Source organism: Oncorhynchus kisutch, linkage group LG17 (genome assembly GCF_002021735.2).
Source record: "Oncorhynchus kisutch isolate 150728-3 linkage group LG17, Okis_V2, whole genome shotgun sequence".
Classification (NCBI taxonomy): domain Eukaryota; kingdom Metazoa; phylum Chordata; class Actinopteri; order Salmoniformes; family Salmonidae; genus Oncorhynchus; species Oncorhynchus kisutch.
Genome location: NC_034190.2, coordinates 26,397,212 through 26,469,300, shown reverse-complemented (window position 1 = coordinate 26,469,300; position 72,089 = coordinate 26,397,212). Strand labels below are relative to the sequence as shown.

At 42.1% G+C, this 72,089-nt stretch overlaps 1 protein-coding gene and 1 pseudogene across 1 annotated transcript; one reads left to right on the top strand and one right to left on the bottom strand.

The window, feature by feature from the left end:
- The first annotated feature begins 32,941 nt into the window (after nt 1-32,941).
- On the top strand, nt 32,942-65,807 carry LOC109907398 (delta-type opioid receptor). Its single transcript, XM_020505333.2, has 5 exons — nt 32,942-33,470; nt 57,979-58,211; nt 58,480-58,602; nt 59,003-59,297; nt 59,459-65,807. The coding sequence occupies exons 1-5, from the start codon at nt 33,226-33,228 to the stop codon at nt 59,697-59,699; spliced, it is 1,137 nt and encodes a 378-aa protein (XP_020360922.2). The 5' UTR covers nt 32,942-33,225; the 3' UTR covers nt 59,700-65,807.
- On the bottom strand, nt 34,724-42,155 carry LOC109908666 (glycerol-3-phosphate dehydrogenase, mitochondrial-like; annotated as a pseudogene).
- Nucleotides 65,808-72,089: the final 6,282 nt, after the last annotated feature.

Genomic DNA, 72,089 nt, shown 5'->3' with positions numbered 1-72,089 from the left:
TCACCCCTCTTCAGGGGCAAGGGCCATTCACCCCTCTTCAGGGGCAAGGGCCATTCATCCCTCTTCGGGAAACAAGAAGAGGGATGAATGTCTCTTCAGTAGGTCCTATGACTGAGTGTAGTCTGGCCTGGGGGTGTGAAGGTGAACGGCAAGGCAGTGGAGTGACAGTAACAGCAACGGCCCTTGCTGTCTCTGCCTGGCCGGCTCCCCTCTCTCCCCCGGGATTCTCTGACCCTATTACTAGTGCTCTCCCATGCCGTCCTTAGAAGGGGTGTGTCACGTTGTGCAAGGCTTTTTATGCTATTCTGAACTTGAGTGGGATGAGTCACTGACGTGAGCTTCCTGTCCAATTTTACGCCCCCCTCGAGCTCGTGCGATGGGGGAGGCTATACTCAGCCTTGTTTCAGACGCTGGGCCAATTGTGCGCCGCCCTATGGGTCTCCCAATCACGGCCGGTTGTGATACAGCCTGGAATCGATCCAGGGTCTGTAGGGATTCCTCTAGCACTGAGATGCAGTGACTGAGACCGCTGCGCCATGCAATTAGCATCTGTCTATGTAGTTCAGACTGAGTGAAACAATGCAATAGCTCTATTTTAGACAACCATTGAGGGTGATAGAGAGAGGATGGGAGAGATGAAGAGATTGAGGATCAGAGTATGGAGAGTGCATTCCCCGCAAATATTTGCCCCTATCTTGCATGATGATCAATCATTGATCCCATACCCAATTAAAACTCTTCAATGCCATCATTATCACATTATCATTATCAAAAACATTGGTTACTTACAGTAGGTTGAACCTAATGATTTGTTAAGGGAATTTTTATCAATGATGACTAATTATGTATACATTTCAATCAGGACTGACTAATCAGAATGCTATTATGTTACTGTGTATGTACTAATCCGAAACTATTATGTTACTGTATATGTACTAATCAGAATACTATAACGTTGCTGTATATATATGAGTTTTCTTTCTTGATCCCAGTACTGAATATAATGTGTGTGAATGTGGTCAAGAGTTAGAACAATGACTGTCTGTTCCAAGGTAGAAATGAATGAACGATATCTTCAGACTGGCTAGAATGCTTATCTACACGAGAAGACCTTGGCTCATAAATTATATTAAATTGGTAGGGAGACGGATGTGGGAAGGCTTGAGATACAGCCTTTGTACTGGAACGGAGATGGCACGGGTTGGTGCTGAAACTAATGACGTCATTTTCAGTTTATAACCTGTGGTAAACTGTATCGTGTTCAGTACTCTTGTGAATAAACTCTGCTGATTGACTTTAAGACTGGGCTCTGTCCATTATTATAGAATAAGGGTCTTACAAATCCTTATGAATTGACAGTGTTTCATTTTAATTGGGTATTTAAACAGAGCAATTTAATTCCTATAATATGATTATATCGGTCCTTTATTACACAGTTTACATGCTTATAGTTTTCTGCTCTTGGTGGTGATCAAATATTAATGGGTGAATGATGTTTCTCCTCCTTCTAAAAGCAGGTACTATAAAATGATGATCCTTATTATTTCCAAGATCATATTTCAGCTTGGGAAAAATAAATACAGAAATAATATGATTCAGAATAAAAACGATTAGCCATAGCAACAGGTCTTAGAAGCCTTGAATTAAACTGCCCTTATCTGCCATCAAAAAGGACATATACAGTAAATGGAAAATCTACAGGTAACTAACAGAATAATGGAAACGTTTGAGTAAATTAGGGATACAAAGTATATTGAAAGCAGGTGCTTCCTGAGTTAATTAAGCAATTAACATCCCATCATGCTTAGGGTCATGTATAAAAACAAGGAAAACAATGCCCACATTAACAGGGCACAAGTGGCCACTTCATGGTTTGATAATTATGTAAACAATATGCCGTGGCCTTCTGTCACCAGATCTCAACCGAATTGAACACTTATGGGAGATTCTGGAGCAGTATATGAGACAGCGTTTCCACCATCATCAACAATTTGGGTTGAATTTCTTGTGGAAGAATGGTATCGCATCCCTCAAATAGAGTAGCAGATACTTGTTATTGCGGCTCTTGTTTGTAGAATGAAGAGTGGACCAAGGCGCAGAGTGGTAGGCGTACATCATCTTTTTATTGATGACACCAAAATAACAAAGACAAAAAAACGAAAGCGCACAGTTCTGTAAAGCTAAGAAACTAAATAGAAAACAAGGTCCCAACAAAACCCAAAAGGAAAATGACAACTTAATATATGATCCCCAATCAGAGACAACAATAGACAGCTGCCTCTGATTGGGAACCACACGTGGCCAAAAACAAAGAAATAGAAAACATAGACTTTCCCACCTGAGTCACACCCTGACCTAACCAAACATAGAGAATAATAAGGATCTCTAAGGTCAGGGTGTGACACTTGTAGAATCTATGCCAAGCTGTTCTGGCTTGTTCTGGCCCAACGCCCTATTAAGATACTTTATGTCGGTGTTTCCTTTATTAAGGCAGTTACATGGATATCCACTTAAATCACCACTGCCACCCTAATTAAACCTGACCAAACTAACATTCCTCCTCTTTGTTCTGCAGTGCATGACGTGATGACACTGTTATGCAGTGCTTGTCTGTAATGTTATTTTGAAAATGGCCATGTTCTGTAGGAGTAATGGTATGTTTGATAGGACTTTGGTACCTGCTGAGCCAATCCTTCTGAGCATTTTGAAGGAGATCTGACACCGGTGCCACTGACTGTGTCCTGGTGAGAGGACAAACTGAGAGTTCTTAAAGTTTTGGTCTTACTTTTTGTGTTTGTTGCATAATGCAAAACGTATCATACTGTGACACTTTCTGTATTTTGAAAGTTTTATATCTTAAACTTGATTTCTGACATGCAAAACATTTTGGGACTGTATCAACAGTGGACGAATGAAACAAATAACAAAATGTTGTTTTTGAGTGGTATTGCCCTTTAAGTCATTAACTTTTGATCAGAAGGATTTACATGTAGTCCATGTATTGTCTGTGTTGAAAGATGTGACATAAGATGACTTTTACAGTACATATTCAGGAGTGTAGTAAAGATAGGGTGGCACACGTTTGATTTGATTTCGATTTATTTTAGGATCTGTCACGCCCTGAACGTAGAGCCTTTTAATGTCTCTATTTGGTTTGGTCAGGGTGTGATTTGGGGTGGGCATTCTATGTTTCGTTTTCTATGATTTAGTGTTTCTATGTTTTGGCCGGGTATGGTTCTCAATCAGGGACAGCTGTCTATCGTTGTCTCTGATTGGGAACCATACTTAGGTAGCCTTTTTCCCCTCCTTTCTTTGTGGGAAGCCTTTGAGCTTCACGGTTTGTTTTTGTAGTGTTATTTGTGTTGTTCGGCGTCATTTTGATTAAATAAACGAAAATGTATGCTCACAACGCTGCACCTTGTTCCTCTCCTTTCAACAGCCGTGACAGGATCCTCATTAGCTGATGCCATGATGAAAGCTGGTCTTCCTGGGGTCTGACAACAAACTAACATCACAGACAAGAAAACATTTACAATTTACATGTATATTTGCTAGGCTTTAAAGATGTGATAACCATAGATAGCACATATTCACTTTCTTGCTTCCAACAGTTATTCCAGTCAACTTTCAGACTCACACATGACAAAAAAATCATCATTATCTTAGTCAAAACACTTAAACTGTCTTTCAACACCAGCAGTGAGGTTTTCATAACCTAAACTTTGGATGCCACTTCAACTATGAAAACATTTATACCAACTTAAAGGGATACTTCAGAATTTGGGGAATTCAGAATGAACTCATGGATACCATTTTATATCTCTGCGTACAGTTTGAAGGAAGTTGAAGGTAGCATATCCTTAGATTAGCACTATTGCTGTAAATCTCCAGGAACTACTAGCCAGTCTTCCAGCAATTGCACTAAGCTAACAATATAATACCTTCCACTTCCTTCAAACTGCACTCAGAGACATAAAAATGGTATCCATGAATTCGACTCTGGGTTGGAAGGTTTTTAATTCCAAAAATCCTGAAGTATCCCTTTAATTTGTCATAGTTTGACATTCAAGGGTATTAAACCATTAAACTAAAGTAAGGAAGCAAGGTAATGGTGCTTTTGATCAAAAGGTGATGTCAGCTCGACCTTTATCACACCCCACCCCCTCCCTAACACAGTTGGCCCCGGCAACACAGCTCTGTGTGCCACTATCAATAATTAGCCAGGTTTCACTTAATTAAAAACATTGCGTTTTTTTTGTTTAAAAAAATCATTACAATCCACAGCTATCATTCAACAGCTTAACGCCTACAGCCATTAGTGCTGAATGGTGGGGAGAGAAAATGAGGGGGTTATGGGGTTCAAATGAACAGGCCATTACACAAACACACATGCACACTCGTACAGAAGATGAAGGGTTTCAAATGAACAGGCCATTACTTTGATAAGGACAAGGGGTCACTGTAATTAAGGCAATGGTGGGTGGGTCCTGTGTTTAGAGACACACACAAACACACACATGGAGGTGAAGCAGTCCGGTAATGATGTTTCCTCTGGTCTCAGGGTGCTGGATGTTCTAATGGGGCTTTCAGCCCTGATTCTTCCCAAATTCAGGTACACTAATGAATACAATTAAGAAATGATATAAGGGAGAGTAGGAAGTGGCTCCTGCTTACTGCTTTTATATTTAAAAAACAATGGGTGGCTATTAACAGTCTATGATGGGTTGAAGACTTGAAGTAGTACTGTGTGTAGTCCAGAGGATGCTGCTGGGAGGAGCTATTGGAGTACAGGCTCATTTTAATGGCTGGGATGGAATAAATGGAATGGTATCAAACACACGGCAACCACATGTTTGATGCCATTCCATCTATTCCATTCCACACATTACAATGAGTCCGTCCTCCTATAGCTCCCCAGCCTCCACTGACGTACTGTTGTTCTTTCCTATGTACTGCTAGGTTTTCCCCCTCATCCCACCATGTACAGTCACTAGTGAAAGTCTACACACCCCTTCGAACTGTCTTCAATATAAGCTGCCTTCAAATGTTATTTAAAAAGGAATAAATTGTATTTATTTTCCAATCGAATTTGAAAAGTGTACTATAATTTTTATAGTACGTTGTGTACATCAGTAGGATAAAAAAAAAGTAATACATGTTTTGACTTTCACTAGGCACTGTATGTCACTGACATGTCATGGATGGTCTTATGAAGAGAAATATTATCTCTGTCACGGTTGTCGTAAGAACGGGACCAAGGCGCAGCGGATGTTGCGTTCCACGTATTTATTGCAAAGTGAAACTTAAAGAAAAAACAATAAATCAATAAACGAACTAAACGTGACTACGTGGTGCACAGGCACAAAACACAAAATAATATCCCATAAACAGAGAAATATCTACTTAAATATGAACCCCAATTAGAGACATCGATTACCAGCTGCCTCTAATTGGGAATCATACAAAACACCAACATAGAAAATATAAACTAGAACACAACATAGAAATTATGAACTAGAATACCCCCTAGTCACGCCCTGACCTACTACACCATAGAGAAACAAGGGCTCTCTATGGTCAGGGCATGACAATCTCCTGGTACATGACATGACATGTCCAAAGGGAGAAGACAAATTAGAGTAGAGTCAGTTTATGAGACAAAGTCTCCAGACAATGAGGTGCTGTATTGTACGAAACTGTCACTGTCACTGCTGTGTTGTAAAAAAACAGGGGGAATAAACACTGAAGCACCATCAATTACGACAGCACAAGCGAGATTGTGATGTAGATATTGGGGGGGAACGAACAGTAGATGGGTCCTCCTCGTATTTTTTAAAACATTAACATTTTAATAATTTAGCAGACGCTCTAATCCAGAGCAATTTACAGTTAGTGCATTCATCTTAAGACAGCCTGGAGGGACAACCACATATCACAGGCATAGAAAGTAGAAAGGGGGGTCGTCAAGTGCAAGTGCTGGTTAATTTGTGTTTTTTTAGGGGGGGGGGGGGGGGGTCAGGGTGAGGAGGAGGATTATTTAAGAGGCTGATTGAAGAGGTAAGGTTTCAGATGTTTTCGGGAGATGGGCAAAGACTCTTCTGTTCAAGCTTCAGGGTGAAGTTGGTTCCACCATTGGGTTGCCATGACAGAGAAGAGCTTATACTGGGTTGAGAGGCAGCTGCCCTCCCGTAGGAGTGGGAGGGTCAAAAGACCTGAAGTGGCAGAACAGAGTGCTTGGGTTTGGGTGTAGCGTTTGTGCATAGCCTGAATGTAGAGAGGGGCGGTTCCTCTTGCTGTTCCGTAGGTAAGTACCATGGTCTTGCAATGGATGCAGGCTTCAACCGGAAGCCAGTGGAGTGTGCGTAGAAGTGGTGTGACATGAGAGAACTTGGGAAGTTTGAAAAACAGGCAGGCTGCAGCATTCTGTATTAGTTGCAGGGGTTTTATGGCACAAGTGGGGAGCCCAGCCAACAGTGAGTTGCAGTAGTCCAGATGGGAGAAGTGCCAGGATTAGGACCTGCACAGCTTCCTGTGTGAGGTAGGGTCGTACTCTATGGATGTTGTAGAGCAAGAACCTGCAGGAGTGGGTCACTGCTTTGATGTTTGCAGAGAACATCAGGGTGTTGTCCAAGGTTCAAGGCACACTGGGAGGGTGATACTGTGGAGTTGTCAACTATGATTGAAAGGTTTTTGAGGGGGCAGGCCTTTCCCAGGAGTAAGAGCAGTTCCGTCTTGTCGAGGTTGAGCTTGAGGTGGTGGGCCGACATCCAAGTTGAGATAACTGCCAGGCACGCAGATATACGTATCACCACCTGGGTTTTAGACAGGGGGAAGGAGTAATAGCAATAATAGGAGGGACCATGTGATGATATGACGGAGCCAAGTGACTTGTTGTATAGAGAGAAGAGGAGAGGGCCTAGAACCGAGCACTGGGGGACACCAGTAGTGAGAGTATGGGGTTCAGATACATATCCACTCCACGTCAAATGGTAGGAGCGGCTGCCAGGTAGATTGCAATTCAAGAGCATGCAGAGCCTAAGATGCCCAGCCCTGAGAGGGTGGAGAGGAGGATCTGATGGTTCTCTGTGTTAAAGGCAGCTGATAGATATAGGAGGATGAGTACAGAGGAGCGAGAGTCAACTTTGCCAGTGCGGAGAGCCTTCAGTTGAGTGATCCATCTTGAAGCCTAACTGGTAGAGTCAAGAAGATCGGTCTGAGAGAGATAACAAGAAAGTTGATCAGAGACAGCAAGCTCAAGTGTTTTGTAAATAAAAGAAAGAAGGGATACAGATCTAGAGTTTTTGGAGTCTTTTACCTACCTCTTCCCCATACTCTTTATATTTATTTACTTTTCTACTCTTTTGCACACCAATATCTCTACCTGTACATGACCATCTGATCATTTATCACTCCAGTGTTAATCTGTAAAATTGTAATTATTTGCCTACCTCCTCATGCCTTTTGCACACAATGTATATAGACTCTCTTTTTTTTCTACTGTGTTATTGACTTGTTAACTGTTTACTCCATGTGTAACTCTGTGTTGTTGTCTGTTCACACTGCTATGCTTTATCTTGGCCAGGTCGCAGTTGCAAATGAGAACTTGTTCTCAGCTAGCCTACCTGGTTAAATAAAGGTGAAATAAAAAATAAAAAAATAATAAAAAATCTGATTTTCGTGACCAAGCTTCCTGATGCTAAGTGTACTTAATGTTTTGTCGTGCGATCGATAAATTTACACAAACGCTTGGATTGCTTTCGCCGTAAAGCATCATTTCAAAATCTGACACGACAGGTGGATTAACAAAAGGCTAAGCTGTGTTTTCCTATATTGCACTTGTGATTTCATGAATATAAATATTTTTAGTAATATTTATTGAATGTAGCACTATGCTATTCAGCGGTTGTTGATGACACTTATGCCGATAGGGGGATTGCAGCCATAACAAGTTAACAATAAACATCTTCGTGAAATACCATGGGAAAAAAACAAACCAGTCTGGTGCATCAACAACAAACACGTAACACAAACAATCTTACACAAAGACATGATGAGGAATAAATACATGTAGATACATTGGGGAATGAAAACCAGGTGTGCAGGGAACAAGACAAAACAAATGGATACATGAAAAATGGAGCAGCGATGGCTAGAAAGCCGGTGACGTTGACCGCCGAATGCCGCCCGAACAAGGAGAGGAGCCAACTTCGGCGGAAGTTGTGACAGGATGATTTGGTGTATGGATGATAAAGGCTGAGTTTGTGCAGATAACCAACAATTTCCGACGTTTGGAATGAGACTGACATGTGGTTAAAAAAAATAACTCATTAATAGAAGACTAATTGATCAGATATAAAAATCTGTAGAGTTATATTCGGAAAATTATAACTTTGCAATCTCAAGATTTTCCGTGGTGTCCCGACTTCCTAGTTAACTACATTTACATGATTAGTTTAATCACGTAATAATAATTACAGAGAATTGATTTGATAAAATAACAATCTTCACATTTAATGATACCAAAGACACAAGAAATGAGTAGACCTGTGCCACCAGAGAAATGAGTAGACCTGTGCCACCACCGTGACGACCAGATGCTCTCGGACTATGAGAGAAATCACAGTCAGATGAAGAAAGAGAAGTTGGAGTAGCGGTGTTCTCTGGGGTGATCCACGTCTACATCAGGGCCAAAAAATCAAAGGACTGAAGGGCAGCATAGGTTGACATGAACTCTATGTTCTTGACCGCAGATCGGCAGTTCCAGATTCTGCCAGAGACCAATAATTCCACATAGGTTGTGTGCGTAGGGTACACTAAATTAGAAGGGTACAGCCAAGGGGGTTTAGAGCGTCTGTAAAGCCTACAGGGAAAGGTGCGAACAGGTAAAGAAAACACACACATTGTTACGAAATGCTTCAGTCTGGTTTTAGACCCCATCATAGCACTGAGACGGCACTTGTGAAGGTGGTAAATGACATTTTAATGGCATCGGACCGAGGCTCTGCATCTGTCCTCGTGCTCCTAGACCTTAGTGCTGCTTTTGATACCATCGATCACCACATTCTTTTGGAGAGATTGGAAACCCAAATTGGTCTACACGGACATGTTCTGGCCTGGTTTAGATCTTATCTGTCGGAAAGATATCAGTTTGTCTCTGTGAATGGTTTGTCCTCTGACAAATCAACTGTAAATTTCGGTGTTCCTCAAGGTTCCGTTTTAGGACCACTATTGTTTTCACTATATATTTTACCTCTTGGGGATGTTATTCGAAAACATAATGTAAACTTTCACTGCTATGCGGATGACACACAGCTGTACATTTCAATGAAACATGGTGAAGTCCCAAAATTGCCCTCGCTAGAAGCATGTGTTTCAGACATAAGGAAGTGGATGGCTGCAAACTTTCTACTATTAAACTCGGACAAAACAGAGATGCTTGTTCTAGGTCCCAAGAAACAAAGAGATCTTCTGTTGAATCTGACAATTAATCTTAATGGTTGTACAGTCGTCTCAAATAAAACTGTGAAGGACCTCGGCGTTACTCTGGACCCTGATCTCTCTTTTGAAGAACATATCAAGACCATTTCGAGGACAGCTTTTTTCCATCTACGTAACATTGCAAAAATCAGAAACTTTCTGTCCAAAAATGATGCAGAAAAATTAATCCATGCTTTTGTCACTTCTAGGTTAGACTACTGCAATGCTCTATTTTCCGGCTACCCGGATAAAGCACTAAATAAACTTCAGTTAGTGCTAAATACGGCTGCTAGAATCCTGACTAGAACCAAAAAATTTGATCATATTACTCCAGTGCTAGCCTCTCTACACTGGCTTCCTGTCAAAGCAAGGGCTGATTTCAAGGTTTTACTGCTAACCTACAAAGCATTACATGGGCTTGCTCCTACCTATCTCTCTGATTTGGTCCTGCCGTACATACCTACACGTACGCTACGGTCACAAGACGCAGGCCTCCTAATTGTCCCTAGAATTTCTAAGCAAACAGCTGGAGGCAGGGCTTTCTCCTATAGAGCTCCATTTTTATGGAACGGTCTGCCTACCCATGTCAGAGACGCAAACTCGGTCTCAACCTTTAAGTCTTTACTGAAGACTCATCTCTTCAGTGGGTCATATGATTGAGTGTAGTCTGGCCCAGGAGTGGGAAGGTGAACGGAAAGGCTCTGGAGCAACGAACCGCCCTTGCTGTCTCTGCCTGGCCGGTTCCCCTCTTTCCACTGGGATTCTCTGCCTCTAACCCTATTACAGGGGCTGAGTCACTGGCTTGCTGGGGCTCTCTCATGCCGTCCCTGGAGGGGGTGCGTCACCTGAGTGGGTTGATTCACTGTTGTGGTCATCCTGTCTGGGTTGGCGCCCCCCCCCTTGGGTTGTGCCGTGGCGGAGATCTTTGTGGGCTATACTCAGCCTTGTCTCAGGATGGTAAGTTGGTGGTTGAAGATATCCCTCTAGTGGTGTGGGGGCTGTGCTTTGGCAAAGTGGGTGGAGTTATATCCTTCCTGTTTGACCCTGTCCGGGGGTGTCCTCGGATGGGGCCACAGTGTCTCCTGACCCCTCCTGTCTCAGCCTCCAGTATTTATGCTGCAGTAGTTTATGTGTCGGGGGGCTGGGGTCAGTTTGTTATATCTGGAGTACTTCTCCTGTCCTATTCGGTGTCCTGTGTGAATCTAAGTGTGCGTTCTCTAATTCTCTCCTTCTCTCTTTCTTTCTCTCTCTCGGAGGACCTGAGCCCTAGGACCATGCCCCAGGACTACCTGACATGATGACTCCTTGCTGTCCCCAGTCCACCTGGCCATGCTGCTGCTCCAGTTTCAACTTCCACCTGACTGTGCTGCTGCTCTAGTTTCAACTGTTCTGCCTTATTATTATTCGACCATGCTGGTCATTTATGAACATTTGAACATCTTGGCCATGTTCTGTTATAATCTCCACCCGGCACAGCCAGAAGAGGACTGGCCACCCCACATAGCCTGGTTCCTCTCTAGGTTTCTTCCTAGGTATTGGCCTTTCTAGGGAGTTTTTCCTAGCCACCGTGCTTCTACACCTGCATTGCTTGCTGTTTGGGGTTTTAGGCTGGGTTTCTGTACAGCACTTTGAGATATCAGCTGATGTACGAAGGGCTATATAAATAAATTTGATTTGATTTGATTTGATTTGATTTGATTTGACAAAGCTACAAAGAGCAATATTTGATAATCTGTAAATAACTAGGTAAAATAGTGAGAAAGTGGTGTGGAGCCTTCCTCTCTTTCCTTCCTTGAATAATTCTGCAGAACAACTCGGCAGAACCGTCTTTGTTTCGTTGACAGTCTTAGTTTTGCGACATTTAAAAGCATTATCTGCAACTCTACACAGTTTGACATGACATATTACGCCTCTCTTCAGGGGCATTTTGAGGGATATATGGACAGGTATTTTGAAAACTATCAGTGGAAGGAGAAGTGGGGGATTTTTATCATGGGGGGAACAGTTTACTTCCTGCATTTCAAAACATTTTGCCATAGGATGTGCTGTTTTATAGCTCATCTCATGCTATTCTTCACATTTTGCCATGAGGATGAGAGAACACTTTGCAGTTTTAGAGTTAATATCCTGCTACTCGACACATTTTGCCATGAGGCTGAGACAAAATGTTGCAATTTTAAAATAACTGTCCAGTGAAAAATCCACTTTTAAAAGTTAATATTCTGTTAACTCCTACCCAAATAATGTAGACTTATCCTACAATCATATTGATGGCCAAAGCATACATTGGAGAAAAAAAACACTTTAAAAACCCACCAAGTGACGCAGCGGTCTACGGCATCTCTACAAACCTGGGTTCGATCCCGGGCTCTGTTACAGTTGACCGGGACCGTGAGACCCATGAGGCGGTGCACAATTGGCCCAGCATCGTCCAGGTTAGGGGAGGGTTTGGCCGGCCAAGATTTCCTTGTCCAATCAAGCTCTAGCTACTCTTTGTGGTGGCCCGGCACCTACAAGCTGACATTGGTCATCAGCTGGTCGGTGTTTCCTCCGACACATTGGTGCGGCTGGCTTCCTTGTTAAGCGAGCAGTGTGTCAAGAAACAATGCGGCTTGGCAGGGTTGTGTTTCAGCGATGGTAACTACCAATTGTAACTACCAATTGGATATCACAATATTGGGGAGAAAAAGGGTACATTAAAAATAAACAGACCGTTTAAAAAAAACGAGTGCTATTTCCTCATAGAGGATGAGGATGATGTCATCCTCCTACTCCTACTCATATTAATATTTTTTATGACCGGTATACGCCCACACCGTTCTGTTGTTGGGGTACAACCATACCATTCTAATACAGAAAAGCAGTTTTTTAGCATACTTAATGAACATTTTTGGGAAGGAAAACTATTTCACTCATATTGTAATTAATTATAGGTCATATGTGAGCCGTTTCAGGAAGCTAGGCGTATGTCGCACGTCACTACTTCACATTTGAATTTAGTACATTTTTGGGGGGGCAGGAATGCCTTCTGGAACATATGAACTTTCATGTGCTTTAATAACAAACTTGTATACATCTGTAAATACAAATAAAATGGTTAAATTACAAGCCTAGTTGGATTAGACATGGAAAAAGGCAGGAACCTTCCCGCTAGCAATGATTGGCTGAGATAATGGATGGGCTGGACATGCCAAGAGATAAGTTCAGATTGGTCTGCCATGTAGCATGCTTCTGACTATAATGAGCTGCTCAGTATGCGTAGATAATTCTTGCTACTAATAAAATATTATGTTAGCCATGGAGAATTGCAAAAGTGTTGCTACTGCTCTCAACTACATTGCTGCCCTGTTTAGCAGGTGCCATAGACAACAATCAGTGGGAAAAGGTTGTGATGGACTACTTTCTTTGCACGGTCAGTGTGAACTGGAGTGACTTAACACAATGTGGGCCAAACAAGTTGTACAAACGGAGTTAAAGCAAAGGGGGTCCAGTTCAACCATGTACACAGGTAAAAGTCTCCTTACATTTTCAGATATTGTACATTTCAAATTTAGTCCGAAAGTCGTTTTCATTGCAAATTAAAGCCTACTGTTAGCTAGGGCTGTTGCAGTGATTGTATTACCACCACAAGGGCAGTCATGAGTCGTGACTGCAGTAAAATTCCATAGGACTATGGAGTCACTATAATCTCTTTTGAGCACTCTAGAACTTGCTTTGGTAGTAGCCAATCAGGTCCTAATGGCCTGGTGTCAGGGCTCTATTGTCCCACTAACCAATCTGACATCAATGCAAATGCAATCGAACATCACATCAAACAACTTATCATCAAAACAGCAGAACTATTGTACTACCTCACAGTGATGATCAATTGTAAGGAAAAAGTTAGACAGCAGGTTGAAACAGTGTAAAACAAGGTTATTGTGGATGTTGTTTCTTAGCCTAACACAACGAAATGGACAGCGCTTTCTAAGGTGATGATTAATAAAAAATATACAAACCAATATTAGACTTAATGCAGAGGCTTACGAGCCCAAGCCCTCAAAGCAAACATTCTGAATCAAAATGATGATTGTGCAGTTATACAATACATACCCTACCAGCATATTCTGAATGGCCGAAAAACATAAAACAAACCAGATTTAAAATGTTTTTGGTACAAAATTAGTCTAGATTTTGAGTGTGAACTGCCCTAGGCGATGTTGTTGGTTCATTGATTGTGCAGGGCCTCTTACAGTTCGCCTACAATTAGTGAATTTGTATTTAATTTTGAATAGCCAAGTAATAAGGATTTTTTAAAATGTTCATAATTAATTGGGTGACACATTACGTTTAGCTATACAGAATATCTCACCACCATGCGTTTCCATCTCCTCCCCTAGCTCATGTATTCCTTTCTTGGGCACGCAAACGGCTGTCAACAGTCTAGTGAAATGTTTTGTTGCGAAAACGTCTTACTATCGATGTTCTCGAACAGATTTCACTTGATTTCCCAAATGAAGGACTGGGTAGCTGCAGGAACAAGGTTGGAGAGCCCATGACATACAGACTGAGGCAGCTCCTCAAACAGTGGTTGATGCATGGAGTGAAATAAGTGTTCTTGTATTTAATTTTCAGCTGCTCATAATAAGCACATGCTCTGCTATAAATCCGAAGTAGCCTACAAAATGGACCTGCGGGAAAGCGTGCGGCCTCCATTCGCTATTCGAGTGCATACAGATGACATGTCTCTTTTTCACCTGCCCATTTGATAATGGGCCATTCTAAATTGAAAGACAAACTACAATTGAGAATAGTCTGATGGGTGAAGGAAATATGATTTGATGAGTGAACCGCTGTGCAGCCTGGGGCCTTTCTCAAATCATAAATAGCCTGTAGTTGCACCTTGCAGCCCATATATGTTTTGATTTCGTAAAAATGTGGAAAAAGTCAAGGGGTCTGAATACTTTCCGAATGCACTGTATGTCTGGAGGACTGGAGATGCTAAATGTTAATTAACGGTCAATTACAGTGAGACCGGCAGTCTTTTGCATGACAATAACGTCTGACAAAATGTCACGACTGCCACAGCCCTACTGTTAGCTAGCAAGCCAACGTTAGCTTGCTTACTGTTAGCTATCTAGAGAGCCAACATTAGCTTGCTTGCTCGCAAGCTTATGTTACGTGTATGATCTGTGTTGTAATATTATGTGCATCTCAGAAATCTAGTTAAAGCCTAATATTAGCTAGCTAGCTAACATTGAAACTAATTTATTAGCTTTAGCTACCTGCAGATTCATACTACAGCATTTCATGCATAGTGGCTAGCTATGACAATCCATTTGTATTGCTAGTAGTATAGGTTAGGTTTATGGTTAATTGTTTAGCTAGCTAGCTAGCGCCATGTCTAAACAAAATACTATTATTATTATTACTAAACAAATTACTATGATTATTACATGACCCATCAATTTAGACAAGTGTGTCTGGTAGGAGTATGCCGACATGGCCATACTCATATTCGTATTCGTATCCGTAAATTGACAGTTGATGGTCAGATTGGATGATAGTCGTGATCGGAAAAAATGGAAGTGTTTTACAATGCCTAAATAGATTGTGTCAAAATACCTCCCTGCATGTTATCATTGCAAAAAAAGGAGCAGCGTGCTGAGAGGTATGTCTGTGTGTGTGTCTGAGTCCTCAACTTGCAGTGGGAAGCCAAGTTTGCTGTCACTCAGTCAGAATGTGCATTAGCATTTCATATTTTTTTCCCTACCCTTGCCTTACTTGTTAGATATTATGCACATTGATAGCTTGATAGCGAATGTCCTCGCCATGTGATGTATCATAGTAGCAGGCAGCAGAAATCTGAATGATCAGACTAAAAACGTGATCGGATGAATCAGGTTTAAAAAACCGACAAGTACACCTTAAGGAACACGCTGTGCACCTCCTTCACAGAACAGAGCAAACTGTCTCTAACCAGAATAGAAAGAGAAGTGGGAGGCCGTGGTACACAACTGAGCAAGAGGACAAGTACATTATAGTGTCTAGTTTGAGAAACAGACGCCTCATAAGTCCTCAACTGGCAGCTTCATTAAATAGTACCCGCTAAAATACCAGTCTCAACGTCAACAGTGAAGAGGCGACTCCGGGATGCTGGCCTTCTAGGCAGAGTTCCTCTGTCCAGTGGCTGTGTTCTTTTCTTTTTATTGGCCAGTCTGAGATATGGCTTTTTCTCTACAGCTCTGCGTAGAAGGCAAAGTACAAAGACAGGTGAAACAGATCAGGGTGTGACAGAAACACCTGCATTTTTTTGGGGTGTATTTTGGAGCTGCCTTACTCAAGAAAGCAAAAAGGAGACCATGTTAGTAGGAGGCGTTATTAACTCAATACATTTCTGTATTGCATTTTTGTATTGCTTAAATCATGTTGACATGCTATCTGGGGGAACCCTTGGAGGTCGGAAATTGTGTAGTCTGTCTGCAAGGAGCTGTTGTTACATTTCATTGTGGCATTTAATTTCATCATTATGCCAGTTCTGTGTTCTCTAATTTGAAAGATAACATATTTATAGCGTCAACCCATCCAATTAAACCAGGTAATGATGCGGGTGGAACAGTTTTATTCGCGTAGTTAGTGTGAGTGTGTTGTTGAGACATAGTGGAGACGTCTATGTGGTAATTTGAAGATCAATATCTGTGTGTTTAATAAATAATACAGACATTTTATCAGGAACTAGTCTAGACTGGGTGAGTCAGAAACCAGGCGGGAAGTGAAATGTGGTAGCGAATTCTCTCTCTCTCTCTCTCTCTCTCTCTCTCTCTCTCTCTCTCTCTCTCTCTCTCTCTCTCTCTCTCTGTCATAAGTTATCATATAAGCCTAAGAGTTGGCTATCAGATGATGTGCTTGATAAGGATGGTCTTGCGTCACTTTGCAAAGTTTCAGAAATAAACAACAACTATTGATTGATGACTCTGCCTCGGCAACTTGTTCCACAGACAAAACATTGATTAATGTCATCATGACGACAAGACAAGCTTCTCAAAAAGTATACTTTTTCTGCAAGGCTCTTAGGTGTAGTTTGTCATATGCACATTACATAGCTATGATGCATATCTTCGTTATTCTGTTGAACTAAACCACCCTGTGGCTACATTATGTTTTGGCACCCCTTTAATCTTTAGCTGAACCTGGTTAACCCCTCTATGTGTTAACTCGTCTGCTAAACCCTCCGGGGCCAGAACTGAAGCAGACAGCCAGGTGGCCAGTAGTAACAAACAGTGTCCTGCCCAGAAAGCAGCTTGACAAGCCAGGAGATTTCCTTTTGGTTAAATTCATGCCACCTGCAGTGTTTGAATTCATGGAGGGTCTCCGTACAGCGATACTGAAAGAGAGAGACAGAGAGAGAGAGAGAGAGAGAGAGAGAGAGAGAGAGAGAGACCAACATACTGCTGCCAGACCTGCCGAGTATTTGGGGCTGACGTGCTCAGGGTTTGGATAGGCATTTTTATGTTTTTTACAGACAACTGGTGAGAGTTTCGTTACCAGAACCAAAGACACATTGACGAAGAAATAATAAATTACTGTAGCACCAATAACAGCTCTGTCAGAGGGTTGCAGTGTATAGTTTTTAAAAGTTTGTACATTTGCTATAACAAAATATCAGGAAGTGTTTGAGAATGAGACGTGGTTCTCTGCAGATTTCTATCAATGCAAACAGGTTAGTATTGATATGACTATCCATCCCTGTCCATTCGAAACTGTGATTTCTATCAAATGATATTAAACGTTTATATTTCTGTACTTAATATCTGTACTGCATGCAATACTTACTCTCAACCTATTGTGGTACATGGACATCTACAGTGCTGGTGAGAAACCTCCCTCAAGAAAGAAACTGAAAGGACCGACGCTGGAGATCGGCAGCAGGTACAGGGAGTTTAATGCGGAACAGACAGGTAATAAGACAGGAACAGCGTCAACACACGGGTAACAACGACATACTAACATTAATGCAGCAGTGGGGAACTGAGAAATATAGGGGAGGTAATTAACCAGTGATTGAGTCCAGGTTAGTCCAATAATTCACTGATGTGAGTGACGAAGGAAGGCAGGTGTGCTTACTGATGGTGGCAGGAGTGCGTAATGCTGGGGAGCCTGGTGCCTTCGAGCGCCAGGGAGGGGGAGCGGGAGGGTGACAGAAACAAACATTAGCTCACTGTTGCCTTGAGGTGCGTCAAACAGACAGGCAGGCAGGCAGCCAGACAGACAGACAGGCGGGACATTTTAAAAAAGAAAGAAAGAGAGAAAGACAGACATAAATGTCACACATATATACACATACACACACACATTCTAACTCTGCCTGAGGCCACCTCCATTACCCACAATTACACGTTGAGTACCTCAAACTGCCCAGTGGAGCTGCTGACAGATTGGGCCTGTTGGGAAATGAAAGCCAAAGCATTGTCTTAGTCCCAAATGGCAGACTATTCCTTATTCAGTATACTGCTAGCGCTTTGGTCAAAAGCAGTGCTCTAAATATAGAATAGGACACTATTTAGGACACAAAAGGGAATTTCTGATATTCGTTACATAAGGGGTTAACCAGGTTCCCCCTCAGCACTGCCTGGACTGCGCCAAAATGCTAACTGCTTCCATTTGAGTTTTGTTATATATAATTTTCTATCTATTGTGGTTAGATAGAATGAGCAGTCATGGGGTCAGTTGTTATGAGTAGTCATGGGGTCGGTTGTTATGAGTAGTTATGGGGTCGGTGGTTATGAGTAGTTATGGGGTCGGTTGTTATGAGTAGTTATGGGGTCGGTTGTTATGAGTAGTTATGGGGTCGGTTGTTATGAGTAGTTATGGGGTCGGTGGTTATGAGTAGTTATGGGGTCGGTTGTTATGAGTAGTTATGGGGTCGGTTGTTATGAGTAGTTATGGGGTCGGTTGTTATGAGTAGTTATGGGGACGGTTGTTATGAGTAGTTATGGGGTCGATGGTTATGAGTAGTTATGGGGTCGGTGGTTATGAGTAGTTCTGGGGTCGGTTGTTATGAGTAGTTATGGGGTCGGTTGTTATGAGTAGTTATGGGGTCGATGGTTATGAGTAGTTATGGGGTCGATGGTTATGAGTAGTTATGGGGTCGGTGGTTATGAGTAGTTATGGGGTCGGTGGTTATGAGTAGTTATGGGGTCGGTTGTTATGAGTAGTTATGAGGTCGATGGTTATGAGTAGTTATGGGGTCAGTGGTTATGAGTAGTTATGGGGTCAGTGGTTATGAGTAGTTATGGGGTCAGTGGTTATGAGTAGTTCTGGGGTCGGTTGTTATGAGTAGTTATGGGGTCGGTTGTTATGAGTAGTTATGGGGTCGGTTGTCATGAGTAGTTATGGGGTCGGTTGTCATGAGTAGTTATGGGGTCGGTTGTTATGAGTAGTTATGGGGTCAGTGGTTATGAGTAGTTATGGGGTCGTTCTGACTTGATATTCCTCTGGACAATATAAGGTACTGTATGTCAAGTTTCCATAGAAGGTGGGCAACAGCCTTCAAAGTCAAGGTGATGTCAATGCTGCTGATTGGACTGCCAGACAGAGTGATACAGAATGGGCCAAGGATATAAATAACTCCCATATCATCGCAACTATGTTCGTCGTCATCAATAGCAAGATAGGAAACCATGGCTTGAGTCGAAGCACAAGTCTGGACAAACAGTCATAAGGGTGTACAGTAATAGTGTTATTACATTCAGAGTAATCTTGACCTTTTTTCCCCAATAAAGTGGTATGTCATATTGCTGTTTGGGGTTTTAGGCTGGGTTTCTGTACAGCACTTTGAGATATCAGCTGATGTACGAAGGGCTATATAAATAAATTTGATTTGATTTGATTTGATTTGATGTGAGAACTTCTATACTATATAATTCTGTTCAGCAACCCGTTATTGTGTTAGCCTGGTCCCAGTTTGCGCCGTCTTGCCAACTCCTATGATTATTAATGTCATGCCAGTGACCACAGGAGTTGGCAAGAAAGCACAAACAGATTTCAGACCAGGTTATAGGCTAACCTTGTATATTCATGCTTTGTTCTTGGTTCTTTCCTGTTAGACAGCCTACATCTTCCACTTCATCTCTCTCTCTCTCCCTCACTTACTCCCTCACTGTCTCCCTCCCCCTCTCTCATCCTCCCTCTCTCCCTTCTTCCTTCTTCCTCTGCCAGGCATCAGGAGAGCAGCATGGAGGGAGAAGGAGAGAAGAGGGACACTTGGCTAGTAATGAGATGAGGTGGAACAATATGTTTGTTTTTTCTTCCAGTTCTCGCCTCCCTTCTGTTCACGTCCTGTCAGTTCTCATGACTTAAACACACACAGGCACACGGACACACACAAACACCGACGCACATGGATGCAGGCACACACACACACTGTAGCCCATCCTGCCTCATAACACTGTCTCCGTCAATAACCACAAATACATCACATTCCTGTGAACTTCGTGCTTCATTCACCCCCTTCCCCAAAAAATTGGTCCCTCACTGGATTTTTCAACCTGGTTTGGCAGAACTACTCCCTTTTATATGTAATTCTAAAGGCTATCCCTTGTTTACTGCAATTATCTAAGGTCAAAACCATTCCTCCCTACTTGACCTCTTTCTCATATCAACAGCCAGCCGTTATTTGTGAGCATCTGTAGGGTGTTATACAGTATAGTGCAAAGCTGTTATGAAGGAAAGGGAAAGGGGGATACCTCGTCAGTTGTGCAACTGAATGCATTCAACTGAAATGTGTCTTCCGCATTTAACCCAACCCCTCTGAATCAAGCCACAACAAATGTGTTATTTTTTCACACTGAAGTCTGTGTGTGTTTGACAGAGCTTGCCATTATCCTGAGGTTGCCACAGTTACTACCATTTGTTGGATGTTCCTTAATGAGCATGCAAAGCAATCACTACCGTGCTCACACACATAGACACACACGATTGTTACAGTCTTCACTGCTGTTCATATCACATCCACCATAACTCTAACAGTCATTAAATCCTGTTGAGTCCCTTACATCAAAGAATGGATGTCATGCTTGTCAGCCACAGTCATAGTAGAATGACGGCCAAGTAGAGAAGAGAAAGAGAGGTGAGAGGTGTATCACTGATTCAACAAAAAAGATACAATGTTACATTACAACGGGCAGAAGAGAAGAATGAGGAGGTTACGTGAGGGAGGGAGAAAAGGTACAATGTTATGTTACAACGGCAAGGTAGAAAAGAAAGAAAGGCAGAAATGGAGGTATGACTGATTCTATTGAGCATCACTGGAGGGGAACAGGTGTGATCATACAAGCGGGGGAAAGGTGAAATAACAGCTTCTGTAGATGCTGCTGTTTTCTGCCAGTCAGCCTGAGCCTGGTGCTGTAGAACATCTTCTGATGTAAAACTGAACATGTTCTGCATTTTCACTGGACCATGCTGTGAAATGTAGAAATAATGACCTCATGAAGTAACATGTTTATTTCTAGCATCTAACCAAGAGGAAACGGAGGAAGAAAGAAATATTCAAAGACAAAAAAAAATTAAAAAGAGATCAACTTTGTTATGTTGTCAAAAGCAGCATATCTCCTGTTGTTTTCAAGCAGGGAAGATACCAAACCAAGCCAAGGGCAACCATATGGTTAGAAGAATACTTTCCTATTTTGTCAAAAACCTATCCTGTTCTCCTTTAGTAGCTGTATCCAGGAGAGTGTGAGGACTCAGGGGTCTAGATAATGTGCTCCATCTGCTCTTGCCCTGTTGAAGAGGCTGTATGGTTCAAACCGTCCCATTTGGCTGCTTCAGAGGGAGATTTAATAGACTTCAAATGAGTCACTTGCCAGTCGCCTGTTACCAACTGGGCGAAGGGGGGAAGCCATTGGCATAGTCACGTTCTACCAACTGGGCAAACAGGGAAAACGATTGGCACATCCCCTGTTACCAAATGAGCAAAGAAGAAAGCAACTGTTAGGAATTGGTTGAAGGGGGTAAGCCATTGGCACAGGTGTCACGCCCTGGCCATAGACAGGTTTTTATTTTCTATTTTGGGTAGGCTAGGGTGTGACTAGGGGGCATTCTAGTTTCTTTATTTCTATGTTTTCTTTTTCTATGTTTTGGCCGGGTATGGTTCTCAATCAGAGACAGCTGTCTATCGTTGTCTCTGATTGGAAATCATACTTAGGCAGACTGTTTTTCCATCTTAGTTGTGGGTAGTTGTCTTTGTTAGTGGCCTGTATAGCCCTAGTAAGCATCACAATCGTTTCTTTGTTTCTTGTTTTGTTAGCGACATTTACATAAATAAAGGAAAATGTACGCTCACTGCACCTTGGTCCGGGCCATTTCCACAATGACTTCCGTGACAACAGGAACAATATGAACCAAAGGAACACTTATATGTGCCAAACACCAACCACTGCCATGTGTCTCCTAAAAGTGCCACCATCAACATAAAGGTGTCTCTCATGACAGATTGGGCTCTGAGATGATCAAAATAAAGACAAACATCTATTCAATCTGTATAGCTGAAGTGTTGCAGATTGCGCAATAAAAATGTTAAGGTAATTTACCATTGAGCCGATATATACAGTTTTTACTGTGAATGTATTCTCCGCATATGCGTGCATATTGACATTTAAAAGTGGTCACGCTGTAACGCTGAACTTCCGCGACATGGTTTGAATAGAGCCCCTAAACAAGCAAACACTGCAGAACACCCAGGCCTACAGTTACATCAATCTAGAAACAAAGAGCGTTGGTGATAAATTCTAAATTCATTTCTCGCTGTACATGTCTGCAACAGTCAAGTGATGATAGTTAGTCAGAATAATACCAAAGTGAAATATATCTTTTATTCCAGTCCAAAGTGAATGTGGCCTGAAATGGCTTCTCTGGTGCTTGAGCTACAGAACATGACACACACATCTCCTCAGTCAAACAAACAAAGACGATAAACATTTTTGAGATTACAAAGGAGACGATAAAAAAATGTCAAGATTTAATTTAAAATTACTGTTTTAATCAAGCAATGTTGATTGATCTTTCGAGTTTGGGCATATGACCCAAATATTTTCTCATCCATTCTAAAACGATAAAACATTTGATTACGTGATTGCGTTAAAAACATGCAACAATTAACTCGTTAATAAACTGGGGCACCACGGAAGAGTGTTTATAGAGCTGCTGTATTCCAAATAAACTCTTAAAACCTCTCTAGGGGTGTGGGATGCTACCGTCCCACCTGGCCAAAATACAGTGAAATTGCAGAGCGCCAAATTCAAAAACAGAAATACTCATTATAAAAATTCATGAAACATATAAGTGTTGAACATCGGTTTAAAGATGAACTTCTTGTTAATCCAACCACAGTGTCAGATTTCAAAAATACTTTACAGCGAAAGCATACCATGCAATTATCTGAGAACAGCGCCCAGCAGACAAATCATTACAAACAGTAACCAGCCAAGTAGATGAGTAACAAAAGTCAGAAATAGCGTTAAAATATATCACTTACCTTTGATGATCTTCGTATGGTTGCACTCCCTGTGCATGTCTCCATGTCGTTTTGTTTGATGAAGTCCCTCTTTATATTCAAAAACCTCAGCTTTGTTGGTGCATTTTGTTCAGTAATACATTGGAACAAAGCGCGGTCACAACAGACAGACGAAAAATCTAAAAAGTACCATAAAAGTTCATAGAAACATGACAAATGTAGAGGATGCCATCAAGATCGTGACCTGTGTCATAAGTCTTTGTATGGTGGATAGGCTTTCAATAGAAAAACAGGCATTTCAAAATTAAATCACTTCATGGATGGATTTTCGCCTGCCATTTCAGTTCTGTTATACTCACAGACATTATTTGAACAGTTTTAGAAACTGTTGAGTGTTTTCTATCCAGATTTACCAATAATATGCATATCCTAGCTCCTGGACCTGAGTAGCAGGCAGTTTACTTTGGGCACGCTTTTCATCCAAAATTCCAAATGCTGCCCCCTACCCTAGAGAAGTTAAAGACATTTAATTTCATACAAAATAATAAGGATTTTTATTGTTAGATTAATAATTTGATTAAACAAATATATAGGCCTACTCAATAACAGAAAAATAACTAGTGGTGACTCTACCCTTGATATTACAAGGAACAATGGAAATTGACAACTCTGTCTTCATCTATTTCTTTCTTGTAAGCATTTTCACATCCTGGAGTCTGAAGCCGGTGGTAGACAAGAAGAATGCATGACAATGTATCATAGACACTGTACATTACCCTATATTAGTTATCATCATAATCATCATTTCTATACTTTAGGCTAGGTCTTGCTAGTAGTTGTGTTATCCAGCTAGCATTAACAGTTCTTGCTAACACTAATAAGCTACATTTAGCTACATTGAAAAGGAACTAGCTAACATTACTCGTCATAGTGTGTTGACAAAAGTAACGTAAACTCACCCCATTCCATACAAATGTGCGCAACCGCAACATTCAAACAAGGCTACAAAGAAAGCTAATGGGACTGTAGCGACTGTGTTGACTTCAAAATCGGGGGTGTGAACTGGGTTTCTATTCAAGCGTTGATCGACATGGTAATGGCTCTATAGCATTGGAGAAAAGTTTAAAAAACGGACCCTCCGTTACATCTTGACGTGTCATGTCGTAACGTACAGCACGCATAAAGCAACTATTTCAATCTTACAATCTCTCTCCACCAGGTGTAGCACTTCTATCATTCGTTAAAAACAAGAAATGGACAGTGACGGGGGTAAGGTGGGGATACCTAGTCATTTTTTTGCGTCATCATTGCATGCGATCATCATTCTCAAAGCCGCTGTTTACTTCTAAGATCACTTTAGCACCGCCCTAAAAACCCGATTCAAATTCGACACAAACCTTCAAATAGGTATGTAATGACACATTATATAAACTCTTTATAGTATTTTATTTACATTTTAGATGGCGATAAGGTGATAAGTTGGACAGATCGAGTGAAAAAAAGCTATTTTCCCACACCACATCTCTCCTTCTCACACGCATTAGTTTCGCTTCCCCACCCGCCATTTTTCAAAAGACCCGACTGGGCTCATTGCCTGCTTGAATTATGCAGAAACGGGCAGCGTTTAGGTAATGTAATTGATTCTGTTGGAAAGGGGAGAAATTGTGCTTTACAATGGTATTGACATTACAGTTGATCTGGAAGTATTACTTTTTTGCGGCGCTAAAATATGGGCAATTGTACGGACCAAGGCAATGTACGAGTTTACGTGAGTTTACATTAGCTAGCTAGCTAATGTTAACATGCTGGGTGTGTCTCGCGTAATACCTTTGGGGTACGGACACACTGAGATTCAGGTTCAGGGAAGATAAGACCACAAATAATTGATAAGACCATCGAGCCCAGCTAATGTTAGCTATGAATTTAGCCAGCGAGTAGCAACCATGGCATAAACTATTATCCAGATTGAGCCGGTAGCTAGCTAGTCAAGATTAGAAAAATAATTGAAAGGTTTGCTAGCTAGCTAGCTAAATTGTCCTGCAGAATTCATGTATCCAAAAAGGCTAAACAAATTGCATGTAAAACTTACTTTCTCTCTCCTGTGTTGACGTTTTTGTCGAGTTCACAACAGTGTTTTTTAATTTTGCAATCTCAATTCTGCATACCGACCTTCTTCTCGACACCGTTCTTTGCTCACTGTCACATGAAGTCAGTGTCAACACATGTGGGCACGTTCAAGGTCGTCGTGTTGCACACAGATGGGCAGATCTTGACATGATGTCTTAATTCCTGGGATAAAGAAATAATTGCACCAATGCATCCCTTCCAAAAGTAAGAACGTTCCTCAACAGTGAAACTCTTGCAAGGTTACATGATGAAATTAAGAGTCTGTCGTACGACCATTTAAGTAAATTTCTAAACCATTATTCAACCAAGCTTAATAGGCTTACAATTTGGCAAGCACGAATGACGATCTCACAATTTTAACCATAACTGTTTATTAATGTGTCTAATATCTAAATGTTTCATTGTTAAGTAATTTTTTATGTGAACCGTTTGTAAACCCATTTTGCCATTGGGCCTGGGCAGACTCCATAGCCCTTTATTGCACAGATGTATCAATGAGGTGGTCAGTAATTACATATGTAATTACACTGTAATTAGGATCCCTTAAAATGAAGAGTTATTGAAAGGATGAAAAATAAAGGGTATGACAAAAGGGATCTACGCTGTCATGCTGTATTATGGTGAGGAGGAAGCTTACTTCTCTGATTGTGGCCTGCATCTCCAACTCTCTCTCTAATTGGTAGAAGGATGTCATTAGAACCAGTTTACAACGAGAACTGCTGCCGGGCTTACTGTGGTTTACTGTCTGTCAATACCTCACTCAACGATTGGTCTGCCTAGTTGTGGCCCCTCTACCTGTGGTGGGCTGTCTCCCATTCTCTTTAACAGGGAAGCCTTTCCCCTCCTCTCAGCCAGGCCCAGATGAAAGCTGCTCTGAAGTAGCCCATCCCATCCACAGGCCTCCGAAGTTCAGCAAGATGTGTTTGTTTGTCTGTCTCTCTGTCACCATGTGGAGGAACAAACCTTCCTAACAGAATTTGTTCTGCTCTGTGTTTTAATGAGAATACATTTATATTTGGATATGTGGATGTGGAGGTGGTTGTCAGACAGACACAGAGAGATAGGGAAGAGATATGGTTGGTGTTATAATTGGTGTTATTTACATGTATGGGAAGCGGCAAGACAATAGAGACTATAGAGACCATAGCATTTATGACTATAAACTATTGATACTATGGATGCTGAGGGACTGTAAATGCTGAGGAACTATAGATGCTGTAGGGGCCATAGATGCTGTAACTATTGGGACTATGGATGCTATTAGGACTATTGATGCTCAGGGACTACAGATGCTCAGGGACCATGGATACTGTAGAGACTATAGAGGAACTGCAGAAGATAAATATAACGTGGAAGAAGGCTAGAGCTAGTCTTAGAGAGAAGACTAGAGCGAGGGTAAGTATTGGTACCATGCCCTGCTGACAGCTGTCTGTAGGCATTTACAACATAAATGTCTACATAGCCTGCAGCCACTGGTAGAGAATAGCATAAGGTGCACTATGTGCTATTTTATATGTATAGTGAAGATACAGTGGCTTGCGAAAGTATTCACCCCCTTGGCATTTTTCATATTTTGTTGCCTGGAATAAAAATGCATTTTGGGGGGGTTTGTATCATTTGATTTACACAACATGCCTACCACTTTGAAGATGCAAAATATATATTTTTTGAGAAAGACAAGAAATAAGACATAAAGACAGAAAACTTGAGCATGCATAACTATTCATCCCACCAAAGTCAATACTTTGCAGAGACACATTTTGCAGCAACTACAGCTGCAAGTCTCTTGGTGTATGTCTCTATAAGCTTGACACATGGGGATTTTTTCTGGGATTTTTTTCCCATTCTTCAAGGCAAAACAGCTCCAGCTCCTTCAAGTTGGATGGGTTCCGCTTGTGTACAGCAATCTTTAATTCATACCACAGATTCTCAATTGGATTGAGGTCTGGGCATTGACTAGGCCATTCCAAGACATTTAAATGTTTCCCTTAATCCACTCGAGAGTTGCTGTAGCAGTATGCTTAGGGTCATTGTCCAGCTGGAAGTTGAACCTTCATCTCAGTCTCAAATCTCTGGAAGACTGAAACAGGTTTCCCTCAAGAATTTCCCAGTATTTGGCGCCATTCATCATTCCTTCTGACCAGTTTACAGTCCCTACCAATGAAAAACATATCCACGGCATGATGCTGCCACCTCCATGCTTCACTGTGGGGATGGTGAGGTGTTGGGTTTTGAGCCAGACATAGCATTTTCCTTGATGGCCAAATAGCTCAATTTTTGTCTCATCTGACCAGAGTACCTTCTTCCTTCTTTTTCTTTAAGCAATGGCTTTTTTCTGGCCACTCTTCCGTAAAGCCCAGCTCTGTGGAGTGCACGGCTTAAATACTCCAATCTCTGCTGTGGAGCTTTGCAGCTCCTTCAGGGTTATCTTTGGTCTCTTTGTTGAATCTCTGATTAATGCCCTCCTTGCCTGGTCTGTGGGTTTTGGTGGGCAGCCCTCTATTGGCAGGTTTGTTGTGGTGCCATAATCCTTCCATTTTTTGATAATGAATTTCATGGTGCTCCGTGGGATGTTCAAAGTTATTTTTTTTAACCCAACCCTGATCTGTACTTCTCCACAACTTTGTCCCCTGACCTGTTTGGAGAGCTCCTTCGTCTTCATGGTGCCGCTTGCTTTGTGTTGCCTCTTACTTAGTGGTGTTGCAGACTCTGGTGCCTTTCAGAACAGGTGTATATATATACTAAGATCATATACATATACAGATCATGTGACACTTAGATTGCACACAGGGGGACTTCATTGAACTAATTATGTGACTTCTGAAGGTAATTGTTTGCACCAGATATTGTTTAGGGGATTTCCTAGCAAAGGGGGTGTATACTGTACATATGCACGCACCACTTTCCGTTTTTATTTTTTATTATTATTTTTTGAAACAAGTAATTATGTTCATTTCACTTCACCAATTTGGACTATTTTGTGTATGTCCATAATATGAAATCTAAATTATAGGTTGTAAATCATATGGTGTACATAGGAGGTAACGACATAGAATTGTTGAAGATGCACATGGGTGATAAGGGAGATTACTGAGTGTGTTTGGGAATAGTACTGTAAAACTGAATGTGTATGTAAAAGTTGTGTATGGTTGTGTGGAAAGGACCTGTTAAGCTGATTGAAATTTGGATAATAAGCTGATTGATAAACATGTGGGTGTTAAACTCATTGGAATTTGGATAATAAGCTGATTGATAAACATGTGGGTGTTAAACTCATTGGAATTTGGATAATAAAATGATTGATTGACATTTGGATGTTAAGAGATTGAAATGTGGATATTAAGCTGACTGTACAGAGGGAATGAGAGCGGTCAAGGGACTAGCTCCAGTGTGAAAGAGGATTACTGAGTGCGTGAAATAATTCATACCCCAACCATTCTGAGCTGAGTTTTTAGATCTATAACTTTATCTAGGGGTTCTGTCCACCACCGCCCATCGATCTACAGGTAGTGAGCAGGAAAAAAAAAATAGGAAGTAGTTTATAATTTATCAATAGTCCTATGTGTGATTCGAACCACGAGAAGGACATAGAGAGAGCTGTATCTCGTCTATTTTACAATTACCTTATGGGATAGTTATTTCCTTATGGAGTTATCAAGAAATAATTTGATTTGTTATTCTAATTTGTTTATTTTTTATTTAACAGGCAGTGTTTTTTTTGTTTTTTTGGATGCATGAATCACAATGTGAGTCATGTGTCCAAAGGGGGAATTACCAGACCCCTGGGGCCCATTGGTAAATATGCTTATTGATTTTCTTCATATGCCTGCATGTAAAAGCAACAAGGAGATGTTGGTAATGGATGACAGTTACTCCAAATGGTTTGAAGTTTTCCCCACATCAAGTGATATATGTGTATTGCTGCTGTTGTTTTATTTTCTTGTTTTTGTCTTGCTTCAATAACAAATCTCACCAGATTGGGTCTGCTGGATATTCTGGATTTCTCCCTAAGGATTAGCCCTCTAACTCCCTTGACCAGTAACTATGCAATGAAGTCGCTAAGATGATAGGGGAGTATAAGCCAAATTTGGGAGAGGGGAGGGGGGGGGGGTGGATTCAACTGTGTGTTGTTATTGTTTTAGAAGTCTGGATTTCCTGAATTACAAATGCCCTAAACTAAACTGTTGTTCTGGTCTGTCCTCTCCCAAGGTTTTGGCAAAGGTGACCACAGATGGTATCAGATGCATGGAAGATAATTCAGTCAAGCACAGTGTGAACCTCAACACCACCTCTAAGCAGCTGAAAATGGCAAAAATGGTCATCTAAACCCTTAACCCTTTTACATTATGTGGAACACTGAGCAAGCACCAACCCTTGAATGTATTTGCATAATTGTTAACTTCTTGATGCACCCATCCCATTAGTGGGATAATTTTCGTCAACATCCGCTGAATTGCAGAGCGCCAAATTCAAATTAAATTACTCAAAATATTTAATTTTCATGAAATCACAAGTGCAATATGGCAAAACACATTTTAGCTTGTTGTTAATCCACCTGGTGTGTCAGATTTCAAAAAAGCTTTTCGGCAAAAGCATACCAAGCGTTTATGTAAGGACATCTCTCTCAGCAGACCAAACATTACAAACAGCTAGCAGCCAAGTAGATTGGTCACGAAAGTCAGAAAAGCAATAAAATGAATTGCTTACCTTTGATGATCTTCGGATGTTTGCACTCACGAGACTCCCAGTTACACAATAAATGTTCCTTTTGTTCCATAAAGATTATTTTTATGTCCAAAATACCATTTGGTTGGCGTGTTATGTTCAGAAATCCACAGGCTCGAGCGGTCACGACCGGACAGATGAAAATTCCAAATAGTATCCGTAAAGTTCGTAGAAACACGTCAAATGTTTTTTTTATAATCAATCCTCAGGTTGTTTTTACAATATATAATCGATAATATTTCAACCGGACTGTACCTTCTTCAATAGGAGAAAGAGAGAAAACGCTGCTGGCACCCAGCCATCCAATGATGCGATGTGATCTTTCTCGCTCATTTTTCCAAATAAAAGCCTGAAACTATGTCTAAAGACTGTTCACAACATGTGGAAGCCATAGGAAAAAGAATCTGGTTGATATCCCTTTAAATGAAGTGAAGGCAGGCAATGGAACAGAGCTTTCAAGAAAAACAGCACGTCCGGGTTGGATTTTCGCCTGCAATATCAGTTCTGTTATACTCACAGACAATATTTTGACCGTTTTGGAAACTTTAGAGTGTTTTCTATCCTAATCTGACAATTATATGCATATTCTAGATTTTGGGCCTGAGAAATAGGCAGTTTCATTTGTGTACGTTTTTCATCAAAATTCTGCCCCCTACACTCAACAGATTAAACAACAGGGTTATATTTTTTGACTAAGTTGATGTCCCAGGGACAGTTAGTGAAAAACATAGGTCAATGCAACCCAATTGTGGTAAGAAAAAGATATGGAAACAATGCTTAACGTTGAGATATTTATTCACCTCTGAATCTACAGAACCCTTGTGTATGTGTGTATTTTTGATATTCACTCCCATTAATAGAAGTATAACCTTTATTATGATTATAGCATTACCATACTAATTGGATTGCACAACCCAGAATGAAGGGTTTGAAATTATGAAGTCTGTTTTTTGTGTGTGTTGATTTCCCTTACTTTAACAGGAGTATAGGATATTTTGATATAGAAGCTCAAATCTAAATTCTTACATTAAAATATAATGATTATTATCACATGGAATGTAATGGGAATTTTAATGTTTGTGCTTTTCTTATAACTAATAGCTGTGTTCTATTCATATGCTGTTCTATAAGCCAATTTCTGTGTTCATGCAAGTGGCTGACAGAATGAATCCTTACTATCAGTAGCTGCAATTTGGCAGTACGCCCCTGACCTTATTTTGAGAACGAACTAAAGATATCTCAATTTCAAGGTCTCAGCTTAGAGAGAAGAAGCCTCGTGAGGTGTTGGTCTGTCGCATGTTATGAACCAGTATTGGTTGGTCACATGAATGAAACAAAACGGTAATGATGAATTAATTATGCTAAATCATGCAAATATAATGTGGCTGTATAGCCGTATATAAGACAACTGCTGGGACTGCCCAGGCAGAGCTCCTGATTGACATGCGTACAATGGTGCATTGAGTTGGTTGAAACCTCTCCAACACAGTGACAATAAACAATGATTCATTTAAAATTGATTTTGGGTGGCCCTGTATAAGAATTTCCACGACATGTGCTCGGGTTGTTCTGATGTAATGTTTTACGATTGGGATTTATCTCTGCCCCATCAACCAATGTGGTTGTGACACTTAGGATCAGAGATGATTAAGGGGATATCTAGGCGCATCATCAACGTAGGCACATCATTACTGTGCTTGCATCCAGAAATGCCACCCTATCACCTATATAGTGCACTGCTTTTGTGCACTACCCATAGGGCTCTGGTCAAAGTAGGGCCCTATATAGGGTATTGATTGCCATGTAAGATTCAACCTGTGTGAACTCCAAATATCCATGAAGCTTATATTACTAATAATGAACTGGACCTCTAAGCCCTGCGGGCAGAAGAGTGTTGTATATTTCCTGAAGGGTTTAGCTGTGTGTGAACAAGAGCTTGTATAGCCACTTTACATAGCAAGAAATGAAGGGCCATTATGGAGCCTGGTAAAGTGGAAAGTAATGAGGAGAAGGACTCAGAGAAAAGTAATCAACACAGTAGGAGAGGAATCAATTAAATTATGAAATGAAGAAAGTGAGTGGGAGAGAGAGAGGGGGAGAGGTAAGAAGCGAGTGAGAGAAATAGAGAAAAAACTAGCGACACAGAAACAAAAAGAAAGACAAGAAAATCTGTACCTCTCTCTGATATAAAATATTACGCTCTGAGTCATTTGCATCAATCTAGTGTCCAAATACTGGTACTGTAGCATATCAAGTCTCGTAGTACTGCTAGCTCTATCAATCTCAAGCTTTGAAACACAGCCAGTACATATACCGTGCCTTCGGAAAGTATTCAGAACCCTGTAATGTAACAAAATGTGGAAAATATCAAGAGGTCTGAAACTTTCCGAAATCACTGTATGAGCCATGTTACAATTCCCACCAAGAGGGTTAACCCTATCGTCCCAATGGTAGGGTGATGGGGTAGTATTCTACAGGTGGTATTCATCTGAGAAATATCAATGATTATAAAGAACATTAGCAAATGTAGGCTATCTAATGAGGGGCAGTTTCTCCACAAGCATTTTCCATTAAGATTAAAATTGCCACATCAAAACCAGCTGAGGCACCATTCAATTCCTATTTAGGTTATAGTCTCTATGTGCTTGCCAAGCACCAAGCCTAGAACTACACATCTAGACAAAGGCTAATTCTATCACTAATAGGCCTAGGCCCAGTATTATTTCATTCAAAGTACTGCATTTGGTTATTTATTCAAATAAACTTGCATCATCATGTTATTGTCTGTGAACAATATGTTTATCATGTGTTCTGTCGCATAGTCTACAATAAGTGTAGATATTAATTGGCTTCTTCAGTTCAGCTGAATAGGCTAAAACAATTATCAGCCAACAATGCACAACTTTGATCTCGAAGTATAAGGTTGGTTATAAAAAATCACATGCAGGACCGGATGGGGGGTAACATGAGGCGTTTGGAGAGCGAGACAAATCACCATGTGCACCTTTTCGACTAATGGCTACCGTCAACACCACACAGACCGATCCTCCTGAGAACAGGACTCCTCTCTTTCAACTGGACACATGAAGGAACAGTTATTGGATCATCATTTTCTGTGAAATCTAAACAGTAGTGAAAACACTTTTGCTTTCTTATTTTTTGGGTGGTAAAGTCTGTCATCATTCTGTTAATCAGGATCGACCGTTGGGTGAGACAGACTAACCGACAAAACTCGCCCTTTGGCGCGTAAGGATAAGTACACACCTTCCAACCAATAAAACGCCCAGTAGGCGAAACAAAAGCGCAAGTCGTGCCCTCCTAGCCGACCAGTAGTGCTTGGTGAAGTTTTCAGCACCACGAACCAGAGAACAGAGACAGTCACAGACGCGGGCGACAATAGTATAACCATGGAGCCATCCACTGCCCCCGGTGCTGAACCGGCTGATTTCGAGTTGTACTCGGTGATTCCATCCAATGTCACCTACCCGGACGACGAGATGGGGTTCGAGCCCAACGGAGGAAACTACACCCATCAGCTCCCGGTTCAGAGCGCCTCCAATATTATAGTAGCCATCTCCATCACGGCGCTCTACTCCGTTATCTGCGTTGTGGGATTGCTCGGGAATGTCCTTGTGATGTACGGTGTGGTGAGGTAAGGGCTTTCTACTGGAACTCTACTTAGCCTACTATCATTGGTGACAACTTACTTTTGATATTGTATGCCTATTATTGTCCGTATGAAAATGTGTGAATGCATATCCTTTTGGGGAAATGCATGATAAAAAAAGTACTTTTCTCCCCAAAACTTTTAGGCTATAAAGGAATCGTGTATTTCGTATGGAAATTCTGTTTTTTTTATAGTACAATATTTTATGTGTGCCTCACCATGTTACCTAAGCATAACGATGATTTGTCAAATGTAAGCACAGAAAGTCAATCTTCGGTGACTTGAAGTTGCTACACTGTATTATACATTGTTTGGCAAAAAAATATATACTAATACTTTGCTTTCGTTCAACGATGATACATTTCTGCTGGTGAAACAGTGAATCAATGTTTACTCGCGCTTGAGAACCAGAGGAAAGACATGGAGTCTGGTGGAGTGTGTGTGCTTATGTGTGTGTGTGCGCGTCTACTAGCCTACGTGCATTCTTCGGACTCGCTTTCATATTTCACACGCAGTCGTCCTCAGTTCATGCCGACGCTCGCGCGAGCGCGCGCGCACACACACACACACACACACACACACACACACACACACACACACACACACACACACACACACACACACACACACACACACACACACACACACACACACACGCACACACACACACACACACACACACACACACACACACACACACACAGCATATGGCTGGAGAGCTGGGCCAGGTCAAGCAGGGAGTCTCTTTTACCTCCATCTCTAGCTGGTAAATATGACGGCTTTCTTTCGTTTGATTTAGTTTGAAGTGAAAGGATTATACTTAAAATAATCCTCAAATTGGGCTAGCTTTAAAACATATTTTATTTTAAATGCTCCAACTTTACAGACATTAAGATCAACATGATTCAAATTGCAATTACTGCCATTATTATTGGCTATTCCCGATCTGCACCCTCCCTTAATTTAAATAGTATTGATGTCAGTGATGTGGTTACTGTTTACGATGACCTTACCATGCTGAGTGTACCCTTAAGGAGAATAATTATGCCCACATAATTAAACTGCTTGAACCCCGCGACTCCCTCTGACATGTTTAAAGACATGACAGGCCATGGCCAAACTTTGGGGACTAAACCCTCACAGTGTACTAAACTGAACCCTATTAGTCTACTAAACTGTCTGGCATTATAAGACAGTGAGTGTCAAGTCTAGTAAACTGGATGTCCAGTCTAATGCACTTACTTCCTCTGATGTCTACTAATAGCTTTATTGCCCACTGCAGTCAGACATTATGAAACATGAAACATGAGTCTCGTTCATTTAAAAAATATTTTATCAAAAGGTTATGCCACTTATTAAAGCAAAGAATAGACATACCATTTCAAATATTAATTAGATGATAACTCAACGATGTCAAGCAGTATTTTTCTTTGCCATGAGATGTTAGATTGTTCCCTTCCATACTGCAGTGTTTAACCTAATGCATTCTGGCATTTTTCTTTCTTTCTAACATTTTGAACATTAAGGGAATAATGGATAATCATAGACAACCCACAACACAAATTGTAGAATATTTCCAGACCACTATAATTATTTACAATTATTTTACGAGAATGAGTTTTGAAAATGAAAATGTTCAACCTTATGTTATGCGGAGTGAAACAGGGGAACCCAAGAGCAGACTCAGATTAGGAAACTGAGATGAAGTAACCAAGGTATTTATTGAAAAACAGGGGGAAGATGGAGTGCAGGCCAGGGGAAGCTCGGGTGGGTTGCAGGGAACCATATGCGGAGGCTGAGGCAGGAGCGAGAGGGGTTTGGATAGGGTAAGCAGGTCCGGAGGGGAATCCAAGGGAGCAGTAGAGTGGGGAATCCAGGAGAGCATGACGAGACGTGGAACTGTGGAGAGGGACCACAGTCAGAGCGGGTGGAACTGTAGTGGAGAGGAAAACAGCGGCAGGCAAAGAAAACAGGCACAACAGGCTCTAACAGTAACAAACGGCTAGAAGCATAGACTAACTGAGCAGAGATTACGATCTGGCAGCGTGGAAGTGGCAGGGCTGAGTATTTGACGAGGTCTTGATTATGGAACAGGTTACAGCTGGTGGGGATCTGCTCTGACTCCAGCACACCTGTCTCCACCCGTACAATCACACACACACTGAGAGAGAGAGTACTGAGGGAGTGGCAGCAGGTCAAGGAGACACAGAATTAGCAGTAGAGGGCATTGTAAGAGCAGATGGGACACCTTATGCTAAATGGTATTGTAATCTTACATGATTTCCCATTTAAATTTTACACAGAAACCAAACCGGCTGTGTGCGTGTGCCATCTTGCGCCATCATGCTCCATCGTGCGCCATCGTGCATAATTGTATTTTGTCTCCCCACACCAAATGCGATCACAACACGCAGGTTCAAATATCAAAACTAACTCTGAACTAATTACATTAATTTGGGGACAGGTCGAAAAGCATTAAACATTTATGGCAATTTAGCTAGCTAGGTGTTGCTAGCTAATTTGTCCTGGGATATAAACATTGAGTTGTTTTTTATCTGAAATTCACAAGGTCCTCTACTCCGACAATTAATCCACACATAAAACGGTCAACCAAATAGTTTCTAGTCATCTCTCCTCTCTAGGCTTTTTCTTCTCTTGACTTTATATTGCGATTGGCAACTTTCATAAATTAGGTGCATTACCGCCACTGAGCTCGTTCGTCTTTCAGTCACCCACGTGGGTATAACCAATAAAGAGATGGCACGTGGGTACCTGCTTCTTTAAACCAATGAGGAGATGGGAGAGGCAAGACTTGCAGCACGATCTACATCAAAAATAGAACTGACTTCTGTTTTAGCCCTTGGCAACGCAGACGCTCGTTGGCGTGCGCGAGCAGTGTGGGTGCAATAATTGAATAATATAGATTTCTAACCTTATTTTGCAATGCTCGCGCACGCGACACGAGCGGTGTAGTCAGCCTGTCAGTCATTTAGCAGACGCTCTTAAGTGCCTTGCTCAAGTGTACACAACCTTTCGGTTACTGGCCCAACGCTCTTAACCACTAGGCTATCTGGCACCCCTATTTAGCCTCAATTTTGCAATAAAACATCCAGGGTTGACATACTCATCCAGATTAAATTAGAATACAAATATAATTCATACTCTTGTTGTTTACGATTCACGTCACACCCCTCCTCCATAGATACAGGTCCCCTCAGGTGCAGGCTCTCCTCAGCTGTCTTCATAAGGATGGCCAACCTGCTGTCAGAAACCTGGCTCTTCTTCACAGCACTCACCAGCTGTAAAAAGTTGTTCAGATTCACCTGTCCGTTCTTGTTGAGGTCCATTTCGTCAAGGATTCCTTGGTGAGCATTCTCATCAATCTGGACACTGATGTTCTGTAAGACCCTCTGAACGTTCACATTGGTGTTGAAGCCTTTACCATCTTTGTCAAACTTTTGGAACTGTTTTGTGTACTTTGCCACTTCCTTTGCACCCAGTGTGATCTCTAGGGTCCCGGTCAGCTGCACAGAGCGGGACCTGTAACCCATCTCAAGGTACAGGAACTTCTTAGCAGCTTCCAGATCCTCAGTCCTCTTTTCTTCACCACTAGTCCAACATCTTACCCATGATCACTATGATGCGTGGCAGAGCCTCATCAGCAGCCTACACATTGAGGAAACCCTGCCGTGTGTGTACAGGCATACTCCTTACCTTACTCTCAATGTAAGGGAATTTCAGAGACCAGTCTCTTCCCTACGGTGGGCCACCTCTTCCCAGTGACCCGTGCCATCTTGGCCACTTCAAATGCTTTCCCCCGTACATCGCTGCCAAGTGCTGAGCAACCTCGTTCTCCAGGATGTAGTCCTGCACCAGTCGAATGTACAAGGTGGGGGTCCAGTCTTGGCCCCACTCCAGCATCAGGCCCACTGTCTTACTGGGCCCACCCCCAGCCTGTGGCATGCACCCGCTGTGTCCAGGGTCTCCAACATCATGTTGACAAAATCAAATCAATTTTATTTGTCACATACGCCAAGACCTTACAGTGAAATGCTAAAGTACAAGCCCCTAACCAATAATGCAGTTTTAAGAAAATACCTACAAAATTAAAATTAAGTAACATAAGAAAAACAAATAATTAAAGAGCAGCGAATAACAATAGCAGGGCTATATACAGGGGGTACCGGTACAGAGTCAATGTGCGGGGGCACCGGTGTTAAGGTAATTATGTACATGCAGGTAGGGTTGTTAAAGTGGCTATACATAGATAATAACGGAGAGTAGTAGCAGTGTGGGGGGTGCAAATAGTCTGGGTAGCCATTTGATTAGCTGTTCAGGAGTCTTATTTTTTTAACCTTTATTTAACTAGGCAAGTCAGTTAATTAAGAACAAATACTTATTTTCAATGACAGCCTAGGAACAGTGGGTTAACTGCCTTGTTCAGGGGTAGAACAACATATTTTAACCTTGTCAGCTTGGTGATTATATCTTGCAACCTTGAGGTTACTAGTCAAACACTAACCACTAGGTTACCTGCCGCCCCGTATGGTTTGGGGGTAGAAGCTGTTTAGAAGCCTCTTGGACCTAAACTTGGCGCTCCGGTACTGCTTGCCGTGTGGTAGCAGGGAGAACAGTCTATGACTGGGGTGGCTGGAGTCTTTTACGATTTTTAGGGCCTTCCTCTGACACCGCCTGGTATAGAGGTCCTGGATAACAGGAACCTTGGCCCCGGTGATGTACTGGGCTGTACGCACTACCCTCTGCCATACCAGGCAGTGATGCAACCCGTCAGGATGCTCTCGATGGTGCAGATGTAAAATCTTTTGAGGATCTGAGGACCCATGCCAAATCTTTTCAGTCTCCTGATGGGGAATAGGTTTTGTCATACCCTCTTTACGACTGTCTTGGTGTGCTTGGACCATGTTAGTTTGTTGTTGATGTGGACGCCAAGGAACTTGAAGCTCTCAAACTGCTCTACTACAGATCTGTCAATGAGAATGGGGGCATGCCCGGTCCACTTTTTCCTATAGTCCAAAATCATCTCCTTTGTCTTGATTACATTGAGGGAGAGGTTGTTGTCCTTGCACCACATGGTCAGGTCTCTGACCTCCTCCCTATAGGCTGTCTCATCATTGTCGGTGATCAGGCCTACCACTGTTGTGTCATCAGCAAACTTAATGATGGTGTTGGAGTTGTGCCTGGCCATGCAGTCATGACTGAACAGGAAGTACAGGAGGGGACTGAGCACGCACCCCTGAGGGGCCCCCGTGTTGAGGATCAGCATGGTGGATTTTTTGTTACATACCCTTACCACCTGGGGCGGCCCTTCAGGAAGTCTAGGATCCAGTTGCAGAGGGAGCTGTTTAGTCACAGGGTCCTTAGCTTAGTGATGAATTTTGAGGGCACTATGTTGTTGAACGTTGAGCTGTAGTCAATGAATTGCATTCCCACATAGGTGTTTTGTCCAGGTGGGAAGGGCAGGGTGGAGTGCAGTAGAGACTGCATCATCTGTGGATCTGTTGGTGCGCTATGCAAATTGTAGTGGGTCTAGGGTTTCTAGGATAATGGTGTTGATGTGAGCCATGACCAGCCTTTCAAAGCATTTCATGGCTACAGATGTGAGTGCTACGGGTCGGTAGTCATTTAGGCAGGTTACCTTAGTGTTCTTGGGCACAGGGACTATGGTGGTCTGCTTGAAACATGTTGGTATTACAGACTCAGACAGGGAGCGGTTGAAAATGTCAGTGAAGACACTTGCCAGTTGGTCAGTGCATGCTTGGAGTACACGTCCTGGTAATCTGTCTTGACCTGTTTTAAGTTCTTACTCACATTGGCTGCGGAGAGCGTGATCACACAGTCTTCCGGGAACAGTTGATGCTCTCGTGCATGTTTCAGTGTTACTTTCCTCGAAGCGAGCATAGAAGTTATTTAGCTCATCTTGTAGGCTCGTGTCACTGGGCAGCTCTCGGCTGTGCTTCCCTCTGTAGTCTGTAATAGTTTGCAAGCTCTGCCACATCCAACAAGCATCGGAGCCGATGTAGTACGATTCGATCTTAGTCCTGTATTGACACTTTGCCTGTTTGATGGTTCGTCGGAGGGCATATCCGGATTTCTTATAAGCTTCCGGGTTAGAGTCCCGCTTCTTGAAAGCAGCAGCTCTAGCCTTTAGCTCAGTGTGAATGTTGCCTGTAATACATAGCTTCTGTTTGGGGTATGTACATACAGTCACTGTGGGGACGACGTCATCGATGCACTTATTGATTAAGCCAGATGAGGTGTACTCCTGAATCTCATCGGAAGAATCCTGGAACATATTCCAGTCTGTGCTAGCAAAACAGTCCTATAGTTTAGCATCTGTTTCATCTGAACACTTTTTTATAGACCTTTTATAGTCACTAGTGATTCCTGCTTTAATTTTTGCTTGTAAGCATGAATCAGGAGGACATGGTCAGATTTATGGTCAGATTTGCCTAATGGAGGGCAAGGGAGAGCTTTGTATGCATCTCTGTGTGTGGAGTAAAGGTGGTCTAGAATTATTTTACCTCTGGTTGCACATTTAACATATTGAAAGAAATTCAGTAAACCTGATTTCAGTTTCCCTGCATTAAAGTCACCGGCCACTAGGAACGCCGTCTCTGGATGAGCATTTTCCTGTTTGCTTATGGCGGAATACAGCTCATTTATTGCGGTTTTAGTTCCATCCTCGCTCTGTGGTGGTATATAGACAGCTACGGGAAAAAAACAGATGAAAACTCTTTGAGTAAATAGTGAGGTCTGCAGCTTATCATAAGATACTCCCCCTCAGGCGAGCAAATCTTTGAGACTTACTTCAATATCGTGCACCAACTGTTGTTTACATAAAGGCAATGGCCCCCGCCCCGTGTCTTACCAGAGGCTGCTGTTCTGTCTTGCTGATAGAGTGTATAACCCGCCAACTCTATGTTCTTAATGTTGTCGTCCATTCACGACTCGTGAAGCATAAAAACAGTTTTTAATGTCCCGTTGGTAGGATATACGTGCTTTCAGTTCATCCCATTTATTTTCTAGCGATTGAACGTTAGCTTGCAGAACGGAGGGCAAGGGCAGGTTAGCCACTCGTCACCTGGTCCTCACAAGGCACCCTGATCTTTTGCCTTAGAATCGCCGTTACCTTCTCCATCGAGTCACGTGGATCAGGGCCTGGTCGGATGTCAAAAGTATATCTCTCGCGTCCGACTCATTGAAGAAAAACTCTTGTTCAGTTTGAGGTGAGCAATCCCTGTTCTGATGTTTAGGAGTTATTTTCGTCACAGGAGATGGTAGCAACATTATGTACAAAACAAGTTATGAACAACGCAAAAAAAAATAGCATGATTGATTGAGGGCCGATAAGACGGCAGCCATACCCTCCTGCAATGGTGACCAGGCCACTGTGGATCCTGCAGATGGACTGAGTGTCTTTAGAGTTGGGCTCAGTGACCAGAGGATGGATACCAATCTACACTGCCAGGACGTTTCCTCTCCTCTCGTCTCCTTTCTATATCAGGGCTGAGGTACAATAGTTGCAGACTTCGTTCAGAATGAAGTTGATGTCTTCCTCTCTGGGGATGGTGTAGGCAGTGACGTCAGTGGGCGTGTCCGTCGTCCGTGATGGTCATCATCTCCCAGGGCAGGAAGAACATGACACGGCCGTCGCTGGTTGCCGGGTCCAGGAGACCCATCATGTTAGGACTGTAATAACCAGGGATGACTATGTGAACCCCAGCACTGGACTGACAGATTTTAGCGTTCTTCCCGTCATCCATTTTCCTCAGAGAGTCAGTGAACAGTCCCGTGGAGTTGATGACACATTTGGCTCTGACGTCAAATACATTTCCTGTGATAACGTCCCTGCAGCGTTCCCCATAGATCTTCTCCTTGCCCATCTCAGCACTTGTCTTCTCCAGCAGGTGGACCACCTCTGTGTACTGTAGTTAGCAATTGCAGCAGTGTGTCTGGCTGCTGTCAGGGCAATATGTATTGTTATGCTGTCTATCATAGTAGACGATGGCTCCCACCAGCTTGTCTTTCTTCAGCACGGGGAAGAGTTCCAGGGCCTTGTTCTTACTGAGGACAGAGCTACTCTTCAGACACTGGCCTCCAGCCACCAGGTCTTACATCTTTATACTAGCTCAGTAGTATGGCAGCTGCCACCATTTGTAAACATGGAACATAATGGGTAGTGGGGCGATGAGGGGCGATGTCGAGCAGGTTGGAGCGCTCATGGAGAGCATCTTTCACCATCATGTATTGTTCATAATCTAATGTAATAATGGCCTTTTGGAGGTAGTATACTCCTCCATGGCTGAGCTTGGTGCTCCGGCTGCTGGTCCCCGATGAGAAATCATTCCTCTCCACCAGGGCAGTCTTAAGGTTGCGTGTGACAACACATCTGGAGCCCGCGGCCTGTCCCCTTATGATAAGGACATCAAACTCCTCAGTGTCTTGCAGGGTGGAGAGCTGAGCCTTTCTGGTTGGGAGCTCATCTTTAAATGGCTGCTGTAATTCCCCCTTCCGCTGCTACATACACCAGCCTGTGCCCATTTATTCTGTGGCTTTCTGTATTCCGACAGTTTGTCTTAGGCCCAGAAGAGCAGCGGCTGTCCCGGTCCGCATGATACCTGTCCATTTCAAGGCCTTCCAGAAGGCCATTGATCCTGATCCTGGAATGATTTTCAATGTTCATTTGATGATAACAACACCAGGAGAGCCAGGGTGTCAACTAAAAACGGTGATACAATTCACAATATGATTTTGTGTAGAATAAGTAAGCCATTTGAATTTCAATGAATTTCTTTGAATTCAATTCCACTTCCTTTCATTCAAATTCTATTCAAATTCTGCGGCCTGTTGAGTGTATCCAACTCAAATTCAATTCAAATTCATGAATTGAATTGGAAATAAAGAGCAATCTGCTTCTTAATTCAGAATTGACCCCAATTCTGTAATATATTATAGTTCAATGGAGCTTGACGGTAAGAGCCAGTAGGCTACCAACAGTACGAACCTTTCTCTCTGGTTGTCAGGAAAAATATACATCTAATGGCCTCTTCTGCTGTCTACTGTGAGATAATGAAAGGGGTTTTCATGACAAAGGACATTTGTTGGTTTCTCCCAGAGCCATATATTTTTAAGAGAGTTCGGCCAGGTTTTAGAACGGACGCCATGTTTATAATGCATGCCCAATACATTCCGTCTTTATTCTCAAAGTGTTGGCAATGTAACAATATGATACTGCCTCCAACAGTTCCCTATGAAATAACCCGCTATAAACAAGCAAAACAGAACATACCATCTAGCCACAACCACTTTAATGCCTTCTGCCTTCTGCATTCTGCTTCTTCTTCTTCTTTTTTTTGCACATGGCCTACCGTTACCATGACAACCACCCCAAAATGTAAGGAGACAGAGAAAAAAAAAGAGAGCGAGAAAGATTAAAGGGAGAGATAGAACGAGGAAGATAGCAAAAAACAGAGACAGACAGACGGCGAGATAAAAAGTGAGAGACAGAGAGAGAGAGAGAGCGAGAGAGAGCGAGAGAGAGAGAGAGAGAGAGAGAGAGAGACAGAGAGAGAGAGAGAGAAAGCGGGAGAGAGAGAAAGAGAGAAACAGACAAATTAAGTATTTTATTAGGATCCCCATCAGCTGTTACTGAAGCAGCAGCTACTCTTCTTGGGGTCCACACAACAATATAAAGCATGACATAATACATAACATAATTTGACAAGAACAGATCAAGGACTGAACTACACACATTTAAAATGGATAGGAAGAGTGTGGAGAAAGCTGTGACGTCGAGTTGGGTTCGATGCGTTCTAATTGTCTGGAACACAGGAAAAACAACATTGACTAGTGGAGTTAAACGAGTGTGTTAGCCACCACAGTGAGTTGCTAATGTTCATTCACTGTGAATCGTGATTGGCATTGAATATCAGTTTTAAAAGCACAGCATAGTGAGTAATTCAGCTTTTTATGAGTGTACAGTATATCCCTTCCCTCCGTTCTAGAGAGCTGTTGACTATATCCATCTGGCTTTCCAGGTAGGCTAAATCACACACTCAAAGTATTTGAAAGAAAACCAATACTATTTGAACCCAGGTGTAGCCTGCTCCAGATTGAGAGCTAACTGGTGTGGCTGTGAAGGGTATTTTCTAGTATCCACGCTAGCATCACTTATAATGCATGCCCATTACATTACCTCATTCTGAGTGGTATTCTAGTGTTGATATTGGAACAGAGCTGAAGAAGTCCTCTGTGATTACTGACTAAGGGGACTGACGGGAGAGCTGAGAGCTGGAGCTGACACCACCACTGCTGTGGATCATCCAACTGTAACACAGCCCAGGTCTGCAGCACTCCTCCTTACCTGACAGTCAGCCATCCAAGTCACACACACACACACACACACACACACACACACACACACACACACACACACACACACACACACACACACACACACACACACACACACACACACACACACACACACACACACACACACACACACACACACACTTTTCTAAACGCTAAACACAATTAGCCGTCTGTTGTGGACCATACCATTAACACAATTCATGGTGTTTTCACAGAATATGCTGTCAATTTTATTTATTTTTTAATTAAAAAAATTAAGGGGAATATGCAGTCAATTAACACATTTCTAAAATGCTTACATTTTCTTTACATACAAGCTTACCCAATACCTAAGTTATGGATGTTTATTTTGTTATTTACAAATGCTTGCACACAGCATGCCAGAAATGAAGACCTAATGTTCAGAACCTTAAATATAGTACAGGTAGAGGTCGACCGATTCATCGAAATGGCCGATTAATTAGGGCCGATTTCAAGTTTTCATAACAATCGGTAATCAGCATTTTTGGACGCCGATTACATTGCACTCCACGAGGAGACTGCGTGGCAGGCTGACCACCTGTTACCCGAGTGCAGCAAGGAGCCAAGGTAAGTTGCTAGCCAGCATTAAACTTATCTTATAAAAAAACAATCAATATTAACATAATCACTAGTTAACTACACATGATTGAGGATATTACTCGTTTATATAGCTTGTCCTGCGTTGCATATAATCGATGCGGTGCCTGTTAATTTATCATCGAATCACAGCTTACTTTGCCAACCAGGTGATGATTTAACAAGCACATTCGCGAAAAAAGCACTGTCGTCGCACCAATGTGTACCTAACCATAAACATCAACGCCTTTCTTAAAATCAATACACAAGTATATATTTTAAACCTGCATATTTAGTTAATATTGCCTGCTAACATGAATTTCTTTTAACTAGGGAAATTGTGTCAGATCTCTAGCGTTCAGTGCAAGCAGAGTCAGGGTATATGAAGCAGTTTGGGCCGCCTGGCTCGTTGCGAACTATGTGAAGACCATTTCTTCCTAACAAAGACCGTAATTGTACATAATTATGACATAACATTGAAGGTTGTGCAATGTAACAGCAATATTTAGACTTAGGGATGCCACCCGTTAGATAAAATACGGAACAGTTCTGTATTTCACAGAAAAAATAAACATTTTGTTTTTGAAATTATAGTTTCCGGATTTTACCATATTAATGACCTAAGGCTCGTATTTCTGTGTGTTATTATATTATAATTAAGTCTATGATTTGATATTTGACAGAGCAGTCTGACTGAGCGGTGGTAGGCAGCAGCAGGCTCGTAAGCATTCATTCAAACAGCACTCCTGCATTTCACTCAGCATTCCTGCATTTGCCAGCAGCTCTTCGCTGTGCTTCAAGCATTGCGCTATTTATGACTTCAAGTCTGTCAACTCCAGAGATTAGGCTGGCAATACTATAGTGCCTATAAGAACATCCAATAGTCAAAGGTATATGAAATACAAATATAAATACAATAATAACTACAACCTAAAACTTCTTACCTGGGAGTATTGAAGACTCATGTTAAAAGGGACCACCAGCTTTCATATGTTCTCATGTTCTGATCAAGGAACTTAAATGTTAGCTTTTTTTCTCCAACACTTTGTTTTTGTATTATTTAAACCAAATTGAACATGTTTCATTATTTATTTGAGACTAAATTGATTTTATTGATGTATCATATTAAGTTAAAATAAAAGTGTTCATTCAGTATTGTTGTAATTGTCATTATTACAGGAGTAGTTGGACCAGGGAGAGGAGTAGTTGGACCAGGGAGAGGGGTAGTTGGACCAGGGAGAGGAGTAGTTGGACCAGGCAGAGGAGTAGTTGGACCAGGCAGAGGAGTAGCTGAACCAGGGAGAGGGGTAGTTGGACGAGGGAGAGGAGTAGTTGGACCAGGGAGAGGAGTAGCTGGACCAGGGAGAGGAGTAGCTGGACCAGGGAGAGGAGTAGTTGGACCAGGCAGAGGAGTAGTTGGACCAGGCAGAGGAGTAGCTGAACCAGGGAGAGGAGTAGTTGGACCAGGGAGAGGAGTAGCTGGACCAGGCAGAGGAGTAGCTGGACCAGGGAGAGGAGTGGTTGGACCAGGGAGAAGAGTAGCTGGACCAGGGAGAGGAGTAGTTGGACCAGGCAGAGGAGTAGCTGGACTAGGCAGAGGAGTAGTTGGACCAGGCAGAGGAGTAGCTGGACTAGGCAGAGGAGTAGCTGGACCAGGCAGAGGAGTAGCTGGACCAGGGAGAGGAGTGGTTGGACCAGGGAGAAGAGTAGCTGGACCAGGGAGAGGAGTAGTTGGACCAGGCAGAGGAGTAGCTGGACTAGGCAGAGGAGTAGTTGGACCAGGACAAGGGAGAAGGAGAGGTAGGGGGAGAGGAGTAAGAATGCGTGGTGGTGTTTAAAGGAGAGTAAGAGCTGTTGTCACTGATGACGTAAGAACCACCACCACGGACCATGTTATAAACCATGATCTATCGCTGAGAGATGCTGGTGAAAGAGCCCAGCCTAATCTCATACGGTCAACTGTGGCTTCCATTATCCAGAATTTTCAACAAACCAACAGGTATGTAATGCATTTCACAAGGGCTTCTTCTATCATTACTGTTGCTATGTCCCACAGTAACTGTAGGCCACCAGACCCAATGCAAATACATATGTTGTTTTTTGTTCCTCTAAAGGACGCACCATCTTCCTCCCTCGGAGGAAGAGGAAAGCTCCTCCGTGAAGACCAAGAGCATGCCATTGTAGGATTGGTCATTGCTGATAATGCAGTAAAACTGTGAGAAATTCAGACCAGAATTGTAAAGGACAACCTGGTATTCAACAATGTGGAAGCATCAGCCTGACTACCATTGCTCGGACTCTGACCAAATACAGAGTTCGAATGAAACAGTTGTACACAGTTCCTTTTGAAAGGAACAGTGAGTGGGTCAAGTAACTCCGTCACCAATACATCCAGGTATGGTGTCTATCCAATATGTCTTGTTCTATAGTGAGATTTACACTATGCTACTCTACATGTAAACATGGGTTACAGTACATACAGTAGGACATACTGAAAAGCATTTACACATACTGTGTTTGATTAGTTTCAGAGAGTCAAGGAGTTGGAGGCTAATCAAAACCCACATGAAATAATTTATGTAGACGGGGCAGGGTTTAATTAAAAACTTCTTAGGGCTAGGCCCCTTTTTTCTCCACTTCCTGTCTGAATGACGTGCCCAAAGTAAACTGCCTGTTACTCAGGTCCAGATGCCAGGATATGCATGTAATTGGTACCATTGGAAAGAAAACACTTTGAAGTTTGTATAAATGTTAAAATAAAATAATATAGGAGAATATAACAGAATAGATATGGTAGGAGAAAATCCAAAGAAAAACCAACCGCAAATAGTTTTTTTGACAGCCGATGCTCTTACAATGGAAAGTATAGGGGCATACTGAATTCTAGCTCCCAGGATGCATTTCCTATGGCTTCCACAGGTGTCAGCAGTCTATTTTTAAGGTTTCAGGCTTGTAACTTCCAAAACGAATAAGAAATATCAGTTTTAGTACAGGGACACAGTCTTGGAAATGTGTGTATGTGCGAGCGATGAAGACAGAACGCACCTGCTAAAAATCGAACATACTTCTTTCCGTCAGAAATATTATAGTTTGATTACATTTTAGGGTATCTGAGGTGTATATTGAAATGTATTTTGACTTGTTGAAACAAAGTTTAGGGGTAGATTTTCGGATTCCTTTCTCTGCCTGTTGAACGAGTGAATTACTCAAATCAATGGCGCCAACTAACCAGACCTCTTGGGATATAAAGAAGGATTTTATCTAACAAAATGACACTACATGTTATAGCTGGGATCCTTTGGATGACAAATCAGAGGAAGATTTTCAAAAAGTAAGTGAATATTTCATCGCTATTTGTGAATTTATAAAAACTGTGTCGGTGGAAAAATATTTTGAAGTGGGGCGGCGTCCTCAAACAATCGCATGGCATGCTTTTGCTGTAATGGCTACTGTAAATCAGACAGCGCAGTTAAATTAACAAGAATTTAAGCTTTCAACTGATATAAGACACTTATATTTACCTAAATGTTTAATATCCATAATTTGTATGATTATTTGAATTGCACTCCCTCCAGTTCACCGGAAGTTGTCCCGGTAGAGGAACGTCTAGCCCTAACCTGGCAAAAACACGTCGGCGGGGAAGAAACGTCATCGGGAAAAGGGTCACCGTTGATATGACAGGTCAGAGAGGAGCAAATATCACAATGTGTGCTGCAATCTCGAGTGCTGGTTTGTTCCTGCAGAAATGTCAGATTGAAACCTACAACAAGCTTTTGTTTATAGCTGACCTCCACCAACAACTGGTGGCAGAAGCAGAAAGGGAAAAGGTGGGGGTGGGGGGACATGAGGACATTTGTGAATGTATGGGACAATGTAGCATTCCACCATTCACATGCAATCACAAACTGGTTTGCATCCCATCTAAGAATGGTTTCCCTTTTCAACCCCCCCTACTCACCTTTCCTCAACCCCATTGAGGATTTTTTTCTGCCTGGAGGTGGAAAGTGTATGATCATCGGTCACATGACCAAATGTCCCTCCTGGATATGGATGCCGGCTGCAGAGACATCTCAGCTGAAGACTGCCAGGAGTGGAAAAGGCAGGCCAAGAGTTTCTATCCAAAGGGGAATAGCGAGAGACGACATAAGATGTGATGTGGATGAGAACATGTGGCCAAATGCTGAAGATGGTATAGATTAGAACACGACTGGGCATTTTAGAGATTTTTCCCTTCTGGAACCAAAGGTCATGTATGTTGGATGTGTTGTTGATCCAAAGGTCATGTATGTTGGATGTGTTGTTGAACCAAAGGCCATGTATGTTGTATGTGTTTTTGAACCAAAGGCCATGTATGTTGGATGCGTTGTTGAACCAAAGGCCATGTATGTTGGATGTGTTGTTGAACCAAAGGTCATGTATGTTGGATGTGTTGTTGAACCAAAGGTCATGTATGTTGGAGGTGTTGTTGAACCAAAGGCCATGTATGTTGGATGTGTTGTTGAACCAAAGGTCATGTATGTTGGATGTGTTGTTGAACCAAAGGTCATGTATGTTGGATGTGTTGTTGAACCAAAGGTCATGTATATTGGATGTGTTGTTGATCCAAAGGTCATGTATGTTGGATGTGTTGTTGAACCAAAGGCCATGTATGTTAGATGTGTTGTTGAACCAAAGGTCATGTATGTTTGATGTGTTGTTGAACCAGAGGTCATGTATGTTGGATGTGTTGTTGAACCAAAGGCCATGTACGTGTATGTTGGATGTGTTGTTGAACCAGAGGTCATGTATGTTGGATGTGTTGTTGAACCAAAGGCCATGTACGTGTATGTTTGATGTGTTGTTGAACCAGAGGTCATGTATGTTGGATGTGTTGTTGAACCAAAGGCCATGTACATGTATGTTGGATGTGTTGTTGAACCACAGGCCATGTATGTTGGATGTGTTGTTGAACCAAAGGCCATGTATGTTGGATGTGTTGTTGAACCAAAGGCCATGTATGTTGGATGTGTTGTTGAACCAAAGGTCATGTATGTTGGATGTGTTGTTGAACCAAAGGTCATGTATGTTGGATGTGTTGTTGAACCAAAGGTCATGTATGTTGGATGTGTTGTTGAACCAAAGGCCATGTATGTTGTATGTGTTTTGGAACCAAAGGCCATGTATGTTGGATGCGTTGTTGAACCAAAGGCCATGTATGTTGGATGTGTTGTTGAACCAAAGGTCATGTATGTTGGATGTGTTGTTGAACCAAAGGTCATGTATGTTGGAGGTGTTGTTGAACCAAAGGCCATGTATGTTGGATGTGTTGTTGAACCAAAGCTCATGTATGTTGGATGTGTTGTTGAACCAAAGGTCATGTATGTTGGATGTGTTGTTGAACCAAAGGTCATGTATATTGGATGTGTTGTTGATCCAAAGGTCATGTATGTTGGATGTGTTGTTGAACCAAAGGCCATGTATGTTAGATGTGTTGTTGAACCAAAGGTCATGTATGTTTGATGTGTTGTTGAACCAGAGGTCATGTATGTTGGATGTGTTGTTGAACCAAAGGCCATGTACGTGTATGTTGGATGTGTTGTTGAACCAGAGGTCATGTATGTTGGATGTGTTGTTGAACCAAAGGCCATGTACATGTATGTTTGATGTGTTGTTGAACCAGAGGTCATGTATGTTGGATGTGTTGTTGAACCAAAGGCCATGTACGTGTATGTTGGATGTGTTGTTGAACCACAGGCCATGTATGTTGGATGTGTTGTTGAACCAAAGGTCATGTATATTGGATGTGTTGTTGATCCAAAGGTCATGTATGTTGGATGTGTTGTTGAACCAAAGGCCATGTATGTTAGATGTGTTGTTGAACCAAAGGTCATGTATGTTTGATGTGTTGTTGAACCAGAGGTCATGTATGTTGGATGTGTTGTTGAACCAAAGGCCATGTACGTGTATGTTGGATGTGTTGTTGAACCAGAGGTCATGTATGTTGGATGTGTTGTTGAACCAAAGGCCATGTACGTGTATGTTTGATGTGTTGTTGAACCAGAGGTCATGTATGTTGGATGTGTTGTTGAACCAAAGGCCATGTACGTGTATGTTGGATGTGTTGTTGAACCACAGGCCATGTATGTTGGATGTGTTGTTGAACCAAAGGCCATGTATGTTGGATGTGTTGTTGAACCAAAGGCCATGTATGTTGGATGTGTTGTTGAACCAAAGGTCATGTATGTTGGATGTGTTGTTGAACCAAAGGTCATGTATGTTGGATGTGTTGTTGAACCAAAGGTCATGTATGTTGGATGTGTTGTTGAACCAAAGGTCATGTATGTTGGATGTGTTGTTGAACCAAAGTTCATGTATGTTGGATGTGTTGTTGAACCAAAGGCCATGTATGTTGGATGTGTTGTTGAACCAAAGGTCATGTATGTTGGATGTGTTGTTGAACCAAAGGCCATGTATGTTGGATGTGTTGTTGAACCAAAGGTCATGTATGTTGGATGTGTTGTTGAACCAAAGGTCATGTATGTTGGATGTGTTGTTGAACCAAAGGTCATGTATGTTGGATGTGTTGTTGAACCAAAGGCCATGTATGTTGGATGTGTTGTTGAACCAAAGGTCATGTATGTTGGATGTGTTGTTGAACCAAAGGTCATGTATGTTGGATGTGTTGTTGAACCAAAGGCCATGTATGTTGGATGTGTTGTTGAACCAAAGGCCATGTATGTTGGATGTGTTGTTGAACCAAAGGTCATGTATGTTGGATGTGTTGTTGAACCAAAGGTCATGTATGTTGGATGTGTTGTTGAACCAAAGGTCATGCATGTTGGATGTGTTGTTGAACCAAAGGCCATGTATGTTGGATGTGTTGTTGAACCAAAGGTCATGTATGTTGGATGTGTTGTTGAACCAAAGGTCATGTATGTTGGATGTGTTGTTGAACCAAAGGTCATGCATGTTGGATGTGTTGTTGAACCAAAGGTCATGTATGTTGGATGTGTTGTTGAACCAAAGGTCATGTATGTTGGATGTGTTGTTGAACCAAAGGTCATGTATGTTGGATGTGTTGTTGAACCAAAGGTCATGTATGTTGGATGTGTTGTTGAACCAAAGGTCATGTATGTTGGATGTGTTGTTGAACTAAAGGTCATGTATGTTGGATGTGTTGTTGAACCAAAGGTCATGTATGTTGGATGTGTTGTTGAACCAAAGGTCATGTATGTTGGATGTGTTGTTGAACCAAAGGTCATGTATGTTGGATGTGTTGTTGAACCAAAGGTCATGTATGTTGGATGTGTTGTTGAACCAAAGGTCATGTATGTTGGATGTGTTGTTGAACCAAAGGCCATGTATGTTGGATGTGTTGTTGAACCAAAGGTCATGTATGTTGGATGTGTTGTTGATCCAAAGGTCATGTATGTTGGATGTGTTGTTGAACCAAAGGTCATGTATGTTGGATGTGTTGTTGAACCAAAGGTCATGTATGTTGGATGTGTTGTTGATCCAAAGGTCATGTATGTTGGATGTGTTGTTGAACCAAAGGTCATGTATGTTGGATGTGTTGTTGATCCAAAGGTCATGTATGTTGGATGTGTTGTTGAACCAAAGGTCATGTATGTTGGATGTGTTGTTGAACCAAAGGTCATGTATGTTGGATGTGTTGTTGAACTAAAGGTCATGTATATTGGATGTGTTGTTGATCACTGGCAGTAATTTAATGTTGCTAATAAAGCTTTTACTGCAGCCATTCTGTCACATACTATATTTGTGTACTGTACATTCTATAAAGTAAAGATGACTCATTCACTTTTAGATAGTATGTTGCCAAAAATGCACACATTCGAAGCTCAACCAAAAAATGTGGAGTGGTTTACAGTAAAAAGAAACTGAATTATGAAAAACTATGGATTTCATTTCATTTTGTCTATTGTATGCAGGTAGAACTGAAACATGAAAAGTAATGCAGTTTTTGAAATGTAATCAACTGTTATTATTTTGAAAGTTGTTTTGCTATAATTGACTGCATGTTCCTCTTGGATAGAAAACATGTGCTAGTGTTTTGACAGAAATTAGACATTGAGTCGGGTTTGGCGTGTTTTGATAGAATGTACGGAGAGAAAGTTTTTTGCATTTTGAAGTGTAGAGTTGGTCTTCAATGAACAAAATGTGGTTCTGAGCAGAAATGAACTATTTGTCTAATTGTGTGATGTAGGTGTGTTGCTGTGTTAAGAGTTTAGACAAAGTATCTTAAGTATATGTAAACGCTTGTTAGCAATGGTTAAAAACTGTAATGGCTAATGTTACGAATGTGTGGGGGTGCATTTGATAAAATGTCTTGCTTGAGTCGTGTAGCTGGGTTACTACAGTAGGTGGTGTGCTTGGTTTATCCATACGTAGGGCATTAGTCTCAGGGGGAAAGCTCACTCCAAAACTGTGGAGAATCATCCCATAAGCTTGAGTAAGATTACCTTCAAACTCTGGTATACACCATAAACTGCCATCGTATAGCTCTGATTAGGTTGAAATCCTTTGGATAAGTGTTTACTCAAACACACAAAGATGATACATTTCCAGCCTGAAATATTGTACCCAGTGGAGTGGAAGCTTTATTGGGGTGTTTTTTAGGATGGGTGTGAGTCAGCACCAGCTCCCGTATCTTGCTGCATGTCTCCTCTCTTACTCGGTAGAGTGCGTGTGTTCTACTTCTGTCCCGACAGCTTGAAGAACACAGCGAGAGCTCTGGGATGAGTAGTGTGTGTTTGGTCAGGGAGGCGGTGGGAAGCGATGAAGGGTAGAGGGCACTGCTGCAGAGTATGGAGAAAACAGTGGGGGAGAGATTATGACAGATCAGACTTCCTGCTACAAAGACAAATTGTTACACCTTTCCTATATTCAAGTTATTTGAAACATATTCAAGTTATTAGCCTCATGAACATAGAAAGTTGGTTGCAGTTTCTGTGCCACAACTGTTCGATCTTTTAAATGTGTCTTTACTGGTAACCAGAATGTGTTATGTGTTATAAGGCTACAATTAGATTTTTTGAAGTGTGGTTTTTTGATTGCTTACTAAAAAGCTATTGTTTACCTTCTATATTTCTAAATACATAAGGTATATTTGTTTGGCTACCACTCAGATCATATTTTGGCCCAACAATCCCCAGGTCTAAATGCTAATGTCTCCAATTCGTAGTAAACTGGCTGATTGAAACACCCTCACAACAGAGTGTGTACTCACAGCAGTGTGACTAACTCGGGTTCGAGTCTGCGTCTCCATAGAACCACACGACTCTGTTAGCCTTCTGAGCTAAACCCTCAGTAATAAGTCATGAAGCAAACACAACTCTTCCTCAACTCATCTGAGGCAAGGTTAGTTATCTAGCAAGAATGTGTCACTATAGCACTTCCGTTACAGCAGCAAGATATATTTTCATGTTGTGCTGCCTTTTAAACTGTCTGAAAGTTACACACGGAGCCCAGCGAACAAGGTCAATATTGGGACGAGTGATTAGCTAGTGGTGACAGAGTGTGATCAATGACTCTGGGTGTACGTGCCTAACATACAAAATGATGCCTGTGGTCCGATGAAGCTGTGATCAATAAGGCAGTAATCAATATTCACCAGCGTCAAGAGAAGGAAGCGTTCCATCCCCGTCCCGTTTCTCCTGGAACCAAGGCCACTGACTGGCATTTTTTAAATGACCCTCTGTTCCCTGCAGCAGTGAATCTAACACACGTGCGCGCGTGTGGGGACATAGAGGTTGCCTCTGTCCAAGGTTGGATACGCCATTCTAGGAGATACTTCCCTCGATGTTTGGCAAGAGAAAACGTATCTTGTGATGTGGACGAAGTATTGTGGCCAGACCCAGGCCGGAGAAGAGATGAAGCGTAGCTTAGCACTGGTGACTGCCCCCCCCCCCTACCAATTCCTGGACTGGCCCCCCGGGACCCCACACACACAATTGTGTTCTTTACAGTATTCTAAAGAATATACTTTTGGTTTACATATGTTTATGGTTTTGTTGTATGCTACTCTATACAACAGTAATGTTTAGCCTAATAAATATTTTCTGTTTCTACATTGCATTGGTGTTTACAGTGTACTTGTTACCCCTCTCAGCAGATTACTTTCACTGTGGAACATTGTATTGAAATGTAGATATAAGCCTATGAAAGACCAAAGAGCTTTAGATTTAGAACAACAGTGTTTACATGGTATATCCCAAAATGTACTATTATGAAAGCAGTGTTTGCCATTTGAAAGCAGTGTTAGCCATTCTTTCTGACATGTGTTTATGGCATTTTGAATGCAGTGTTACATTTTAAAGGAGATGTGAGGCATTTTGCATTTTGTGTGTGCAGTTTTAGGAATTGTGTGTAGAGTTTTGAAAAAAGGAGACAGTTTTGAAAACGTGTGTAAGCAGTTGGAAAAAAACTGTAATACGACATTGGAACAAATATCCCACGTTTTTTTTTCAAGCTTCCAACAAGGAGGATGGACATACAAAAACACCCCTATAAACTTGTGACATTAGCTAACTACTACAGGTTCAGAACCAGTTAAAAGGATAGCATTAACAGAGTGGGCACTGTGGGCAAATATCAAAGCTCATCTTCTCCCTCCTTTTCTGTGATTAATGCACAGCTGTCATCAACATAGCACGTTGTGATGAATCCTGCCTTGATGCTGTAACCTGCTGAGAAAATGCTTCGGGTTGGCAGCTGCAACCCCCGTACAAATATCCAAGCCAGTTCCCTGAACCGACTGTACCGTACAGTGCTGTACAGAACACCGTATCCTTTTACCATCCTGCCAGTACTGGTGTGTTTCAGCTCCTGTTTGTGTGACACCGTGCATATGACATCATGGCTCTTCCCCCACCACCCACCCACGTCTTCTCTCCTTCTCTAGCCACTTCATCAACATCCACCCACAGAGCCCAGAGGCCACCCACTCGATGCGTCTCTCGTCGCATCTCCGTCTCAGTGTGCGTGTGTGCAAGAGTGTGTGTGTGTATCATGTGTAAGCCCTGGCTCCTGTAACATTGGCTCAAGGCAGATGGATGTAGGCCATGGTTTGGACAGTTAACACCAGAAGGGACTTGGTGGTGAAGGGGAGGTGTGTGTGTGTGTGTGTGTGTGTGTGTGTGTGTGTGTGTGTGTGTGTGTGTGTGTGTGTGTGTGTGTGTGTGTGTGTGTGTGTGTGTGTGTGTGTGTGTGTGTGTGTGTGTGTGTGTGTGTGTGTGTGTGTGTGTGTGTGTGTGTGTGTGTGGAGGGAGTAGTGTAGGAGTGTAATCCCGATCACACCAGTTTAGGGCTGGCGATGATGATTCTACTTATGCAGATAGCAAACCCATCCAAGGGGTATAACAACGGCCTCTGATTCACTGTTGTTTTATAAATATGATAAATATGAGACACTGCTGACAGTGGAGCTAGGAAGCACAGACAGATTCATAGATTAAGTTATGCTGAATCAAAGGGTTCTAACAGACAGAGAAAGAAACCTCCCATCAAGAACAATAAAAATGTCTGTATCCTGCTATATTGTGCCTCAGAACACATCTGAGCACCAGAAACTCCAGGCAATAGTTTTAATCTGGCTCTGACTCGGATTTATAGCCTACTGCTGTTTGCGTATTGATGCTCTTATAATGTGAAGAAATAGCCTCTCTGTTGCATTAGCCTAAAAGTTTTTTTGATGCGAGTGTTTATATTAATTTGGGATCTATCGCATCCCACAACTGTCCCAGAGTACGTATGGAATATGTTTTTCTCACATAGAAGGACAAGTTGACCAATAGGTTAGGTAAACTGAATGTACTATGGGGCATTTTAGATTGACATACCTGTAGGCTAGTGTTTTTGCTGTTCGTCAGACATACTCATCTTGTTGGCTGGCGAAAAGTACATTTAGACAGTTCTAAGATCTTCAATATGCACCTAAGAATTCAGTAAGAAGGACACGTGCAGTTGCATCCCCGGTGTGTCTGTCTTCACTTGTAGCCTACTTTGGAGCTGAGATGCCTGTGAGAAGGACCCAAACACGTGACGGGCATTGGCTAATAATAATTCAGATTTATCCCATGATTGACACGTCTTTCAGCCATCTGTCATGCATATACAATAGATCGCCCTCCACCTGATCAATAGAAATATGTTATTATGTCTCAGGGAACTGAGATGATATGTATGCAATAGGCCATTTTGATCGTCTCAGTTCATCTCTCCATGACATTAGGCAGAATAAGGACAGCGAAGAGACTTTTGTGTGCAAGAGAAGCACAAGGAAAGATAAATCCACCCCAGCTGAGAGCTCAGAGCTCTGTGTCTTACCATACTACATATTGATTAGTTCCTTAACTACAGGGAGAATTCAGTACAGAAAGGAGGACATTTATCTAATTCCAACTCCAAAACCAATTGTGATTAAATCGCAACCCTCCCCTGATCGAGATCGAGGACTAGAGCCTCCAGTCGTCTGGTAATTCGATGTGTGTGTCTATGTGTACATTGGCATGCGTGTCTGTGTGTCTTGATGAGATGTATTTTGACCTAAATGAATAGCAGGTCAAGTGCAGAGTCAGTAGGGTTTAACACTTCTGTGGGAGCCGTAGGAGCAGAAGAGTAAACAGCAAATGACCAGCAGCTCTCAGCAGCAGGCACTCGACAGCCCTGCCCCTTCTCACCCCTAACCCACCATTAGTCTCATACGCAAATGGGATGCCTAAACATGGGATGGTCATCACAATTCTGGCTCTAGGTCTCTTTGCTGACTTCCATTATAGCCCCAGTCCCCAGAGGGAATTAGCTGGTAGTGTTTATATAGTACGAGCTGTAAGTGTCTGTTTATACATGTTATCGACCAAGGAGAGGAAAATCAACAGGCTACAATGTATTTATTACTGAGCAACAGGGACCAGTTAGGTTTGGAGCTTACAGTCACTGTCAACTACTGACCAGCGCCCAGAGCTGATTTCCATATTCCAGTAAATGTTGTTTACTTCATTCTGAGTGTTGTTTGGTTTAATTTTGTTGTCATTTTGGCTTTTGAAAGGCAATAGCTTTTATGGTGAACACACAGATCTGGACCATTGACTAAATGGACTTAATTTATCCACAAAGCCGTTCAGCGGAGTGCAAATATCTAGTCGACAAGCACTGTACTCTTTTAGGCAAACAATTGAGGGAGTTACGGAAATTCTAAATTGGCTTATTTTAGAGGAATAGACCAAAGAAAATCAGAAGTAGTTATGATCTAATACAGATCCGTAGTGGGAAATGTTCATCTTAAAACAGTGATCTGATCATGTCAATGCTTTACAAAAACCATACACTGAATTATGTGCTTAGAGCAATTTGTAGCTCACTAATACTTTAATCTCTAATCACTCATTCAGATAGAAATAGAAATGTTTCCAAAAACAATTAGAATAGCATGTTTTGCTGTTCCACACATGTTCAACACACAGCAAGAGATCAATTATCTTTACTCATCTGCCTCTGTCCACAGATACACCAAGATGAAGACATCCACCAACATCTACATCTTTAACCTGGCTCTAGCGGATGCCCTAGCCACTAGCACACTGCCCTTCCAGAGCGCCAAGTACCTGATGGGGACCTGGGCATTCGGAGAGGTCCTCTGTAAGGTGGTCATCGCCATTGACTACTACAACATGTTCACCAGCATCTTCACCCTGACCATGATGTCTGTGGACCGCTACATCGCTGTGTGCCACCCAGGTAAAGGGAGAGAAGCATTCCACATGGGACCCTATTCCCTTTATAGTGCACTACTTTTAACCAGAGCCTAGGGAGGCTCTGGTTAAAAGTAGTGCACTTAATAGAGAATAGGGTGCCATTTGGAATTCATCCTGATCAACTCCTAACCTCTCGCGTAAATAAATGAAAGGTTGCATAGAACCAATAATCCACCACATAAAATGTAAAAAAGGCCAGCAGTCACTGTAATATATATTGCAATTGAACCGTAATTTCCTGTGTCACCCAGTGAGAGCCCTGGAGTTCAGGACGCCTGCCAAGGGTAAGATCATCAACGTTCTGATCTGGGTTCTGTCCTCTGCCATCGGAGTGCCCATCATGGTCATGGCTGTGACCAAAACGACAGACAGTGGTGAGACAGCATTGTTAAACTAGCACGTTTTTTTACACTTCTTTCAAAAGGATTTCTTGTATAGCCTCACCCATGTTGGAGTTTTCATCATTTGAAACTCAACATGTTTTGGGGAATTTGTCTGTTAAATTCTTAGTTTTTTAATCCCATAAGGGGATAAATCCCTCTTACTGCAAAAATGTACAGTATATTAAATATAAATGATCTCTATAACATAAACCTACTACAGTCTCCTCTCTAGAACTGTCTGTTTTTTAATCCCATTAAATAAGGGGATTAAGTCCCTCTTCCTGCAAATTTACAGAATGTTAAATCTTTGGTCAAAACCCCTCTCTCCGCCTTTCACCCCTCTCTCCGCCTCTCCACCCCTCTCTCCACCCCTTCACCCCTCTCTTCCTAGGTCAGACTATGTGCACGCTGAAGTTCCCCGACCCTGACTGGTACTGGGACACGGTCACTAAGATCTGCGTGTTCATCTTTGCCTTCATCGTCCCTGTCATGGTCATCACCATCTGCTATGGTCTGATGATACTGCGTCTGCGCAGTGTCCGACTGCTCTCCGGTTCTAAGGAGAAGGATCGCAACATGCGCCGCATCACCCGCATGGTCCTCGTGATCGTCGCAGCCTTCATCATCTGCTGGACACCCATCCACATCTTCATCATCATCAAGACCCTGGTGGAGATCAACTCTACGTAAGAATTTATGTTTTGTGGACTTTTATTTTCTTGTTAATTTTACTGTGTGCTTGTATTGTTTTTCATTAATCTTGCTTATTATTAGGTCAAATTACTTGGAAAAAGGGCATAAAATAAAAATGAATTATACATAATTTATCATTGCTTATTATTAACAGGAACCCCTACGTGAAAGCCAGTTGGCACCTCTGCATTGCGCTGGGCTACATGAACAGTAGTCTCAACCCTGTTCTCTACGCTTTCCTGGACGAGAACTTCAAGAGGTGCTTCCGGGACTTCTGCCTGCCCTGCCGGACCCGCGTGGAAGGCAACTCCCTCAACAGGGGTCGGAACGCCAACCGGGAGCCCGTGTCCGTCTGCACTCCGACTGTAGCTGGGAAGGAAAGGAAGCCTGTATGACTAGGCATGGACCAGATCCCTTGTGGTTCTGGTTCTCAACCCAGGAGGGCCCAGCAAGACATGCAGTCTGAGGTCACCCAGATCTCCACAACAGAGTTCTGACAGGATAAGCAATGATTTAGTGAGACTCACAGAGTTGTCAGTAAAGAGGGGTCCAAACCACACCATAGAGGTTTTTTTGGACCACATAATTGATATTCCTCCCAGTGAGATTTAGGAATGTTCTTTATTGTTGCTCAGAAGAAGACAGATTCAATGTTTCACCATAAATCGTTTTCCGCTATCCAGAGACAATCTGTGACGGTGCCAGAGCTTTTGAGTAGCGCATTTCTGGTTTGTGACAAATGGATGTCTGGCTGCAGAGAGAATACACAGGATGTTGTCAAGGACAGTGGTCCAAAGAATGCCACATGGTTTCATCAATTAGTCATCCTTGTTTGTGACTGATGACAAGCTGCACAAATATGGGACTGGGGATGTTTTTAAAATATAGGCAACAGGGTAAGGGAAACCACCAAATGAGTAGACACAGTGCATTCTGCAACTATTCAGACCCCTTTTCTACATTTTGTTACGTTACTGCCTTATTCCAAAATGTATTCAATTACAGCCTCAAGTCTTCTTGGGTATGACGCTACAAGCTTGGCACATCTGCATTTGGGGTGTTTCTCCCCTTCTTCTCTGCAGATCCTCTCATGCTCTGTTAGGTTGGATGGGGAGCGTCACTGCGCAGTTATTTTCAGGTCTCTCCAGAGATGTTTGATCGGGTTTAAGTCTGGACTCTGGCTGGGCCACTCAAGGACATTCAGAGACTTGTCCCAAAACCAGTCCTGCGTTGTCTTGGCTCTGTGGTTAGGGTCGTTGTCCTGATGGAAGGTGAATCTTCACCGCAGTCAGGTTCTGAGCCCTCTTGAGCAGGTTTTCATCAAGGATATCTCTATACTTCGCTCTGTTGATCTTTCCCTTGATCCTGACTAGTCTCCCTATCCCTGCTGCTGAAAAACATCCCGACAGCATGATGCTGCCACCACCATATTTCACCGTAGGGATGTTGCCAGGTTTCCTTGAGACGTGACGCTTGGCATTCAGGCCAAAGAGTTCAGTTTTGGTTTCATCAGACCAGAGAATCTTGTTTCTCACGATCTGAGAGTTCTTTAGGTGCTGTCATGTGCCTTTTCCTGAGGAGTGGCTTCCGTCTGGCCACTCTACCATAAAGGCCTGATAAAGGCCTGAGTGCTGCAGAGATGGTTGTCCTTCTGGAAGGTTCTCCCATCTCCACTGAGGATGTCTGGACCTCTGCCAGAGTGACCATCGGGTTCTTGTTGACCTCCCTGACCAAGGCCCTTCTCCCCCAATTGTCCAGTTCGGCCGGGCGGCCAGCCAGCTCTAAGAAAAGTCTTGATTGTTCCAAGCATATTCCATTTAAGAATGATGGAGGCCACTCTGTTCTTGGGACCTCCAATGCTGCAAACATTTTTTGGTGCCCTTCCCCAGATCTTTGCCTCAACACAATCCTGTCTCGGAGCTCTACGGACAATTCCTTTGACCCATGGCTTGGACTCTCTGACATGCACTGTCAACCTTATACAGACAGGTGTGTTCCTTTCCAAATCATGTCCAATCAACTGAATTTACCACAAGTGGAAAGTGGAAAGTTGTAAAAACATCTCAATGATGATCAATGGAAAGGGTCTGAGTACAAAAGGTCTGAATACTTATGTAAATAACGTTTTTCAGTTTTTTTATTTGAATACATTTGCAAAAACAAAGAAAAACTGTTTTCGCTTTGTCATTATGGGGTATTGTGTGTAGATTGATGAGGACCCCAATTTTTTTTTTACACATTTTAGAAAAAGAGTTTAACAAAATGTGGAAAAGTCAAGGGGTCTGAATACTTTCCGAATGCATTGCCTTGGTTGATCTTCTTTCTATTCCCTGGGAAGCAAGCACCTGTAAACTTACATTGATGAGGAACTTTAAAGAATGCTGAGGCATATTCTAAGCATCACACTTAACTCTACTTCCATGGAGTCAAATTAAGATCTCATGGGAAAAACAAAACATTATTTTCCAATTTCTCATCTACTTCAAAACAAAAGGAAAAACTGTGACATTTCACATGTAGAAGAAGAAACTACAGATTATTTTTGACAGGTTGGATGATGGATGAAAGCATTCTTTAGTGCAAAGCACTAGGGCACGAGACACAGAATCAACATGGGACAATGGGGCTGATAGCTATGTGATTCTGTAGCCAACATAATTTTTTATACTATATACTGTAAATAAAAACATTGCGTAGAGAATTCCCTACTGACTGACAATACGCTCCGACACCGCAGTTGTTGTCAAAGTGAGATAATATTACAACACTCCTGATATGATTTGAATATTTTATATTTTATGACATTCGCAACATGGAACATTTCTACATTAAAATCTACCACAGAGCTCTGTACCTGCTTGTGCCCTATAGCTGAGAATCCAGGATTGTTCAATCTACTGTACCATAGCATTTCCTTTCCAACGACACCTTGGCTGTCGGCTCCAATCCTACTTTCACGGGTAGGTTTTATCGGTTGGAGCAGAGAGGAGCAGAGAGGTGGAAGGGACCACTGAGAGGAATAACTAAATAGTTATAGACCACTGATTGAGGTTGGAGGAGCAGACGGAAGACGCTGGGGCTGCATAGTCCAATCATGATCTACACTCTTTGTGAATGCATTACTACTCTGATGAATGTGAAAATTGAACAACAACTGCAGAACACTCACTGTGTACAGCACAACAACTTTAAACTGGAAGAGTATGGCGGCTTGTGAAACCGAAACCACAAACCTCTTGAGAATCACTGAGCATTTATATAGCTGAACCAAGTGAGATTTGAATAGGACTCACTATCTGTGTTACTGTGTAGTTGGAGAAAAACATTGTGTCATCTGTCAAATAAAATCTATGGCAGATTAAACTATGCTTAAATAAGGATGCATTGAAAAGGCATCCTATTCTCTATATAGTGCACTACTTATGAACACACAGTAGGTCCATTCTGCTCTGGTCAAAAGTACACTCTTAGGAAAAAAAGGTGATATCTAAAACCTACGAAGGGTTCTTTGGCTGTCCCCAATGTAGAACCTTTTAAATAACCATTTTCGGTACCACGTCGAACCCTTTCCATAGAGGGTTCTACATATGGAACCCAAAAGGGTTCTACATTTTTGGGACAGCCAAAGAACACTTTTGGAACCTTTTTTTTATAAGAATGTAGTGCAATATAGGGAATAGGGAGCAATTTGGCACGCAGACTCTATGAAACTGTGCAGTTGGAGAGAAACATTGTGTCATCTGTCTAAATAAATCTATGGCAGATTAGAGAGACTTAACTATGGCATTAAGTCATGATAAGATTCCTAAAATAGATGATCGTAGCACTCAATTATACTTTGAGGGCATCAATCAATGATAGCCATTAAATTGAAAATCACCCTTCGTATTTCATAGGCTATAATTTGAGTTTATTATATGGTATACATTCTCCCGGTAATCAATGCTGATGAAATATCCAACCTGTAAATCCTGCCATAGATTGCACCCCACATGGCACCCTATTCCCTATATAGTGCACTACACTATGCAGGGATTAGGGTACCACTTCAGACGCAGTTATAGTTTTGAATGACCTTGGACATGATGCTATGTCACAAACCACTGCGACAAACTCCAAAATGACGACGGAAGTTTTGTGATTCATTTAGCCAAATGATACTAGCTAGCACAGACTAAGAAATCAAATATAATATAATTACTGATTATGTCGACTTCATTCTTACAGGTGTAGGATCTTAATTGCTGCTGTGAATTTTTCTGCACAGTAGGAAATGGAAACTTGTACAGTATTTGAGTTTTGAAAAAGGCTTCCCGAAGTTTGTAATTTCCTATTTGAAATTTCAAACTTAATCTCCTACAAGAATTACCATGAATTATAAGCCACATAATCATTTCTCTTTCCTATTGCTGCATGATTATTTTCCTGTTGTAGCCAACTGGCTCAAATTAAGATCCTCCATCTGTAGATTACATGTAACTACTATGGTTAGATATTTCTAATGATGTGTATCTGTATGTCTGTGGACATACTGAAGTCAGAAGGATTCAACAGCTGCCAAAACAAAAGTCAGTTCAAAACTAAAATCACTTAACATGACTTTGTAGTATACAAAACATTAAGAACGCCTGCTCTTTCCATGACATAGACTGCCCAGGTGAATGCTATGATCCCTTATTGTTGTCACTTGTTAAATCCACCTCAATCAGTGTAAATGAAGGGGAGGAGACAGGTTAAAGTAGGATTTTAAGCCTTGAGACAATTGAGACATGGATTGTGTATGTGTGCCGTTCAGAAAGTGAATGGGGAAGACAAAATATTTAAGTGCCTTTGAACGAGGTATGGTAGGTGCCAGGCGCACCGGTTTGAGTATGTCAAGTACTGCAACGCTGCTGAGTTTTTCACGCTCAACAGTTTCCCGTGTGCATCAAGAATGTTCCATCACTCAAAGGACATCCAGCCAACGTGACAACTGTGGGAAGCATTGGAGTCAAAATGTGCCAGTATCCCAGTGGAACGCTTTTGACACTTTGTAGAAACAAATTGAGGCTGTTCTGAGGTCAAAGTTCACTAACTTTTTCAGTTATAGCTGAAACAACTGGTGTATGTGATTCTGTATGCTTTCTTTATGATAACTTTATGATATTTTCATAGTGATAATTGATCACATAGTCTACTGCTGAGGGTAGCCCTAAATGCTAAAAAAAAATAAGAAAGGAACTGATTCAGTCCGACTTAAATTGTAAAAATGTAATTATAGACTGAGAATATTTTATACCTAGTCTTATTTGCAGTATATTTCATGGCAGTGAGTAAAAATGCTTCAGCACTAAGAACACAGACTACTGAATTATTTACAGCTGAATCCATTTCTGGTTTATGTTCTCGTCGCTTTTGTCGGTATTCCTGAGACCCACCTTATATGTGATTTCTAAAATCATGTATTTACGTGGTAGCAACAAAGGAAGATAGTGTATTAAAATGTGAACAGCCTACACATCATTATGTATTACAGATATGATATTGACATGTTGACATGCATTAGCTTTGCAAACAAGCACAAATCTACCGGGTAGAGATATTTAAGTACTTTCCTACCCTGTAACAATGTTCACACCTTCCATAAATGAACTGTACATGGCAATATAATGGCCATCTAAGTATGGTTTTAACACCCTTTAATACACAGTGGGACCATAAAGGTAACAGTACATCACACTGAAAAAAAAGCGTGCTAATGTCACAAATTAGAAAATGGCCACTACAACAGGAACGGTTGCTAATAGCCTACTATAGCCTTCTTGCCTCTGCTATAGAATAATGGATGTTATTTTGATTAAGGCTAACTCCTGCATCATTTTTCTCGAAACCCGCTGTCAATAGCTGCAGCATTGTACCTTTCCGTACTCTCTTTATGTGAATCACTCTTTGTGTTGAATCTCCTATCTTCTTTGTTCACAATCTGTCGTTCCTGTTGTTATACTTATATTTTGGTTTTCACACTTTATATAAGTTCATCTACAGATGTTCAACAAACTATCTGTAGGCAATCAGCAGCATTTCAACAGCTTGTCTTTAGCCTACAGATTGACTATCTCATCCAAACAAAGTGTTTCCTATATTCTTTCTATCACTTCTTCTGCCGTGCTTTGGATATTGCAGTTAGCTCATTTTTTCATGAATTAATATAAATCGATATGGAACTCCTTTAAAAACTATAAAATATTGGAACATTTCTGTAACATTAATAAAAAAAAGATGTATGTTTGATTGTATTCAATGTATTGCCAGAGACTGTAAGGTATTTGTGTTATTCATACTTGAGTCCATCATGGTTAACCTTGCAGTGGTCATGCAGTAATCCTTATAGTTTATAGTTTAAGATAGATGAGCATCTATTGTAAAAATGCATTGATGAACGAACAGCAAGCCAAGGTGTTTTACAAGAAGCCTGTCTCGGATTATTGATTAAAACAACACAAATCAATAAAAATGAACATGGTAGCAAATTATGTGTCCCAATTTGTAAAAACCATGGGATGATTTGTAGAGCCAATGGTGCCTCACACCCATTCACATTATATTATGTTTTTTCTTGTGTTCCTCCATTTTATATGATATGTTACGAATGGTCTGGTGGAGGAATATCGGTAGTACAGTATCATACGTCTTGTTGCGTTAGCGTTTGTGGCTAGCATTAGCTAGGCAAGGGGTTAGGGTCAGGGGTGTACTATGTCTAGTTTGAGGAACTGTGGATGGATAGCTAAACTGTTAGTTGCTGTTCTCACAGTACACTGTAACAGTCAAAAGCCGAAAACAGAAGAACAAAGACCGAAAACACTTTATTTGGATAGTCCATCTGTAGATGCTCTACAACTATCAGTAGCATTTCAACTAACTATCTACTATCCCTAACCCTAGCTCTAACCCTAACCTTAACCCTTACCCTAACCTTAACCCTAACCCTAAACCTTATTCTAAACCTTACCATAACCCTAACTTTAGCAAGCAGTTGCTTATCAACAGATCATTTGTTGGTAGTATGTTGGTAGCAGAGCAAATGGATAATCTGGACTATCCAAATCAAGTGTGACCCAAAGACCTTCCCTACATAATTCATTATGAACCAATAAGTCTATGGAATTCACTTAATTGGCAGTGAAGTCAAAATGATTTTCCTTTATATATATATACATATTTCCACTCTGTGAGGTTGAAACACTTTATGAAAAAATGCCCTTTTATTGTAAGAGCTTTTTTTAAAGCCCTGTTCAGGTGGGATGGAGTTTGTGGTCCACCGCATGACATCACAACCTGATCTGATTATTCTGAACAATTATTCTGACCAGTCATCTTTTATTTGCAAATGTATCTTCCCACTTTGAAGGGGTAGGCTAGAGTGTAAACAATCCTGTTCGCCAATCAGAGCTGTGTATGTAAATATATTGAAATTTCAAATCACATCTATTTATAAGATGTCACAAAGTGTTTATACAGAAACCCAGCCTAAAACTCCAAACAGCAAGCAATGTAGATGTAGAAGCACGTTGGCTAGGAAAAACTCCCTAGAAAGGCAGAAACATAGGCTCTGAGGGGTGGCCAGTCCCCTTCTGGCTGTGCCGGTGGAGATTTAAAAAGCACATGGCCATTAAGGCCAGATTGTTCTTCAAGATGTTCAAATATTCAGAGATGACCAGCAAGGTAAAATATTAATCACAGTGGTTGTAGAGGGTGCAACAGGTCAGCACCTCAACACCTCAGGAGTAAATGTCAGTTGGCTTTTGTAACCAAGCATTCAGAGGTCGAGACAGCAGGTGCGGTAGAGAGAGAGAGGGAGGGAGAAAGAGAGAGAGCGAAAGAGAGAGAGAGAGAGAGAGATAGGGTCGAAAACAGCAGATTCGAGACAAGGTAGCAAGTCCGTTGAACAGGTCAGTTTTCCATAGCCGCAGGCAAAACAGCAGAAACTGTATCAGCAGTACGACCAGGTGGACTGGGGTCAGCAACAAGTTACCAAGCCAGGTAGTCCTGAGGCAAGGTCCCAGGGCTCAGGTCCTTCGAGAGAGAGGGAGAGATGGGAGAATTAGAGGCAGCATACTTAAGTTCACACAGGACACCAAATAAAACAGGGGAATTTGACCAGATAGGACAGACTGAGCCTAGCCCCCCGGCAGATAGACTATTGCAGAATAGATACTGGAGGCTGAGACAGGAGGGGAACACTGTGGCCCTGTCCGACAATATCCCTGGACAGGGCCAACCAGGCAGGATATAACACCACCCACTTTGTCAAAGCACACTCCTACACTACTAGAGGGATATCAAAAGACCACTAACTTACTACCCTGAAACAAGGCAGGGTATAGCCCACGAAGTTCTCCTCCAATGCACGAGTGGGAACAAAACCATACAAGGAGGTCACGTCAATGACTCATCCCACTCAAGTCGAGTATAGCTTAAAAAAACCTGGCACGACGTGACGCACCACTCCTAGGGACGGCATTGAAGAACATTAGGAAGTCAGTGACTCAGCCCCGTAATAGGGTCAAAGGCATAGAATCACAATGGAGAGGGGGGAGCCGGTCAGGGAGATACAGTTTGTCACTCCAGTGCCTTGCTGTTCACCTTCACACCCCTGGGACTGACTACACTCAATCATTGGACCTACTGAAGAGATGAGTCTTCAGTAAAGACTTATTAAAGGTTGAGACCGAGTCTGCGTCTCTCACATGGATAGGCAGACCATTCCAAAGAAATGGAGCTCTTTCTATTTTTTATTTTTTATTTCACCTTTATTTAACCAGGTAGGCAAGTTGAGAACAAGTTCTCGCTTACAACTGCGACCTGGCCAAGATAAAGCAAAGCAGTTCGACACATACAACGACACAGAGTTACACATGGAGTAAAACAAACATACAGTCAATAATACAGTATAAACAAGTCTAAATACGATGTGAGCAAATTAGGTGAGAAGGGAGGTAAAGGCAAACAAAGGCCATGGTGGCAAAGTAAATACAATATAGCAAGTAAAACACTGGAATGGTAGATTTGCAATGGAAGAATGTGCAAAGTAGAAATAAAAATAATGGGGTGCAAAGGAGCACAATAAATTAATTAATTAAATACAGTAGGGAAAGAGGTAGTTGTTTGGGCTAAATTATAGGTGGGCTATGTACAGGTGCAGTAATCTGTGAGCTGCTCTGACAGTTGGTGCTTAAAGCTAGTGAGGGAGATAAGTGTTTCCAGTTTCAGAGATTTTTGTAGTTCGTTCCAGTCATTGGCAGCAGAGAACTGGAAGGAGAGGCGGCCAAAGAAAGAATTGGTTTTGGGGGTGAGTAGAGAGATATACCTGCTGGAGCGTGTGCTACAGGTGGGAGATGCTATGGTGACCAGCGAGCTGAGATAAGGGGGGACTTTACCTAGCAGGGTCTTGTAGATGACATGGAGCCAGTGGGTTTGGCGACGAGTATGAAGCGAGGGCCAGCCAACGAGAGCGTACAGGTCGCAATGGTGGGTAGTATATGGGGCTTTGGTGACAAAACGGATTGCACTGTGATAGACTGCATCCAATTTGTTGAGTAGGGTAGTGGAGGCTATTTTGTAAATGACATCGCCAAAGTCGAGGATTTGTAGGATGGTCAGTTTTACAAGGGTATGTTTGGCAGCATGAGTGAAGGATGCTTTGTTGCGAAATAGGAAGCCAATTCTAGATTTAACTTGTTGTTTGATATGGGTCTGGAAGGAGAGGTTACAGTCTAACCAGACACCTAAATATTTGTAGCTGTCCACGTATTCTAAGTCAGAGCCGTCCAGGGTAGTGATGTTGGACAGGCGGGTAGGTGCAGGTAGCGATCGGTTGAAGAGCATGCATTTAGTTTTACTTGTATTTAAGAGCAATTGGAGGCCACGGAAGGAGAGTTGTATGGCATTGAAGCTTGCCTGGAGGGTTGTTAACACAGTGTCCAAAGAAGGGCCAGAAGTATACAGAATGGTGTCGTCTGCGTAGAGGTGGATCAGAGACTCAGCAGCAGCAAGAGCGACCTCATTGATGTATACAGAGAAGAGAATCCAAGAATTGAACCCTGTGGCACCCCCATAGAGACTGCCAGAGGTCCGGACAGCAGACCCTCCGATTTGACACACTGAACTCTATCAGAGAAGTAGTTGGTGAACCAGGCGAGGCAATCATTTGAGAAACCAAGGCTGTCGAGTCTGCCGATGAGGATGTGGTGATTGACAGAGTCGAAAGCCTTGGCCAGATCAATGAATACGGCTGCACAGTAATGTTTCTTATCGATGGCGGTTAAGATATAATTTAGGACCTTGAGCGTGGCTGAGGTGCACCCATGACCAGCTCTGAAACCAGATTGCATAGCAGAGAAGGTATGGTGAGATTCGAAATGGTCAGTAATCTGTTTGTTGACTTGGCTTTCGAAGACCTTAGAAAGGCATGGTAGGATAGATATAGGTCTGTAGCAGTTTGGGTCAAGAGTGTCCCCCCCTTTGAAGAGGGGGATGACCGCAGTTGCTTTCCAATCTTTGGGAATCTCAGACGACACGAAAGAGAGGTTGAACAGGCTAGTAATAGGGGTGGCAACAATTTTGGCAGATAATTTTAGAAAGAAAGGGTCCAGATTGTCTAGCCCGGCTGATTTGTAGGGGTCCAGATTTTGCAGCTCATTCAGAACATCAGCTGAACGGATTTGGGAGAAGGAGAAATGTGGAAGGCTTGGGCGAGTTGCTGTGGGGGGTGCAGTGCTGTTGACCGGGGTAGGAGTAGCCAGGTGGAAAGCATGGCCAGCCGTAGAAAAATGCTTATTGAAATTCTCAATTATGGTGGATTTATCAGTGGTGACAGTGTTTCCTATCTTCAGTGCAGTAGCAAGCTGGGAGGAGGTGTTCTTATTCTCCATGGACTTTACAGTGTCCCAGAACTTTTTTGAGTTAGTGTTGCAGGAAGCAAATTTCAGCTTGAAAAAGCTAGCCTTGGCTTTTCTAACTGCCTGTGTATAATGGTTTCTAGCTTCCCTGAACAGCTGCATATCACGGGGGCTGTTCGATGCTAATGCAGAACGCCATAGGATGTTTTTGTGTTGGTTAAGGGCAGTCAGGTCTGGGGAGAACCAAGGGCTATATCTGTTCCTGGTTCTAAATTTCTTGAATGGGGCATGTTTATTTAAGATGGTTAGGAAGGCATTTAAAAAAAAATATCCAGGCATCCTCTACTGACGGGATGAGATCAATATCCTTCCAGGATACCCCGGCCAGGTCGATTAGAAAGACCTGCTCGCTGAAGTGTTTCAGGGAGCGTTTTACAGTGATGAGTGGAGGTCGTTTGACCACTGACCCATTACGGATGCAGGCAATGAGGCAGTGATCGCTGAGATCTTGGTTGAAAACAGCAGAGGTGTATTTAGAGGGCAAGTTGGTTAGGATGATATCTATGAGGGTGCCCGTGTTTAAGGCTTTGGGGAGGTACCTGGTAGGTTCACTGATAATTTGTGTGAGGTTGAGGGCATCAAGTTTAGATTGTAGGATGGCTGGGGTGTTAAGCATGTTCCAGTTTAGGTCGCCTAGCAGCACAAGCTCTGAAGATAGATGGGGGGCAATCAGTTCACATATGGTGTCCAGAGCACAGCTGGGGGCAGAGGGTGGTCTATAGCAGGCGGCAACAGTGAGATACTTGTTTTTAGAGAGGTGGATTTTTTAAAAGTAGAAGTTCAAATTGTTTGGGTACAGACCTGGATAGTAGGACAGAACTCTGCAGGCTATCTTTGCAGTAGATTGCAACACCGCCCCCTTTGGCAGTTCTATCTTGTCTGAAAATGTTGTAGTTTGGAATTAAAATTTCTGAATTTTTGGTGGTCTTCCTAAGCCAGGATTCAGACACAGCTAGAACATCCGGGTTGGCAGAGTGTGCTAAAGCAGTGAATGTAACAAACTTAGGGAGGAGGCTTCTAATGTTAACATGCATGAAACCAAGGCTATTACGGTTACAGAAGTCGTCAAAAGAGAGCGCCTGGGGAATAGGAGTGGAGCTAGGCACTGCAGGGCCTGGATTCACCTCTACATCGCCAGAGGAACAGAGTAGGAGTAGAATAAGGGTGCGGCTAAAAGCAATAAGAATTGGTCCTCTAGAACGTCTGGAACGGAGAGTAAAAGGAGGTTTCTGGGGGCGATAAAATAGCATCAAGGTATAATGTACAGACAAAGGTATGGTAGGATGTGAATACAGTGGAGGTAAACCTAGGTATTGAGTGATGAAGAGAGAGATATTGTCTCTAGAAACATCATTGAAACCAGGAGATGCCATTGCATGTGTGGGTGGTGGAACTAATAGGTTGGATAAGGTATAATGAGCAGGACTAGAGGCTCTACAGTGAAATAAGCCAATAAACACTAACCAGAACAGCAATGGACAAGGCATATTGACATTAAGGAGAGGCATGCTTAGTCGAGTGATCAAAAGGGTCCAGTGAGTGGAGAGGTTGGTTGGGGGTCACGGTGATTTAGACAGCTAAATCGGTAGCAAGCTAGCATAGGATGGAGGTCTGTTATTAGCCACCTCTTGCGTTCCGTCAGTAGATTAGTGGGGTTCCGTGTGGTAGAGGGGATTAATCCAAATCACACAACAACAACAAAAATAAAAACAATAGATATAGTTATAGAGGCCCAAGAAGAAAAATAAATAAATAAAAATAAAATAAAAAGCTCTATAGGACAAATCCCTGCCTCCAGCTGTTTGCTAAGAAATTCTAGGGTCAAGAAGGAGGCCTGCGTCTTGTGAC

What these genes read in the sequence shown, in the direction of transcription:
- LOC109907398 (XM_020505333.2), top strand. Translation starts at nt 33,226, where the DNA reads ATGGAGCCATCCACTGCCCCCGGTGCTGAACCGGCTGATTTCGAGTTG. An exon ending in GTGATGTACGGTGTGGTGAG is followed by an intron (nt 33,471 to 57,978) that starts GTAAGGGCTTTC and finishes CTCTGTCCACAG; the next exon opens with ATACACCAAGATGAAGACAT. An exon ending in CATCGCTGTGTGCCACCCAG is followed by an intron (nt 58,212 to 58,479) that starts GTAAAGGGAGAG and finishes TGTGTCACCCAG; the next exon opens with TGAGAGCCCTGGAGTTCAGG.